Source organism: Xenopus laevis, chromosome 7L (genome assembly GCF_017654675.1).
Source record: "Xenopus laevis strain J_2021 chromosome 7L, Xenopus_laevis_v10.1, whole genome shotgun sequence".
Taxonomy (NCBI): Eukaryota; Metazoa; Chordata; class Amphibia; order Anura; family Pipidae; genus Xenopus; species Xenopus laevis.
The window spans coordinates 14,073,324-14,139,774 of record NC_054383.1 but is presented as its reverse complement, the minus strand read 5'-3'; the positions used below and the strand labels follow the sequence as shown (position 1 = coordinate 14,139,774).

At 40.7% G+C, this 66,451-nt stretch overlaps 1 protein-coding gene across 1 annotated transcript; it reads left to right on the top strand.

The window, feature by feature from the left end:
- The first annotated feature begins 5,796 nt into the window (after positions 1 to 5,796).
- On the top strand, positions 5,797 to 58,615 carry wdr11.L (WD repeat domain 11 L homeolog). Its single transcript, XM_018225134.2, has 29 exons — positions 5,797 to 5,981; positions 11,976 to 12,087; positions 12,443 to 12,596; positions 13,060 to 13,233; positions 13,897 to 14,083; positions 14,319 to 14,484; positions 16,502 to 16,616; positions 20,280 to 20,478; positions 21,249 to 21,349; positions 21,903 to 22,082; positions 24,519 to 24,603; positions 27,156 to 27,262; positions 29,140 to 29,215; positions 29,509 to 29,617; positions 31,496 to 31,620; positions 33,364 to 33,511; positions 39,080 to 39,186; positions 42,268 to 42,382; positions 43,846 to 44,017; positions 44,675 to 44,783; positions 44,978 to 45,040; positions 45,999 to 46,064; positions 47,680 to 47,827; positions 49,200 to 49,295; positions 49,447 to 49,612; positions 50,856 to 50,953; positions 52,349 to 52,494; positions 55,115 to 55,194; positions 58,116 to 58,615. Exons 1-29 carry the CDS (start codon positions 5,896 to 5,898, stop codon positions 58,268 to 58,270), a joined length of 3,645 nt encoding a protein of 1,214 aa, XP_018080623.1. The 5' UTR covers positions 5,797 to 5,895; the 3' UTR covers positions 58,271 to 58,615.
- Positions 58,616 to 66,451: the final 7,836 nt, after the last annotated feature.

Sequence of the window (66,451 nt, the reverse complement as noted above, 5' to 3'; positions counted from 1 at the left end):
GTCACAGGCCTCTAGAGTGAAATTCCGCCACTCTCCATTCATTTCTATGGGATTTTTAAAAGAGTATTTATCAATGGATGAAAGTGAACAGGCACGGACTGGCAATCTGTGGGTTCTGGCAAATGCCAGAGGGGCTGCTCCAAGGTGCCATTGAAAGTATCTATTTAGTGTCTATGTACTTGGAATGCCAGGGCCTATTTTGACTCCCAGTCCAGAGCTGAAAGTGAAAGTTCATCCTTTGATAAATACGCCTTTCAAAATCCCATAGAAATGAATGGAGAGTGACGACTTCTAACTTCACTCTTTGAAAAATATGCCCCTAAATTTATTGTGGGTGTGTGAAACCCCTCTAATTCGTCTGTGTAATTCTGGGGGATTAAAACTAAACAGCTTTGGGGATGTGCAGTAATCAAGTTAACATATTACTACTACTGAGTATCCACACAGGGAATCAATACTCCATTAACATTCAATAAATCTTAAATAAATTAAACAATTGTATTACTTACACTGTGATAGAGTAAAGTGCACTCACATGGAGCAGACTGTTGTTAAAGAATGTTCAGCCCCAAAGAATTACACACGCCATTATCAATAAATATTTAATTAAACATTGGCTCCCACATAAGATGTTTAACTTCGAAATGTGATATCATTATCTGTTTCCTAAATGTTCCATTTCGCAGACATTTTTCTATTTGTACTGCTGTGCTTCTAATTGGATTACATTTGTTTACTTATCTTATTCTCTTATTATCTGTAATATTGCTTATCTGTCCATGTTAGTCTAAAGGCAATGGCACACAGGCACTTGCTTGCTGTCTTCCTCTATGTGAGAACACCTTTAGGGTAAGGGCACACCTGGTGATTCGGGGAGATATAGTCGCCTGACGACTAATCGCCTCTTCTTTGGGACGACTAATCTCCCTGAACGGCTTTCCCCATGTCTTTCGTTGGTTATAATGAAAAATCGCCTGCAGCATGGCACACGCGGCACTTCATTTTCTGAAGTTGCCCAAAGTTGCCTCACGAAACTTCGGGCAACTTCGGAATATGAAGCGCCGCGTGTGCCATGCCACATGGCGATTTTTCATTATAGCCAGCTCAAGACAGGGGGAAGCCGTTCGGAGTGATTAGTTGCCCCAAAAAAGAGATGATTAGTCGCCAGGCGATTAAATCTCCCCGAATCGCCAGGTGTGCCCTTACATTCCAGCACCCTCCCTCACTAACACCTGCTCCCTGTTTTACTGAATGGAAAATAAAATGCCGAATGGAGTGTCATTATCACTGAAATATGTCCATCTTAACTGATACCAAATTAATGGTCATGTTCCTGACCAATACCCTACTTCAGGGGGCAGCAGAAAAGGTTCTTATGATTCTAAGAGAAGCACTTCATTTAAAAGACAAGAAGTACTAAAGAGTAGGCTTCTTTTGTGTTCCCATTAAAGAGCCATTGATTCATCATACAGTGTCTTTGACCTTGATCATTGGAAAGGGGAATTAACTTTTAGCATACGAATTGAACCTGTTAATGCTTGGGACCTGGGAGTTTCCAGATAAGGGATCTTTCTATAATTTGGACCACCTTACTTTACTAAGAAGATCATTTTTACATGAATTAAACCCAATAAGACTGTTCTGCCACCAATAAGGATCAATTATATCTTAGTAAGGAACAAGTACAAGTTACTATTTTATTATTACAGAGAAAAAGGAAATATATTATCAATAATTAAAATTAAGTCTATGGGAAATGATCTTCCTGTAATTTGGAGCTTTCTGGATATCGGGTTTCAGGATAACCAATCCCATATCTGTATATGGAATCTAAGCAAGTTTTGAATTGGTCCATACAGTATGTTCTGTTTTGTTTATTTGCAATGCGCCAACGCTCAACGATTGTGCGGGTCACTTTCATCTTTCTTTTGAGACACTTTCCATGTTCCCTTGTTACTTCCAAATAGCTGTCTGTTTGCTAGGGTGCTTAAACCCTGCTTGCCATGGGATGGCTCCCCACTTAGTGGCATTAGCCTGGAAAAAGCGTTTCCTGAAGTACTGAGTTCATATCAACTGTGCCGTGTCAACTAACTTTAATAAGTTATGATTAGTCACAATTCTGGGTGTTTCACCAAGGAAAATTATAATGAACAAGAAGATCCATGGATTTATATAAGGATTATACCAAAGCATGCCAGAGATCATGTGTCACAACCATACTTTATTGCAGAGTAAGCAGAAAGTGGGTGCACAATGTTTTGGGGTCTTCTTCTTACTCAAGTGCCAAAACAGAGATGACAGGACTAAATCAGTATGTGTTGGGACCAATGTTAAAAATGGTGATAATTAAATGTTCTGGTACAATAGTAAATAATGATTACAGCACTATTCATTTGGGGTGTGTGTGTAAAAATGCTAGGCACTCCCTTACTAATTAGGGCGTTCCTTTAAAGGAACGGTAACTCCAAAAAAATTAAAGTGTTCTAAAGTAAAGAAAATAAAAATGTACTGTTGTGCTGCATTGGTAAAACAGGTGTGATTGCTTCAGAAACACAACTACAGTTTATATAAACAAGCTGCTGTGTAACCAAGGAGCTGCCATTCAAAGCTGTAAAGGGAGAAAAAGGCACAGGATATACAGCAGATAACAGATAAGTTCTGGAATATACAATGGGAATCTTCAGAACGTATCTGTTATCTACTGTGTATCCTGTGCTTTAATAGCTGCCACTATGGCTACACGGCAACTTGTTTATATAAACTATAGTAGTGTTTCTGAAGCAAACACACCAGTTTTACCAGTGCAGGGCAACAATATATTATATTGTCATTCCTTTAAAACACTTTCTTTTTTTGGTGTTACTGTTCCTTTAATACTGAACCAACTGGATTGCAAGCAGTGCTCCAAACCTTAGTTTTCTCCCCTGACAAAAAGGTTAAAAAAACCTTGACTAACCTTGAGTTAGTTGCTGGCCTGTACTATGTACTATGTTTGCAAAAGACAAATCGATGTGCCTTTGTTTTAAAAGCAATGACACAGGTGCCAAATCCACCCCCATGTGCCATCACCCTAATAAAGAAAATAATTAATATGAGAAGTTTGGCTATAAGAATTAAAGACTGACCGGTGAACGGATCTGGTACAAGGAAGTAACCTCTTCCAGACAATACATGTTTTTGTTGATGTATTAATGGCCCATATAAATGTATACTTATAATGCATATGTTACCTGGTTCATTATAATCTCAGTGTGCACATGAAGAATATTCTACAACATAACTTAGAAGATGCAAAAAGCTTTGGGGTGTTGCCTGTTTTCTTCTCTTTCTATTGTATATCTCTCTCTCTCACCCACATTATCTTCTATTAATAATTAACAATGCATATATCTGCACAGTTGCAAGGTAGGGGATTGGAAATAAAGTCCAGCAACCACAAAGACAATACAAATAGTATTTGTTATAACAAGGAAATCCCTGTTCAGTTGTAAAGGCTGCAGTGTGCAGGCATAATAATAAGGCAATAATACCAGGCAGCTTTTCTCATTAATTACATTAAGCTCCAAAGGCATTGGGGGTTTAGAAGTGAATAATTACCAGTGGCGTTGGTTAGAATGTGTCTGCTGAGGATATGAACTGGATTCAAGACTTTATCTAAAAATTTAAAACTGAAACAAAAGAAGTTACAAAAGGCACATCTACTTTATTTTTTCTAAACCTTATATACTTACAGTCCAGAAAATAAAGCATAGCAGCATCCTCTGTTACTCACACGCAACGTTATGCTTTTTTGTGCTAGGTGTTCAAAATATGTGAAAAAATGTATTTATTGAAGTCAGCCATTATAATTCCTGGTAGGCTGGGTCCCTATACCCCCAGGGCTCCGACGTGGCTGCCTCCTCACTTGCAACACCATTGCAGTATACATCCACATCAACTGCTAATTATATGTGCTCGTCTTAGAGGGATGAGGTGGCAGTCTCCAAGAGTCACTGACTTCCCACTGCACATTATTTTAACATTTTACACATAAATCCCTGCCAAAATGGATGCAACAATTTATTGTGCCCATAGCCCACCACAAAAAATGGCTAAATTGCAAACAACAATTTGTACAATGTGCAAGTACAAAAGTGTTATTTATGCACAATACAGCATTTTTCCCCTGAATCCCAGCAAAGTTGTGGAGGCACACTTGTAGTGTCCATCATAGCCTGCATCTGATGAGCTGGCAGGGGACAGGACGGATGATGTCAGGAGCAGCACAGATGATGTATAGGGCAGGGTGAATGCTGTTTTGGGTGGGTCTATTGTGTCAGCAGGGTTATGACATGGTGATCAGTGAATGGCTGATTGCAATGCCATTAACTTCAATGTCTACTCTTGTCCGGATTTCCTAATTTGGAAATACGGACAGGCCTTCTGAAGACAGGTGGCAACCCTATTTTCTGGTAGTCTCCCTGATTTATTATGAGCATTTCAGGCTGTTTGCTTGGCTTCTGTTTCCACTTATACCCCCTTGCAGAGCAGAGAAAAAAAAACTTGTTACTAATAAATGCAGTGAGTGGTGTGTCAGGACATGATGCCGCTGGGGTTGGCACGTTTTTTTGGGAAAAAAAATACAAATACTGGCCTTGCTATGGTTTTGTGTTTTCTCTCTATTAATAAAATTGGCGTCAAACACCATTTCTTATTTGCCAGACTGGTAAAATACCTGCCAGGTGGCAACAAGGGTTGCCACCTTTTCTGGAAAAAAATACCGGCCTTCCTACATTCTTGACGTTTTTTCCTATTAATAACACTGACATCAAGCATCATTTTTACCGGCCAGGTGGCAACCCTAACTGCCACCTATGACATCTGGGTCAAGGTCACCCCTCAACCGCAGCTAGGGTTGACACCTGCTCAGTCTTTTACCGGCCTGACTTGTAAAAATTATGGTTGATTCCAATGTTATTAATAGTGGAAAAAGATAAATATATAGGAAGGCTGGTATTTTTCTCCAGAAAAGGTGGCAACCCTAACCGCAGCACTAGGGGGGATGTGCTGAAATAGAGCTGAAGTTTCCATAAGCTACAAGTTGCAGCATAACATCATACCACCCAACTGTCCCATTTTGAGCGGGACAGTCCTGCTTTTGGCAGCTCAACCCGCTGTCACGGATTTATACTGATAAGTCCCGAGTTTCTCTTTGATCTGCTGCACTGAACAGCCAGAAACAGATACAAAGTTTCTAAATTAATTGGGTCTTGGCAGACAGCCAAGAATAGATACTTAACATTCTTTTGTAACAGTTTCATAATATCAGAGCGAAGACTCACAGCTTAAAGGGCAATTCACCTTCATTTGCAAAACTGTAATAACATAAAAACCTCAGAAATGTGTTCAAACTTTCATAACCTGCCATATTATGTAAAATGGGCATGGCCATAAAAAATTTGCCTTTCCGTTTCCTAAATGTTGGGAGGTATGTAACAACAGCTAAAGTGCTGAACATCCCTGAGGCACATACTGTCATAAATGTAAATATTTGTCCAGGTGCCCCAGAAATGTTTGAGGGCCCAGGTCAGGGAATTTGCCCTCCCTCTGTCTCAACCTAAAAACCAGGCCTTGCTCCCGAAATACAGTATATAATAAGCCCCATATCCGCAGACACAATGGCTGCAGAAGGGCCATACTATGAATGATACGTTTTTCCAAGCTAGTACCACCTTTCTTTAGAAAAATAAAGACTTTTAGGCATTGCCCTATTGTAAGATGGCCGCCGCGGTATCCCAGAGACAGGAAGCGCGTTGTGTATATGCGGAAGCGGCTGCCAGGATGTGACAGGTGCTGGATTGTGTTTACCTCCATTGAACACCGCGGGTCACTTCTGCGGCTCCCAGCAGGGTAACCATGATGCCGTTTACCGTAAATATCAAGCTGTCCGCACGCACACTCACCGGAGCCCTCACGCAGCAAAACAAGGGGGCATTAGACTGGTGAGTTTACTTCCGGGGTAGAGGTCAGAACTTGGTAAAACTCCAGCTGGAGAGACTGTGTCACATTGACTAATGGAAGGACTGAGGGGTTAAAATTATATCCTCTGGGTGCCAGAGATGTCAACCAACCCTGTATCAATGGGATGATATGATCCTGTCCTGGCTGGATATTTTATTTCTCATTTCAAATGGTAACATTAAATAAGGTCTCAGAATGCTTCCATACGTTACTATCATAAAGCACTGATGCAAAATGAAGTTTTCCTTGAGCTCCATTACCACTTTCCACCCCTAAGCATGGTCATTTGTTCAAATGGTGATGGTGAGCTCTGTATAAACAAACCACTGCCTTCCCAGAGCTGCAGCCCCTGTTGGGCTTTGAGAGAAGAGCAGCTCATTAGGCTTCTAAGTGAAACGGTCATTTGTTTTACTGCTGACAGTGACTCAACAGAACCAGGACAGTGAAAGTGGCTTCAGTTTATTCATGCAGGAAATAACACAAATCATGGCTTTTCCTTAATGACAAGATTAGGAAAAAGGTATGGTCAACACAAGCCTTATTCAAGGAACCCATGCTGCCTATATTAGGGATGCACCAAATCCACTATTTGGGATTCAGCCGAATCCCCAAATCCTTGGTGAAAGATTCAGCCGAATACCGAACCAAATCCTAATTTGCATATGCAAATTAGGGGCAGGAAAGGCAAAAAGTGGAAAAAAAATCTTCTTTTGTGACGAAAAGTCACTTGATTTCCTCACCCGCCCCTAATTTACATATGCAAATTAGGATTCGACTCGGCCAGGCCGAATCCGAATCCTGCTGATTCGGTGCATCCCTAGCCTATATAAAGGGTTTTTTTTTACCTTTGAATCAACATTGAGTATGATGTATAGCAGTGATCCCCAACCAGTAGCTCGTGAGCAACATGTTGCTCTTCAACCACTTGGATGTTGCTCTCCGTGTCCTCAAACAGGTGCTTATTTTTGAATTCAAGGCTTGGAAGCAAGTTTTAATTTGACACACTACTAAAGTATAGTGTCAAACATAGGGGCTACCAAATAACCAATCACAGCCCTTATTTGGCACCCAAGGGACTGTTTCATGCTTGTGTGGCTCCCCAACTCTTTTTACATTTGAATGTGGCTCACAGGTAAAAAAGGTTGGGGACCCCTGATGTAGAGAGTGATATTCTGAGACAATTAGCTTTTTTGTACAGCAGCTCTTCAATTTGCATCTTAAGCAATCTGGTAACTAGGTTCTACATTACCCTAGCAACCATGCATTGATTTGAATAAGAGACTGGAATATGAATAGGAGAGGCCTGAATAGAAGGATCAATAATAAAAAGTAACAATAACAATACATTTGTAGCCTAACAGAGTATTTGTCTTTTAGAAGGGGTCAGCGACGCCCATTTGAAAGCTGCAAAGAGTCAGAAGAAAAAGGCAAATCATTATAAAACTATAAAAAATAAATAATGAAAAGTTGCTTAGAATTGGCTGTTCTATAACATAATAAAAGTTACTTTAAAGGTGAACCATCCCTTTAAGCAAGTAGAGATTTCATAGAGTTTCCCATTTAATTTCTGAATGGGCTGATGTCATTGACAAAGCCAACAGGCTGCTCCCTGGTTTTAAAAAATATACTCTTTGATTGAAAAACTTTTTTTTTTTTTAGACTTTTTCAAGTCTTGCTGGCATGTGGACTTAGTGAGCTGATTGGGTCACCTTTTTAAAACAATACATTCTTGGGACCTGAGGTTTTCAAAACAAGGGCTCTTAATATAATTTGGAGGATCACCATAATTAAGGGTTTATTTATCAAAGATTGAGTTGTGTTTTCTCGAAAAATTCAAGTTTTTCAATGGTAGTTTCACTAAAAGACTTGAATTTTCTCGAAAACTCGATTTTTTTCCCCCCCAAGATTTATTATGCCCCCAAGCTGCAAAAAGCCTGAATCCAAAAATACTCCAGCTAAAACCTGTCAAGATCATGTAAAAGTAGGGATGCACCGAATCCACAATTTTGGATTTGGCTGAATCCTTCGCGAAAGATTCGGTTGAATACCAAACCGAATCGGAATCCTAATTTGAATCCTAATATGCATATGCAAATTAGGGATGAGAAGGGGAAAACATTTTTTACTTCCTTGTTTTGTGACAAAAAGTGACGCGATTTCCTCTCTGCCCCTAAATTGCATATGCAAATTAGGTAGGGATGCACCGAATCCACTATTTTGGATTCGGCCGAACCCCAGAATCCACTATTTTGGCTTCGTCCGAATACCGAACCGAATCCGAACCTTAATTTGCATATGCAAATTAGGGGTGGGAAGGGGAAAAGATTTTTTACTTCATTGTTTTGTGACAAAAAGTCACACAATTTCCCTCCCCGCGACTAATTTGCATATGCAAATTAAGGTTCGGATTCGGTTCAGCCGAATCCGAATCCTGCTGAAAAAGGCAGAATCCTGGCCGAATCCCGAACTGAATCCTGGATTCGGTGCATTCCTAAAATTAGGGTTCTGATTCGGTTCGGCCGAATCCCGAACCCAATCCTGGATTCTGTGCATCCCTATGTAGAAGTCAATGGCAGAGGCCCCTTTTTTTGTCTTCATCATTTCCAGGTTTTTACTGTGGTTTGTGCTCGAAAACTCAATAAATTCTAGGTATTTAAGGTTTTTTACCCTATAACACGATACAGTGGTGTGAAAAACTATTTGCCCCCTTCCTGATTTCTTATTCTTTTGCATGTTTGTCACACTTAAATGTTTCTGATCATCAAAAACCGTTAACTATTAGTCAAAGATAACATAATTGAACACAAAATGCAGTTTTTAAATGAAGGGTTACGTTATTAAGGGAGAAAAAAAACTCCAAATCTACATGGGCCTGTGTGAAAAAGTGATTGCCCCCCTTGTTAAAAAATAACTTAACTGTGGTTTATCACACCTGAGTTCAATTTCAAAGGTTATAAAGCCATTTCTAAAGCTTTGGGACTCCAGCGAACCACAGTGAGAGCCATTATCCACAAATGGCAAAAACATGGAACAGTGGTGAACCTTCCCAGGAGTGGCCGGCCGACCAAAATGACCCCAAGAGCGCAGAGACAACTCATCCGAGAGGCCACAAAAGACCCCAGGACAACATCTAAAGAACTGCAGGCCTCACTTGCCTCAATTAAGGTCAGTGTTCACGACTCCACCATAAGAAAGAGACTGGGCAAAAACGGCCTGCATGGCAGATTTCCAAGGCGCAAACCACTTTTAAGCAAAAAGAACATTAAGGCTTGTCTCAATTTTGCTAAAAAACATCTCAATGATTGCCAAGATTTTTGGGAAAATACCTTGTGGACCGACGAGACAAAAGTTGAACTTTTTGGAAGGTGCGCGTCCCGTTACATCTGGCGTAAAAGTAACACAGCATTTCAGAAAAAGAACATCATACCAACAGTAAAATATGGTGGTGGTAGTGTGATGGTCTGGGGTTGTTTTGCTGCTTCAGGACCTGGAAGACTTGCTGTGATAGATGGAACCATGAATTCTACTGTCTACCAAAAAATCCTGAAGGAGAATGTCCGGCCATCTGTTCGTCAACTCAAGCTGAAGCGATCTTGGGTGCTGCAGCAGGACAATGACCCAAAACACACCAGCAAATCCACCTCTGAATGGCTGAAGAAAAACAAAATGAAGACTTTGGAGTGGCCTAGTCAAAGTCCTGACCTGAATCCTATTGAGATGTTGTGGCATGACCTTAAAAAGGCGGTTCATGCTAGAAAACCCTCAAATAAAGCTGAATTACAACAATTCTGCAAAGATGAGTGGGCCAAAATTCCTCCAGAGCGCTGTAAAAGACTCGTTGCAAGTTATCGCAAACGCTTGATTGCAGTTATTGCTGCTAAGGGTGGCCCAACCAGTTATTAGGTTCAGGGGGCAATTACTTTTTCACACAGGTTTGGATTTCTTTTCTCCCTAAATAATAAAAACCCTCATTTAAAAACTGCATTTTGTGTTTACTTGTGTTATCTTTGACTAATAGTTAAATGTGTTTGATGATCAGAAACATTTTGTGTGACAAATATGCAAAAGAATAAGAAATCAGGAAGGGGGCAAATAGTTTTTCACACCACTGTAAATTAGAGGTATTCGAGTCTTTCCACTGATTGCATTCAATTTACATTCGGGTTTTTTCATAAATAAGCAAACATTCCAGTTGTGAGTTTAATTGAGATAGAAAAAAACCTCACAAACTCGACCCCCTAAGTCTCCTAAAAAAAAACATAATTTAAACAGTAAATTAACCCAATAGGAATGATTTGCCTCCAATAAGGATTATATATCGTAGTTGGGATCAAGTACAAAGTACTGTTTTATTATTACAAAGAAAAGGGAAATCATTTTTAAAAACTTTTTAATTATTTGATTAATTATGTATTACCATTGGCAGCAAATGTTATGGACAAGGAAGTCGCTACTGAACACCAAGAGTGTTGGTGTGGGATTTACATAGATGACCTGTTTTTGTCAGAATGCATTTCAGAATAGAAGAAAGAAGCGGTAACATCATCTGTTTGTTTGCTGTTTAATTAAGCAATTATTCACACAGTCACAGTAAATACGTTCTGCTGTCACGGTTATATTTTACCTTTGGCCATGGCCATGCCCAAGGTCTGTTACTTAACCATTTTAGTTCTGGTGGCTGGCTCTTTGATCTGCCACAAATCGTATCAAGAGCCAATCAAAAAGGTCTAAGAATCTATGGTAACAGCACTGTAGTCTTCTTATGCATGAGCCGAAGATTGAGTTCCTGCTGTCTTTCCACCACTGTTGTTAAGTTATTTTACTCAGCTTTATTGTAAAATTCACCAACAGGAACAAATAATTTCTCAATTTTTATGTTTCAGTACAGGGATGGGATCTGTTATCCAGAAACCCATTATCCAGAAAGCTCCGAATTACGGAAAGGCCGCCTCCCATAGACTCCATTTTATCCAAATAATCCAGATTTTTAAAAATGATTTTCTTTTTCTCTGTAATAATAAAACAGTAGCTTGTACCTGATCCCAACTAAGATATAATTAATCCTTATTGGAAGCAAAACCAGCCTATTGGGTTTATTTAGAGGCTTTCTGGCAAGCTGTTGTTTCTCCTACTCAATGTAACTGAATGTTTCGCAGTGGGACCTGAATTTTACTATTGACTGCTGGGGGGAAAAGGGAGGGGGTGATATCACTCCAACTTGCAGTACAGCAGTAAAGAGTGACTGAAGTTTATCAGAGCACAAGTCACATGACTGGTGCAGCTGGGAAACTGACAATATGTCTAGCCCCATGTCAGATTTCAAAATTAAATATAAATAAATCTGTTTGCTCTTTTGAGAAACTGGTTTCAGTGCGGAATTCTGCTGGAGCAGCAATATGGGCTTTGAATTTTTTTTTTTCCCATGACGGTATGAAGATCCAAATTACGGAACAATCCCTTATCCGGAAAATCCCAGGTCCCGAGCATTCTGGATAACAGAACCCATACTTGTACTTCAAAAGAAGTAGAAAGGAAAGGTGTCTATGATATGCATGAATCACTGCTATAGGCCCAGATATGCAATGTAGTGATGTGCAAGTCAAGAAAAACTCAATCTCCACCCCACCCTACCCCACAAAATGTTGCTATTGTAGGACCGTCACCCAACCCACACCTGTGTCTTCTTGCTGTCTACGCTACTTCTGTGCTCACTTCTAGTTCCAAGACAGGGAATCTACAAAAGAAGTGGAGGAGTATACTTCCCCAGCCTGATACACCCAACCCTAACCCACAATGGTTGGCCAAGTTCCAACCTGAACCGGCCCAACCAGTAGTCAACCGTGGGTTTGGGGGTCAACCCGCACATCACTAATGTTCTGTTACATATTCTGTGTTTATATTATGACAAAGCAGGATCCATTGGGAGTGTATTTGACATGTTACTTTGGCTTGACAATCCATTTCTTCGTTACCAGGGGCTGCCAAGGTCTCATTGCATATGGATGTCACACGCTTGTACTTGTGGTAGATTCAAACTCTGCACAGACGATTCAGGTTTTAGAAAAGCACAAAGCCAGCGTGGTTAAGGTAAGGATGACTGACTCCTGTGTAAGCAGTTGGTGCTAGTGCTGCTCCCTTGTACCCGTTGAGGTCGTCTGGCTGAATTTGGTATCAGACAATGGGGTATATTCTTTAAAGAGTGAAGTTAGAGATCGCCACAGTCCTCTAGTGTGAAATTCCGCCACTCTCCATTCTTTTCTATGGGATTTTGAAAGGCGTATTTATCAAAGAATGAACTTTCACCCATTGATAAATACTCATATCCTATAGAAATGAATGGAGAGTGGCGAAATTTCACTCTAGAGGACTGTGGCGATCTCTAACTTCACTTTTTGATAAACCCCAATGTATTGCTCATCCCCATTTTCCTTTCAACACACAGGTAAAATGGGCAAGAGAAAACTATCACCACAACATGGGCTCCCCTTATTCCTTGCGGCTAGCGTCAGCTGATGCCAATGGGAAGATTATCGTTTGGGATGTGGGGAGTGGCACAACAAGGTGCGAAATACAGGAACACTCAAAGCCCATTCATGGTAAGTGTACATGTCGTGAAAACAACATTGAAATTCCAACCCGGACCCTCCAGTCTCAACTTGCTCAGAGCGGGGGAGGTGCAACGGCAGCAACAAGCCCTAGGATCTAGAACATAAAGGGACCCCTAATGGCCTATATATATATATATATATATATATATATATATATATATATATATATATATATATATATATATATATATATATATATATATATATATATATATATATATATATATATACACACACACAGAGCTTTTGCCTTAGAAGCATGATGGTTGGAATGAGAGATGATACGTCCAGACCTAAGGATTGTATCAGTGTGTGTGTGTATATATATATATATATATATATATATATATATATATATATATATATATATATATATACTGTGTGTATATATATATATATATATATATATATATATGTATGTTTATTTTTTTTTCCTTTCTAATTCCCTGAGACATGCAGTGGCTTTGGAGTCAGGACGCCTCCCGTGATCTTCTTCTGGCTGTTCATCCTCCCAATCTCATTGTTCTGTGGAACGCAGACACTGGTACCAAACTCTGGAAGAAGAGTTATGCTGAAAACATCTTGTCCTTCTCTTTCAACCCCTTCCAGCCCTCCCAGCTTGCATGTGAGTAATCTCTGAAGTGAGGCCATATTTGTTTTTTTTTTAGATAAGATATGTTCATCTCCCAGCATCCAGCTGTTGGGATGGGTTTTGTTAATTGTACTTTAATAACAGCTGAAGATTGTCATTCATGTTCAGTTAGATATTAGAAGGTAAGGCAGACAGACTTTATTCAGATTAGATGTACCAGTACCCAGAGCCAAAGTCCCAAAGAGCCAAAGTCCAGAAAAAGCCACAAAAGGACCCAAAGAGGCTCGAAAGGATCCTGAAGCCATAAGTTCGGTTCCACTCAACACCAGTGTGTTTTTATTTTATTAAACCCCTAGCCACCAATGTACTCTATAGGCCCCTGCCACCAATGTTTTTTTTTAATATTATCTGTTGTCCAAATGTTTCTTTTTAACTTGTAAGGGGGGGGCTCATGCCAATGGGTTTTTCTTAACTTGAAGGGAGGCCCTGACCACCAATGTTTTTTTAAAATCTTTTATGGGGTGCCCTGGCGCCACAGTTTTTTTTTAACTTATAAGTGGCCCTCATCATCAAAGGCTTTTTATAACTTCTCTGGGGGAGTTTACCGTTTTTAGCACTGATTAGCGCTGATGTCTGTGTGGTCTTTTAACTGTGGTTAATACTTCAGTTCTTGTTGCTTTCTGTCTCTTCCTATAGTGCTCACCAGTGAGGGCATTGTATTCGTCTCTGACTTCTCTCCATCTAAACCTCCAACAAGCAGCGGAAGGAAGGTGTATATTTCCAGCCCTCATGCCAGCCCCGTACACACCAAACCAGTAACAGCTACTGGTGCCAAGAAAGCTCTGAACAAGGTGAAGATTCTTATAACCAATGAGAAGCCCAGGTGAGAATGAGAATTCTATGTACTACCTACATACCTAAATAAACAGAGTTCAGAACTGGGAGAAAATCTGAGGCAGCTGGAAAGATATAAGTTGTTTGCTGTGGTTTAAAGGGGACCTGCCTTTGTGTTGATGTTCAGCAGTAAATCAGGTGCATCTGTGTTGGGATGATAAAGCCCTGCAGTGGTACAGCTGCTGTTGCTGATGATTACAGATACATTTCTCTGATTGTTTCAGTGCTGAAGCTGTGACTCTCAACGAATGCTTGCAACTCTCCTACTTGCCTTCTAAACGCAATCACATGCTGCTCCTCTACCCCCGGGAAATTCTTATCTTGGACTTGGAAGTCAATCAGACAGTTGGAGTTGTAGCCATTGAGAGGACAGGCGTTCCATTCCTGCAGGTATAATATGTGTCTACCTTTAGTCATTAAAAAAGAAATCGATCAGATAACACACTGTGTAATGCTGAGGTGGTATTAGTGTCAGGGGCCTATCAGCTCCCAGCGGAGAAGTCCGGACCAAGGAGGAAGCCTCAGGTTAAAGTCCAAGTTCATGGTAACCAGAAAGGATCAGGAGTAAACATAGTCAATTCTAGGCTATAGTTCAATAGGCAGGCAGAGAAGGAGCAAAGTCAAGGTTCAGGCAGCGTCAAAAAGTCCAGGAATCGGGAACACCCAGGAATGCAACAAACAAATCCTATAATCGGGCATTGAACCCGTGACCTCAACATCTTATTATTTTGAATTTTCACGCCAAATGCCGGCGACGAGGAGGCTATGGGCACCGCCATCTTGGAAGTGGTGGAGACGGGAGCGTCATTGGGCGCTCCTGAAAATTAGTTTATTTTGCTACTTGAGGTTGCATTCCTCCCTACTAGAAGGCAGGTTACAAATAAGCTAATAAATGGTTCCCCTGATATGTTCCGCTTGTGATTAGCAATTTGCATTTAAATAAATGGCAGGCAGCACAGGGGTTGGGGCTCTTATCCGCTGTAGGAAATATGCCAGCAGAGAAAAAGCGGTGTGTATTATTAGATATGACTTTTTCCTCACTATTGCACAGGGAAGAAAAATAACTGATTTTTAGGGGGACCTTTACAAAGACCCCAGACAGAGTGCATGTTGCTTTTGCACTTTATGTCGGAGGTCTGGCTGGCAGCATTCCTCTGTACATGAAGTGCAAGTTCTGTACAGATTACAGGATCAATTTTATTTCCCAGCACAATGGTTCCTTAGGATGACAATGACAACCTCACTTAAAGGAGAATTCAACCCTAAAGTACAAAAACCCCTACCCTACATAGACCCCCCTCCCTCCTCCCCCCAGCCTAAGTGTTACCCCGGGCAAATGCCCCTAACGTTTAACTTACCCCTCGGTGCAGATTCAGGCATCGGAGTTCATGGGCGCTATCTTCTTCTCTTCGAAAATCTTCAGAATGAGCCCTTTGTGGCGGCACATGCGCAGTTGGAGCAATTTTCTGTCTCACAACAACTACGCATGTGCCGAAACTCACAAAAATTGTGAATCGCCGGTCTCATTATGAAGTAGTGATGCACCGAATCCACTATTTTGGATTCGGCCAAACCCCCGAATCCTTCGTAAAAGATTTTGCCAAATACAGAACTGAATCCGAATCCGAATTTGCATATGCAAATTAGGGGTGGGAATGGGAAAACATTGTCCCTCCCCGCCTCTAATTTGCATATGCAAATTAGGATTTGGTTCGGCCGGGCAGAAGGATTCGGCCGAATCGGAATCATGCTGAAAAAGGCCAAATCCCGAATCGAATCCTGGATTCGGTGCATCCCTATTATGAAGATTACTGAAGCAGCTGAAGATGGCGCCCGTGAACTCCGATGCCTGAAACACTTAGGCTGGGGGGAGGAGGGTCTATGTAGGGTAGGGGGATACGGGTTTTAGAGTTGATTTCACCTTTAAAATATGTCTGTGTCAAGTATCATTTTAAAGGGAAGTTCGCTTTAATTTAATATGTGTAAACTGATATGTTAAGACAATTTGCAATTAGTCTTATTTCTATCTTATTAGTTTATTTATTTTGTTTTTAATTATTTATATTTTTTGTTCAGCAGCTTTCTGGTTTAAAGATGCAGCTATTATCTGATTACGAAGGTCCAGTACCCTAGCAATAAAGCAGTAGTTTAAATGACAGACAGGCAGACGAATAGGAGAGGCCTGAAAAGAAAAATAAGCAATAAAAAGTTACAGTAACATTATTTGGTTGCTGGGCTCAGTGACTCCCTAACAATCAGATTGCATTTTCAGTTGCAACCTGGTAAAAGGAAATAGAAGGTGGCTACTAATTTAAAAGACAAACTAGTTAAAAAAAAGGCTGTTCTCTAACACATTTAGTGTTAAATTACAAATGAAGTACTCTTTAAATCATCTTTTCCTGCCTAGGTGATCCCCTGCTTTCAGAGGGACGTGCTCTTCTGCCTGCACGAAAATGGCTGTATAACACTGCGTGTTGCAAGGCAAAGCTGTGCTGGCTCAGGAGCACCAAATGAAGAGACAGGTGAGAATAGAAAGTAGGACAAGACATAGCAATAAATCAATATAGAACACTCAGCACACTAGGTGAAAACAAGTGTTAGCCCCGAACATTATTTCATTCTCAGGCACAATGGCCTCTTTGATTTGAAGTTTAATTACCTGCCCTAATAGCAGCACTTTAGCGCTTGTTTTATTACTATGGCAACTAAAATCGGAAATCCAAACAGCGGTGTAAATTCACAGCAGCAGAAAGGGCATTCGCATTAATTTAGTGCCTTGTAACATCTGTCGGGATGTCAGACATCAGCATGGGACACCACTGGCTCAAGCCTTGCTGTCGAGAATTAATGAAAAGTTTGTGTCTCCCGTGGATGAGCGGCAGGCTCTGAGGCTCCGTTCCAGAAAAAGTTCCCCAGGAGCCCTATATTTGTAGATTCTTCCAGGCTCCTGCTGATGAGAGAGTTCATTAATAAAGGGAAATGTAACTGATTAATATTATAGTTAACTTTCCATTTATTTCCCATCTTAAGGGTTTAGAATATAGCTTTCAGTGTGCATAGAACCATTCTTCTCTCTTTATTTACATTCGTATATAGGAGCTGGCAGATCATATGCCTTGGTGGCAAATGCTTCATTATTCTCCATAGTCAGCAAGTTAAACATGTCGAATTTAGAAGATAAGGTTTCTTTTTAATTAGATGTGGGAACAAACTTGCACTACATGCAAGGTGGAAGCTTAATGGATACATTTTAAATGATGCTTTTGTGTTTTAATGTGGAAATGTACTTACTAGAAGCTGAGTAGGAAGATTAATGATAATTATTAGACCAATAAAAATCCAGCCTTTCTAGTTGATAGGGTCGGTGATCCCGACAACCAAAAAAAACATTTTACATTTTTTAAAAAGTTGGAGGAAGGCAGAATTATATTGCAGATTGTTTCATAATATCTCTGTTTAAATCATACTAACATTTAAATAAAGGTTTTCGCATGTTCTTAGACACATAAATAAGCAGCTAGATTTAGCAGACACTAGCAAATTGTAAGGAAAGCACTCAATTCTACTATCAAATTCTTTTTAAAATCTTAACTTTATCTTCAATTCACTTAAAGAGACACTGACACCGAGCTATATACTAAATAGAGATTTATCAGAACCCAAATTCAGTTCAGGATTCAATCTGAGCCTTTATTTTGGAAAGATTTGGATAAATTATGAATGCCTGACCAAACCGAATTGAACCTTGAAAACCATATGACCCCTGATCAACAGAAGGGACCTTTTTTGTAAAATTTCTGGATGCAAATTAGGATTCTTTTGTGGAGGATTCAGTGTTAGACCTTATCCAAAAACACCAGATTCTATGTATCCTGAAGGCTTTTCTGAAGGTTTTCTCTGCTAGTGTATATAAGCTGATCTGCTCCCTTCCACACCACAGGTATAGGATCCGTTATCCTGTAAACTCCACATTATGGAAAGGTCATATCCCATAGACTCCATTTTATCCAAATAATCCAAATTTTTAAAAATTATTTTTTTTGTAATAAAACAGTAGCTTGTATTTGATCCCAACTAAATATAATTAATCCTTATTGGAAGCAAAACCAGCCTATTGGGTTTATTTAATGTTTACATGATCTTCTAGTACACACAAAGTATGAAGATCCAAATTACTGAAGATCTGAAAAACCCCAGGCCTCTATCATTCTGGATAACAGGTCCCATACCTGTATATGTTTGCACTGACAGACACAGGAACAACTTTTCTCGCCAGCAGAGAAAACTACCAGCATGCCATTAATCTAATTCTCTTGGAAAGTAAACTACAGTTAAATCATTATATGTATAATGTACTATAAAATATTTATTAACAGTTATGTTTAATATAAAAAGCACTAATTCTATTTATTGCAACAGCCAGTAAAAAGGGAGAAGATGAAATGTTTGTGCATAAATCTGGTGAAAACTGCCTAGTTTCTTGCACACTTGCACCCTGCTCTGCACTTTTCTGATTGGTTGAAGATCTCTACAGAAGCAGAAGCGTGGGTCTAAAGCTGGCCATAGATGTAAAGATTTTTAAAAGATCCGATCATCATCGTGAGACCACGATTATCTCAAAACGATCGCACGATCGTACGAATTGTCTATCAACTAAAAAGACCAATTTGCCAGGAAAACAAAGGGGAGCTGCCTGCTTGGCCCTGCAAACATAGATAGATTGCACTGGGACTGATAAAGATTTTTTAACCTGGCCGATCAATTTCCTGGCAGATGTCGGCCGAAAAATCGTAAGATGTTCAATCGTTCGTATCCCGCTCGATAATTTTGAAGGATTGGTCGGACTTCGGTAAAATCGGTTGTTCGGCAAGAAAAATCTTTGCGTCTATTGGGCGCTTTACCCATGTATTCATGAGATGCAAGCATGGGAAGTCATGAAGGCTTCCCTTCCCCCTAACTGTCCATCATTCAGGTGCTGAAGTAAATGTGTACTGGGAGGTGCAGCACACTACAGAGCCTTGTCTCCGTGAGGCATTGGGTAATTACAGAACTGTGTTGCACCCTACCTCACGCCCCTGCTGCCTTACTTTTAATCCAGCAAGATGTGCTAAACACTGATATGGCCCTGCTGCCAGTGCATTGAGAATGAGCCCCTCACTACCCCTATACTTTTGACAGGGACACTGAAAATGACCCCTATAATTTTTTTTGATAATCCCATTTATAGTCAAAATGTATTTAAGTAAACTTATAAATGCTCGGGTGCTGTAGGAACTTCATTTTAAAGGAGCTGTTCACCTTTAAGTTAACTTTTAGTATGTTATAGAATGTCCAATTCTAAGCAATTTCAATTGGCCTTCATTATTTATTTCTTATAGTTTTTTAATTATTTGCCGCCTTCTTCTGAATCTTTCCAGCTTTCAGAAGCGGGTCACTGACTCCATCTAAAAAACAAGTGCTCTGTAAGGTTAAAATGTATGGTTAGTGCTACTTTTTATTATTCCGTTTTCTATTCAGTCTCTCCTATTCATAACCCAGTCTCTTATTCAAATCAATGCATGGTTGCTAGGCTAATTTAAGATCCTAGCAATAAGATTGCTGAACTGGTAACGAACTGGAGAGCTGCTGAATAAAAAGCCAAATAATTCCTAATGATAAAAAATGAAAACCAATTACAAATTATCTCAGAATATCACTCTCTACATCATACTAAAAGTTAACTCAAAGGTGAACAACCCCTTTAAGCAGCCCCCACATACAGTTCTCTTTAGTGTATGATTTACATGAATACTTTATTTTGTACATAGCCTGGCATTTATCTTAATTCAGCCTTATCTGCCATCAGCTGCCCCCATTTTATCTTCATTCTCCTGTATAAATGGAAATAAGCGGCGGTGTAATGCTCTGTGCAAACAACAAGCTCTGCCTCTATATTTAACTGTCTATTTAAAGAAGATAAATGCAAGACATGTCCTACTTGCCCATCCCTAACCTTACTCTATTATGGAAACATCAATTGTGGTTTAAATGGGAGCTGGTTTTGAAGTCAATTTGCTACAGCTGGGTTATTTCTTTTGCTTGTTTAGGCAGTTTCTCGATGCACATTTGGGGATGATAGCGTTTTCTATAGTATAGTGTATAATTAAAAGCATACATGCCATTCTCTCTTTTTTTTGGGTTTTCAGATTCTGACCTGGTGCCTGAAATGACGTATGACCTGCGCTGCCAGTGTGATGCTATTCGAGTGACAAAAACCGTTCGCCCTTATAGCATATCATGCTGCCCCATCAATGAGAACGTAGCTGCTTTGATCATCAGCGATGGCCGTATCATGATTTGGGAATTGAAGTCCAGTGTGGCCGGCAAAAGAATGAGCAGCATAAGGTAAATCCTGTCCCTTCTCAGCTTTACTTCACCTCGTTTAAAGGAGAAGGAAAGGCTTGCAGCACTTGGGGGTGCCAAATGTTAGGCACCCCCAAATGATTGTAGTTACTTACCTGAAACCCCTGCCGGTGCTCCTATCAGCAGAAAACTGCACCGACCCAGGGTTATACCAGTGAGCCCCACGGAGCGATCCTCTTCCGTCTTCTGTCTTCAAATTTCTCAAGCAAACACATGCGCAGTTGAATGAAATAGACAACTTTTGAGTTAAAGTTCCTATTTATGCAGCAGTAGTCATTTAGCATTAGAAACGCTAACTGACAGACTGAGATGGGACAGTCAGGTTGGCAAAAGAGTCAGGTTTAGGAAATTCTTATAAAAGCAGAGCTATCAGCAAAAAAATGATCAAACGTGACCTATATGTAACTTTTAATTTAGATTGATATTTTGAAAAGAATTTTTTTTGTCAGTATCACTTTAATTCTTTTTTTTTTTCTTTTCTGAAATCTCTGTTCTACTTTTCTAAAATAACCCGTTTCATATCAATCAGATACTTAATCAAAAAGCCTATGATTAAGTGATCTGACACACGTAAGGCTGTATCCTTGTTGCTTATGATTTGACAAACCTGCCTGGAAGATTGGTCTTTGGAAGTCTTTACACAATAGTCTTTACTAGGCTTTAGTTCTTTCACACGCCAAGTCCTTGGAAAAAGATTTAAATTACGGCTGTGTTATTAGTAATTTATGCCAATGGCCATTCTTCTTTTGCAGTCCCAGCTTGGGTGCTTTATATGCTCCCCTCTCATTTTGTGGGAAGCCAGTCGGACCCTTGCAGAAAAAGCTACCTGATCTTTCATTGGACAGCATGATAGGTAAGGTCCAGCAAATTTTCCAGAATAATCCAGTTTGTGACTGCCGCTGATATTTAACACATAAACAGACAGCAGTGCTACTACCAGCAGACCAGCTCCTCTAATCAGGAGTGAATAATGTTTTATCTTAGCTATGAACTCCTCATTCCTATCATTGGGATCCAAACCTGTTCCTATTGCAGTACTAATATGTACAATGCCAAATCTACAGGAACTCTAATTTACTTAATGGATCTCTTTGGAAACACCATGACTTGGCACACTATATATCAATGTGATCAGAGAGCTCCAATTATCTTCTTCAGCTTGTAACTCTTATTCCCCAAAGTAACGTCAAATGAAAACTTCACACCACTTGCAAAGTTGAGCTACAGAAAGCACCTTTCCCAGGTGGCTGCTCAACTCCATTTGTATTGTGACATAAATCGCTGAATAAAATAGGTGACCTAAAATCTAGGCTAAACCCCAGGAATGAACATAGCACATAGCATTGCACTGATTGCCTTGATTATTGTATACAATCCATTATACTTTCCCTTTTGTCTTCCTGTAGCTGGTCAGAGCATGCTTGCTGGAGACGCTCTGAACTCTGGGGGCCCACTCCAAGAAGTGCACCTCAAGTTTTTACTGACAGGCCTCATCTCTGGGCTTCCACAACCACCGTTTGTAGTGAGAATGTGCCCCCCGCTCACCACCAAGAACATTAAACAGTACAAACCCCTGATGGCTGTTGGTATGTTCCTCCATTTCCCTCCTTTACCTGTAAGCTCAAAGAAAGGACGCACACGTGCCTCTTCATTGGTGTAAAAATACCTCCAAAATGCTTATTGCAGAGTGCAGGCAAAGTAACCGAACATTTCAAGGGCCTCATGTACTTTTCCTCAGTGGTAAAACACACACTGCCTGTAAGCTCCACTGAGGCTGATGTAAACGGTGCATAATATCTAGGGATGCACCGAATCCAGGATTCGGTTCTGGATTCGGCCAGGATTCTGCATTTTTCAGCAGCATTCGGCCGAATACTTCTGCCCGGCCAAACCGAATCCTAATTTGCATATGCAAATTAGGGGCGGGAAAGGAAATCTCGTGACTTTTTGTCATAAAACAAGGAAGTAAAAAATGTTTTTCCCTTCCCACCCCCAATTTGCATATGCAAATTAGGATTCGGTTCGGTATTTGGTCGAATCTTTAGAGAAGGATTTGGGGGTTCGGCCGAATCCAAAATAGTTGATTCGGTGCATCCCTAATAATATCTGAAAAGTGTTACAGATTATGTCAGTGCCATATAAATTAAAGGATAATAATATTTAAAGGGGAACTATCGCGAAAATGAAAATTTAATATAAGCTTCATCATATTGAAATAAGACACTTTCTAAATACAATCATTTAAAAATTCTGTGCCGTTTCTGAAATAATCAATTTTATATTCATTATCCCTCTCTCAGCATCTGTTTCTCCTCATTCTGTCTTCATGCAGCAGTTGGGTGTCAGATATTAATTGACAGAGCCAATATATCTGATAGGCGGGGCTTCCTTTCCTAGCAGATGTATTAGAGCTCACTCAAATAACTGATTCCAGTACAAACAAAATCTAACAAAATAACTGCACAAATTCTGCATGTAGAGAGACAGAATGTCTGGTGGTTTTAATAGAGTGAGCTCTAATACATCTTTTAGGCAAAATGAGCCCCCTATAAGATATATTGGATCTAACTGATTATCTGTCATCCAACTCCTGCATGAAGAGAGAATGAAGAGAAACAGGAATAGTGACGATAAACTTGATTATTTCAGAGACGGTACAGAATTTTTAATTTATTGCATTTAGAAAGTTACTTATTTCAGTATGATGAAGCTTCTATTAAATGTTCATTTTCACGATAGTTCCCATTTATCATAATCCATTTAAATTAGGGGTGCCCAAATGGTAGATCTGGATCTACCAGCAGATCTTAAAGGGATACTGTCATGAGAAAAAAAAAATATTTCAAAATGAATCAGTTAATAGTGCTGCTCCAGCAGAATTATGCACCGAAATCCATTTCTTAAAAGAGTAAACAGATTTTTTTATATTCAATTTTGAAATCTGACATGGGGTTAGACATATTGTCAATTTCCCAGCTGCCCCAAGTCATGTGACTTGTGCTCTGATAAACTTCAATCACTCTTTACTGCTGTACTGCAAGTTGGAGTGATATCACCCCCTCCCTTCCCCCCCCCCAGCAGCCTAACAACAGAACAATGGGAAGGTAACCAGATAGCTCCCTAACACAAGATAACAGCTGCCTGGTAGATCTAAGAACAGCACTCAATAGTAAAAACCCATGTCCCACTGAGACACATTCAGTTACATTGAGAAGGAAAAACAGCAGCCTGCCAGAAAGCATTTCTCTCCTAAAGTGCAGGCACAAGTCACATGACCAGGGGCAGCTGGGAAATTGACAAAATGTCTACCCCATGTCAGATTTCAAAATTGAATATAAAAAAATCTGTTTGCTCTTTTGAGAAATGGATTTCAGTGCAGAATTCTGCTGGAGCAGCACTATTAACTGATTCATTTTGAAAAAAATTTTTTTCCCATGACAGTATCCCTTTAAGCTGGTGATCAGTAGATCTCAAGACACTGCCAACAAACAGCTTATCTAAATCACCCTCCTATTTAATGCTTTTTATTCAGATATTTATTACTTTAAGGTTACATAACAAATAGTTGTTTGCTAAATATAACAAAATACATTCTCTCATAGATCAATATAATATTTAAGTAATATTTTCCAAGGAACAGAATGATAATAACAATGCTTTTATGGATGTAGATCATAATGGGACAACATTACTAAAAAGTAGACCTAGTAAAGAATGGGCACTCCTGATGTAAATGATAAAGTGGAAAAATAATACAGATACATGAAAACAATTAAACTTCTGTTGGCTGTGACCTTGCATCAGATACTTAATCAAATAGGTAGTTTCTTGCTGCATTCATCTTGCTCCACCTTAGTCCTTAGAAGTATCAATTTTGCTGCACATGTAGATATTTATCTCCATTCATGGATTATACTGCGTGCCCCTGTAGTGATTTATTACTTCTCCGAGACCTTAGCCCAGAGTTTGCTCTGCAGTACCGGAGCCAGAAAAGAAACTGATCCTCATTTCCTACATTACAGGCACCAGCACTGGCTCTATTTTAGTCTACAACCTGACCTGTGGACTTCTACACAAAGAGTTAAACATCCATTCTTGTGAGGTCAGGTGAGTATGTCCTTAGCCAGGCTTTAACCAGAGAGTGTGCCTATAAACGCTCTCATTAATAATCAAAAGGTGACTGTGTCTTCTCCTGATACTACCGCCTCTGGTTTTGATGAATAAAGTAAGTGTCTCTGTGATCTGAGTTGCTTTGAGGTTTTCATATAAGAGCTTGAAGTCTGGCCCCCCTTACAAAGTAATACTGAACTGTGCAGTGCACCTTTAAAACATAAATAACGATCAGAGACCTGAGCCAGTGACTGATTTATTCAATGATTAGGGGGCGCTAGGATTTAGCTAAAATTAAATTAAAAAAAACACAGCAGTCTACATTTATTCCTACCAATGAGCTGATGTTCTTACAATTAGGGATGCACAGAATCCAGGATTCAGCAGGATCCGGCCTTTTTCACCAGGAATTGGATTTGGCCGAATCCTTCTGCCCAGCCGAACCCTAATTTGCATATGCAAATTAGGGGCAGGGAGGGTCACGCGACTTTTTGTCACAAAACAAGGTAGTAAAAAATGTTTCCCCCTTCCCATCCCTAATTTGAATATGCAAATTAGGATTTGGTTCAGTATTCGGCCGAATCTTTCACAAAGGATTAAGGCTTCGGCCGAATTCAAAATAGTGGATTCGGTGCATCCCTACCTACGTTTTTAATAAAATTAGATTATAAAAGGAAATTACACTAGGGAAGCGCGCCCTTCTTTTATTTTAGATTTCAGTGACTGACTTGGCTCTTTTCTAAAGGAAGGTTGGATTATAAGCAGTAAATATCGAAACCTTCCAGAGTTATAGGATGCCAAATGAGTGGATGTCACCCTGGCTTGGCCAACCAGGTGCTGGGCTAAATTTGGGCCCCCAGTGCCAGCTATTTCATTAGAATGTTGCTTTTGTCTGATGGGATTGTCCTGCCATGACACTCTTATTATCTGACCAACCCCTGACCAGATATTGATTTGGGAGTCATTGTACAGGTATTGGCCCCATACTCTGACCAATATACTGCCAACTGGTTCAGGAGTATCTGAATAAGCTAAATCCATACATCGTGCTTAAAGGGGTCGTTCAGCTTTAAGTAATCTTGTAGTATATTATAGAATAAGCAATTGCCCTGTCATTATTCTTTTTTATAGTTTTTGAATTATTTGCTTTCTTCCAAACAAATTTCGGTAGCACACATCTTTCTCTACTCTTAACGAGTTGGGTGCACCTCCTCCAATATCCTCCCACACTTGGAATTACTTGTAGAAATCTAAAATGGGCAGCACTCCACACTTTCATTAAAACGCCTTTATTTTCATTAGCAGGGCAACAATCACAGCAACGTTTTGAGCCTGTCACTGCTCTCTTCTGACGCTTTCCATCTTTCAAATGGGGGTTACTGACCCCATCTAAAAAAACAAGTGCTCTGTAAGGCTACAAATGTATTGTTATTGCTACTTTTTATTACTCATCTTTCTATTCAGGCCTCTCCTATTCATATTCCAGTCTCTTATTTAAGTCAGTGCATGTTGCTACCGTAATTTACACGCTAGCAACCAGACTGCTGAAATTGCAAACTGGAGAGCTGCTGAATAAAAAGCTAAATAACTCAAAAACCACAAATGCTAAAAAATGAAAACCAATTGCAAATTGTCTCAGAATATCACTCTCTACATCATACTGACAGTTAATTTAAAAGTGAACAACCCTTTTAAGATTAACAAAAATGCCGCTCCTGGTAGTTTAATAGCCGAATTTCAAGTTTTCAGACCAGAAATTCGCAGTTAGGCTCTCTGCGCTAGCGTACTGGCCCTCTCTGCCACCCTCGTGGACCCCTCTGGACCCCCTCAGGCGCAAAAAGGTAAGCGCACGGGGTAATGGGGGGGCGGCAGAAACTGCTGTTGCCTAAGGCGGCGGAGGGGCCAGGATCGCCCCTGGGAGGTATTGTTGGGTGCAAGAATAATTTAGAGGTGGAATAAACCTCCCCTAACACATTATAGTAGGGATGCACCAAATCCAGGATTCGGTTCGGTATTTGGCTTTTTCAGCAGGATTCGGATTCGGCCGAATCCTTGTGCCTGGCCGAACCGAATCCGAATTATTATTACTACCTTGTTTTGTGATGAAAAGTCATGTGATTTCCCTTCCCACTCCTAATTTACATAAGTAAATTAGGAGTAGGAAGGGAAATCACGTGATTTTCATCACAAAACAAGGTAGTAATAATAATTTCCCCACCTTTTCTCCCCTAATTTTAATATGCATAATAGGATTTGTTCGGTATTCGGCAGAATCTTTCACTAAGGATTCGAAGACTCGGCCAAATCCCAAAAAAGTGGTTTTGGTTCATCCCTATTATAGAGGAAGAGACTTTGTGTAGAAAATGATTGGCAGAGCCAAATCCATAACATAGGAAGTCTGTACAGAAGAGTATACCCCACCCTCACTCTCTCTTAATGTTTTAATTAACAATAATGTAATGTACATGTACAGCAAGGTCATGAACAAACTGCAGCTCCTGCCATTATGTTACTTGCATTAATCTGTCAAACTGTGCTCCCTTCTACAGAGGCATTGAGTGGAGCAGTCTCACAAGCTTCCTGTCCTTCGCAACCTCCACCCCAAACAACCTTGGGCTGGTCAGAAATGAACTCCAACTGGTGGATCTTCTTACAGGTGGGCTTCTTCCTTTTGAGTTATATTACTGTTTTACAAAGACGTTCCCTAGTCAGCCACATAGCAAAGCTTCCTTTACATTATACGGATTTTTCATTTCATAAACACTGTTGTCTGTGAGGCTACAGCTTTATAGGTATGGTTACTTTCTATAAGGGATACACCGAATCCATGTTTTGGCATTCGGCCGAATCCCTGAGTCCTTTGTGAAAGAATCGACCGAATACCAAAATGAATCCAAATCCTAATTTGCATATGCAGATTAGGAGAAGGAAAGGAAAAAGCAGGAACAATTTTTTTACTGCCTTGTTTTGTGATGAAAAGTCTTGTGGTTTTTCTTCCCACCCCTAATTAACATATGCAAATTAGGATTCAGTTCGGCCAGGCAGAAGGAATCGCCTGAATCCTGCTGAAAAAGGTAGAATCCCAAACCGAATCCTGGATTTGGTGCATCCCTACATTCTATTTCATTTCTTTCTGTTCATGCCCGCTGCTATTCATCTTCCAGTCTGTCATTCAAACCACTGCCGGGTTGATATGGTAAATGAGACTCTAGCTGCTGAAATGAAAAAAATACATTCAAAAAATGCAAATTGTCATTGTCAACATTATACTAAATGTTAATTTTTTTTCTCGAATTCAAGTTTATTAAAAATGTTTTATATTTAACAAGAAAAAAACAGGAAGAAAGTAAGGGTTTACATTTAATACATTCGTCCGTTTAGCGCAACATTGTACAATGGTATTTGTATTAAATAGCTCGGATTCATCAAATCCGAATGCCAGACCCTTAAATAGAGAGAGATGATAGAAGAGTAGGAGGAAATGAAAGAAGTAAGAAAAAGAAAGAGATATAGTATAGGGGTCCTTCTAGCTTATGGGAGTTTATTAGCGAGAGAATAGTTCTTATTGGTATTCCCAAAGGAGTATATGAAACCTGTCCCTGGGATACTATCCTTTATTGAGACTATAGTTAGCAATTCCATTACTTAGCAATACATATATATCTACCAAGAAAAAAAAAATATGCAGTTGTGGGGAATACCTCTATTATTCCATGGTCCAGGGCTAAATGTTAATTTTAAGGGAAGTGACCCCATTAGCAGATGCACTTGATACTAGGGATGCACCAAATCCACTATTTTGGATTCGGCCGAATCCTTCGTGAAAGATTCGGCCGTATACCAAACCGAATCCTAATTTGCATATGCAAATTAGAGGTGGTAAGGGAAGATAATTTTTTACTTCCTTGTTTTGTGACAAAAAGTCACACGATTTCCCACCCTGGCCTAATTTGCATATGCAAATTAGGATTCGGTTCGTCTGGGCAGAAGGATTCGGCCGAATCCGAATCCTGCTGAAAAAGGCAGAATCTTGGCCGAATCCTGAACCAAATCCTGGATTCAGTGCATCCCTACTTGATACACCCAGACACACTTATTTCCCTTAATATGAATGGTGTGTTGTGTATACACTTTGGCTCCATAATCTATAAATGCATTGCTCTGTCCTATAGGGACTGGTCTAGCTTTGCATGAAAAGATATTCCTCATACCCTTCCCTTGTAGAAGCTGGATAGTTGTCAGAGTCTTCTCTAAGCTTGTGCCCAATTGGAACATGCTGGTATATACTACTGGGTATTTAGAGTACAACATGGCAGCGCCAACATTGATAATAAGAGGTGATAGAGAATAAAAATGTCCCGCAGAGTTTGCTATACTTTAATCATGCCATTATAACACTTACACGTTCATTTAATTAGCCAGTGCTGGGGCAGGCTGCGTCCGTCCGTCTGGTTAGTGTGCCAGCAGTGGGGTTAATGAGCTTGCACTTCACTGAGACAGAATGAAGTTTGCAGTACATTCTCTTCTCTGCAGGGAGGAGTATAGCGTTTCGAGGAGAGCGCGGTATTGATGAACAACCCATGGAGATGATTAAAGTGTCTCATTTAAAGTAAGTGCCAGATACCGCAGGGAAGGGAAATGATTACAAGAAAGCAATTTAAACATATGAACTCACAACCCCCCCCCCCCAAGCCAACGGCTCCTCTCCTTTATAATTTTATCCCAACTTCTTTTGTGATTTAATAGTGAAATACTCTTACTAAAAATTAAAATGCTTACGGTGCATCCTTTCCTCCTTCAAGATATCCCGTATGATACAAATCAACTTTCGGCCAAAATTTGTGCGCAAGAATGTTCTGTTCCCGGGTGCCCATTAACCATCTGCCCTTGATTTTTTTACAGGCAGTACTTGGCCGTGGTGTTTAAAGACAAGCCATTGGAATTATGGGACATTCGAACGTGTACTCTGCTTCGGGAGATGTCTAAAAGCTTTCCTTCAGTGACAGCCTTGGTAAGGCAAAATAATTCCCCCGAAAGTATATACTATCTTGCCTGCAGCTCTGACCTTGCTTCCTGATTGGCTGACAGAATGTTCTCTATTTATAATAAATCTGTGATGGTGCAACAATCCTGCACCAGTCTTAATTCATCAAGGGCATATCCAACATGGGTAGTATAAATATAGTTTGGTCTTAAAGGAGAAGGAAAGCTACGGAGGCATTTTATTGCCAATAGATTAGCTGTAATAGTGCAAGAAAGAATGCTATGTTTATTCTGTAGAATGTTTTACCATACCTGAGTAAAAAGCTCTAGAAGCTATTTGTTTGTTTAGGATAGCAGCTGCCATATTAGGTTGGTGTGACATCACTTCCTGCCTGAGTCTCTCTCTGCTCACTCATGGCTCTGGACTCAGATTACAGCAGGGAGATGGAGAGAGGAGCAAACTGAGCATGCTCAAGCCCTAGCTCTGAAGGTTTAAGATGAAAACAGGAAGTCTGATACAGAAGCCCATGTGTACTCAATAGAAGGAAAGAAATGTGGTTTTTCTTTTGACTCAGGACTGAGGGTTTACTGGTATATTTAGGTGGACCTTTCTGATAAGGCTTACTTAGTTTTAACTTTTCCCTCTCCTTTAAAAGCAATATACAGTGTGTATGTGTATATATATATATATATATATATATATATATATATATATATATATATATATATATATATATATATATATATATATATATATATATATATATATATATATATATATATATATATATATAGGCATGGGACCTATTATCCAGAATGCTCGGGACCTGGGGCTTTCCGGATAATGGGTCTTTCCGTAATTTGGATCTTCACACCTTAAGACTACTAGAAAATCATATAAACAATAAATAAAATTAAGTAGGCTGGTTTTGCTTCCAATTAGGATTAATTATATCTTAGTTTCGATCAAGTACGAGCTACTGTTTTATTATTACACAGAAAAAGGGAATCATTTTTAAAAATTTGGTTTGATTATAATAGAGTCTATGGGAGACAACCTTTCCGTAATTCAGAACACAGATTTTTTCCAAATAATCCACATTTTTAATTACAATTACAGAAAGATCCATTATCCTGAAAACTCCAGGTCTCGCGCATTCTGGATAAAAGACCCATACCTGTATATACTGTGTGTATGTGTACACACACACACACACCAATAAACATTTATTTAAAGGAGATGTAAACCTCATCAGTAAATAGGTCTAGAAAACATTACTCAATTTGTTATAGGTTTATACCCCTTAAGTTGGCCCCCCAGTATCTCCCCATCTTTCTTTCTGTTGATTAGCACCACATGCTCTGTCCTGTTGTCACTTACCTGAGCTTACTAGCCATCTCCAATACAATGCCATATATATATATATATATATATATATATATATATATATATATATATATATATATATATATACAGTATATATATATATACAGTATATATATATATACAGTATATATATATATATATATATATATATATATATATATATATATATACATGTTTCTACATGTCATAAGAGGAAGGTTTTCTCATTTAATGCAATACTGCCCTCGCATAATTGCCCCTCTTATTCAGCATAACATTTTGGGAGTAGGGGCGGAGTGTGGGATCGCACTGTTTTTGATAGAACCACATTGCTCCACACAATAAATCACGCATTGTTTTCAGGGAAAAGGTGACACTTTTTTTAAATGGCGACACTATTACTTTTAACTTTGATATGTTCAAGGTAAGTTCTTCTATAAATTGTTTGCTTTAATTTGGCTGGGTGCCTGCTGTTGGCATATGTATTGGCTTCGCTCTAATTGGCCAGTGAGTTAGCAGCTTATATTTCTTGTCTCCCAGGAGTGGTCCCCATCCCACAACCTGAAGAGCCTCAGAAAGAAGCAGATGGCAGCCCGAGAGGCGATGGCACGTCAGACTGTCTCTTCAGACACAGAATTAAACAGCGCAGACTCTTCGGTCATAAGGTGAGGAGCCTGGTAGCTTCGTACCTACACGAGTCAGGGATGTTTATGCAAAAGAAGGATAATTGCCAAAAATTAAGGTTTTTTTTCTCTTGCAGAATTCCTTCTGTTGGTCCTTTTTAATGGGCCTTTTTGTAACTCTAAGCATAAAAAATTATAGTTTTCCTTATTATGACAGATGGTGAGATAAATGCTGATTTGCAGAGGACTAGAGGGAATTTGTTTGGCACTCGTCTCTTTCTATCACTTCTTATTATTATAGCAGCCTCTCAGCAAGGACATAAAGATAAAACTCTTCCCCCGACTGACTGAAAGCAGTATAGCATATATTGTTACATACTTATTTATGTGTATGATACAGGCATGCTTGTACCATAGGTTTCATGCAGGCTTAAAGGAATAGTAACATCAAATATTAGTGTTTTAAAGTGATGAAAATATAATGCACTGTTGTCCCCCAGAGGTAAAACTGGTGTGTTTGCTTCAGAAACACAACTATAGTTCCTATAAACAAGCTGTTGTGTAGCCATGAGGGCAGCCATTCAAGCACAGGATACACAGTGTATAACAGATAAGTACTACTATAGTTTATATAAACAAGCTGCTGTGTAGCTATGGGGGCAGCCATTCAAGCACAGGATACACAGTAGATAACAGATAAGCACTACTATAGTTTATATAAACAAGCTGCTGTGTAGCCATGGGGCAGCCATTCAAGCACAGGATACACAGTAGATAACAGATAAGTACTACTATAGCTTATATAAACAAGCTGCTGTGTAGCCATGGGGGCAGCCATTCAAGCACCATTCAAACTATACTAGATACTAGCGTTTCAGAAGCAACCACATCAGCTGTACCAGTGCAGGGCAACAGAACATTATATTTTACTTACTTTAAAATGCTTTCATTTTTTTAATGTTAATGTGTGTTAATGTTCCTTTAAGCGTTTTTTGTAGTTTCCTGTTAAATAGAATAACTGGTTGATGTAATAAGGGCCTTTTTTTTTTTAAAAAAAAAAAAAGGAAAACTATACCCCCAAAATGAATACTTAAGCAACAGGGGCGGCCCGTATTTTTTAAAATGGCAGTTTTCTATATATGATTACCCAATGGCACATACTGTCATTGTAAACCGGAAGTGACATCATTGGAAGAAGCCGTGATCAGAAAAAAAGGAGTAAAACAGGAAGTGCTGTCATTGTAAACTGGAAGTGACATCATCAGAAGTAGGCGTGATCAGAAAAAAGGAGTAAAAAGCGATATTGAGAAGACCCGCGGGCCGATCAGCGTCTATATACACCCGGAACTTCTACCCGCAGGGTACCGGAAGTTTTTGTGGGTAACCCGCAGGTACCCGACCCGCTGCAGGACTCTAGCACATACTACGGAAAAAGTATATTGTTATGAAAATGGTTTATTTACATGAAGCAGGGTTTTACAAATGAGCCATTTTATGCAATATCTTTTTATTGAGACCTACATTGTTCGGGGGGTATAGTTTTCCTTTAAGTCAGTACTGTAATGAGGTTAGGGATTGCCGTACTGTATAAAATGGTGGAACTTAAAGGTCTGATGATGAAGAATTGCAGATTAAATTCCACTCTTTATCACCACCGTTTGCGCATCCGATCTTCGCTAATTGGCTTCTTTGGCAGGAAATCGTTAAGAGGAAATGCAAAGTAACATGTGTTGGCATCTCCCAGGCCAGCAAGCTGAATGCATCAGTAATAACCCGGTGTGTTAGTCTCTTACAGGAAGCCGAGAGCAAGTCAGAGATGAGCCAGAATATCTCTGCACGGGAGCACTTTGTGTTCACAGATACAGATGGCCAGGTTTATCACCTCACCGTGGAGGGCAACTCTGTGAAAGACAGTGCCAGGATCCCCCCAGATGTGAGTCAATCTGTATTGTTTGTGCCAGTGCACTGCATCCTATAGACCCTGTTACACAAAACAAGATAATAATGAAGTCATAAAAGGATTAAAGGCAAATGAATATGTGGCTAGAACACATTTTATGCAGTGGATGTTCTCATGGGAATTGTATTCTTACTCTTCTGGTTAGCAGGGTAAAACTAGCTTAAATGAGAAGGAAAGGCTAAAACTAAGTAAGCTTTATCAGAACGTTCTATTTAAATACACCAGTAAATCCTCAAAGTAATGCTGATCTGAGTCCTCTGTCAGAAGAAACAGCATTTCTTTCCTTCTATTATGTACAAATGAGCGTCTGTATCAGACTTCCTGTTTTCAGCTTAAACCTCCAGGGCTAGGGCTTGAGCATGCTCAGTTTACTCCTCCCTGCTGTAAAATGAGCCCAGAGCTATAAGTGAGCAGGGAGAGACTCAGGCAGGAAGTGATGTCACACCAAGCTAATATGCTAATATGGCAGCTGATATCCTGAACAAACAGAGAGCTTCTAGAGCTGTTTACTCAGGTATGGTAAAACATTCTGTAGAATAAATATAGGGGTTTTTTTTTACTTTACGGTTGAATTCTCCTGATGCCCTATCAGCCTGCAGCTGATTCAAGTCTTTCTGGCTTTTAAATGTAGTTCTGCAGCAGCTGGTACAAACTGCTGCTTAATAGCCTGTGCCAGGCCATTAAACCTGTGACCCCTCAGAGGTTTTAAACAACACCACCCACACTGAATGCTATTGGGATATCCTGACCCTTATATATTAAAGCTCTTGATTTCACTGTATTGTATTACAAGTATGGGACCTGTTATCCAGAATGCTTGGGACCTGGGGTTTTCTGGATAACTGATCTTTCTGTAATTTTTATCTTCATACTAAGTCTATTAGAAAATCATGTAAACATTAATTAAACCTAATAGGCTGGTTTTGATTCCAATAAGGATCTTAGTTTGGACCTAGTACAAGGTACTGTTTTATTATTACAGAGAAAAAGAAAATAGGTTTTAAAACTAAGATTATTTGGATAAAATGGAGTCTTATGGGAGACGTCCTTCCCGTAATTCAGAGCTTTCTGGATAACTGGTTTATAGATAACGGATCCTATACCTGTACTGTATTACTGACAACAAATCTATACGGAGACCCATTTTCGGGCCCTCGACCTATAGCTCAAGTGTCATCACTCACTCTCAATATTTAGCCCATGTGTTATTAAGAAGCAGGATCAAGCATTGTGTTTCAATTGGTCAGTAAGAGCTTGGGAGCTGAAGTTTAGAAACAGCAGCTGGAGAACCCCAAATGCCCATTGCAGGTGGATTGGCAGACTGCTACCCTCCAGCTATTTCAGTACCTGGTATATGTCTTCAGGGATAGAAACTAAAAAACTGTCGGAAAAATTGAAGCAGTGCTGGTAACTGGAAAAAATGCCCGTTCTAGATCATATTCTAGATATTCTACATCATTGCTCTATAGGAGTCAAGGTGAATTTCTGTTTGGTCAGGTTATTTTGTTCCACTATAGTTAGTTAAATTGGGTTGAAAAAAGACAAAGTCCATCAAGTTCAACCCCTCCAAATGAAAACCCAGCATCCATACACACACCCCTCCCTACTTTTAATTAAATTCTATAATATACCCATACCTGTACTAACTATAATGTACTTGTCAGAAGAACGTGGCGCTAAATGCAGCCCCTTATGTTTGCTTCATGCTCTGTCTGGGTATTATTTGTGTTGGAGCTGGGGAGTATAACAGAGAATGAGGGGGAGTGGCAGATTTGTTTAGAACTTATGGTTCCCACCGCTGCCCGAGTAAATATTTATTAACAGAAGGAGGTGCTCAGTCTCTGCGCTGTTAAGGTGAGAAACGTCAGCCTATTAAAGTCATTAGCCGGGAGCACAATTAATCGATGTAAATAAGCAAGCCGCCTGAATAACAGGTTGCCATTTATCACTCCTGTGTATTGGTTATTCCCTGGTACGCTGACAAACAAAAGTCTATCGATCAGCTGTATATACCTGGGGACCTCTTTCAGCCATCAATTCTAAATACAGTAATTGGGCAACCGACACATACCAGGCCTGCTAATCCGCATTGAGACACAACAAGCATTATTGTCCCCTCGCATAACTCAGAAGAACGGTTCCCCAGAGCTGCGCCCAGACATAATAATACCTCCTCGTGAAATATGCTTCCACTAGGCTTTCTGCTGTTTTCCAGACACAATTGGTTGGTTTAGAAGATTTATTCATTTGCAGCCTGCACCAACACTACTGAGCTGATCAGCACTACTGAACATGCAGCTTTTAAAGGAATTGTTCAGTATAAAAACTGGGTAAATAGATAAGCTTTCAATATAGTTAGTTAGCCAAAAATGTAATCTATAAAGACTGGAGTGGACTGCAGCTCTCTTGGTTTCCACTGATTGGTTACCCGACACTAACCAATCAGTCACTTGAGGGGGGGGCACATGGGTCATAACTGTTGTTTTTATATCTGAGCTAAATGCTGAGGATCAATTGCAAACTCATTGAACAATTATGTCCCATGTGGCCCCCCTTAAAATCACAGACTAACTCAGAGTTAGAGAGCTGAAAAGCAGGAAGTAGTGTTCTGGCTATTATGTTAGACATCCAGTAACTCCAGCCTTTATACATTACGGTACATTTTTGGCTAACTAACTATATTAGAAACATGTTTTATTTTGCACAGCCTATCTATTTAGTCAGTTTTTATTTTATACTGAACTGTTCCTTTAACGGGATACTAGGGAACTCAAATGTGTACCCTTTAGTTCTCACATATACAGCACTTGCACCCAGGACATTGCATCGCTCTGCACCTCCATTCATGATCTTGTGCAAGATGCAGAGTGCAGCACAGTTAAGCAGGTAAGTACAGGGCTTGCACCCACCAACACTCCCTAACTTGCAAGTATTGATGATGCACATGTTAGGGGGATGGAGGAAGGGACGCCCCTCATGAATACATTCTGAAATGCAAATATTTGCTCACACAGGGCAGGGTGCAAAAGTACAAACAAACATTGCACCCATTTTTTACACTTTGCACCCCTGCTAAGTGAGCTCTACAATCCTTTCAATATAAACACTAGGCAGACCACATATACATATACAGCAGAACCCCCATTTTATGTTTTTCAGGGGGCCAGAAAAAAAATGGTGTAAAATCCAGGAAAATGTAAAATCAGGGAAATGCTTAATGAGGGAAAACTTAAAATCAGGGGATGTAAGATTGAGGTTCCACTGTATAGATCCAGGCAAATTCAAGACAGTAAATACGTTTTTATTCTAATGTCTATATTATATCAATTATATTTAGTCAGGGTCAGACTGGGCCATCGGGACACTGGGGAAAACCCGGGTCTGGGTTGGCGGCACCCACGAGGTTGTATTTCCGTGTCCTGCCGACCCTGTACTTCGTTCTTTCCTCTTAGAAGTGTTGCTCTTCAATGTAACATCATAGGGCAGGAAGTGCAGCTCAGCTCTAAGGTGGCCATACACGGGCAGATTAAAGATGCCGCTATCGGTCCTATAGACCAATTCAGCTTATCTGCCTGTGTGGGGCTCCCGACGGGTCCTCCCGATTGATAGCAGGCCAAAAATTGCCCAGATATTGATCAGTCAAGTTTGAATTTTTCTACTATCCAGGACCTTATCGGCTTCACCCGATATCACCCAGCCCAGTGTGCATAATGGGTTAAGAACCGCTCATTTGGCGACCATCTGCGAGTCGTCCGATGGGGATCCCAGATCGTTGTTGATAGGTAATATGTAGTAGGCTTTTATTGCTGAGCTGATGTCCTATTCCCTGCAGGTCTGTGGCTCTTTCAAGTTGTTGTTGGAGTTGTAGAATAATATATGAACTTGCTGGCTTAGAAGTTCTGCCCATGCACTGACACTGGGGCTTTATAAATACGACTCCAAATGTCTAATGTTTCTGTCTCACTTAAAAGGCGCAATAAATGACCAGTTTAATAAATGAAATCCCGCAGCCGTTAATTGAGGCATTGTTTTTCCAGGCAGTAGTTGGAATCGTGACAACACATTCATCTCTTCCACCCTTAACTAATGACTCGGCTGCTCTGCTTTAAAATGTTCCTTACTTAAAGGGAAACCATCTCTGAGTAAGAATTGTCATTTTGCAACCAATCAGAAATGTTGTTTTCATGAGTCTTTACAGCAGTTGGCTTTAGAAGGTCAACAAGAACAAGCAGTGACTACTAATATCTATGGTGATAGGAATTTGGTACACCCCTTGTTTCTACTCTCATGCAGACTCCGAATTAGTGGGCTGTTTATCCTTTGTCCTATAATTCTCTATCTCTTGGTTTTTACGTGAGATCAACTTATCAGCAGAAATTCTTTGAGGCACGAGAGGGGAACGCTCTATCTTGGTGACTGTGAGATTTACAGTACAATCATCAGAAAGACCTGCCTGATGTTCGGAGTCGATATGAATATTAATGAGTTGGAAGGGACAGGTCACATTAAACAGAATAGATAAGGACATAGAATTTCTGATGCTCATCTGGCCTTTAGGCAAGGAAAAGCCACTGTGAGTGATGGTTGGAACGTGCCTTTATTGTTGCTTGACAGACGGGTGCCTACATAGTCAGCATTCTCTCCCTGAGCGTTTGGCTTTTTGGGGGCTAGAGCCCTAAATTAGCTTTAGAATGTAAAGGTTATTGGGCTTTCTCTCATTGTTAATAGATAGTATAGTATTGGGCTGACAAGTCTACTAGAAACTCATTTAAACATTAAATGAACCTAATACGCTGGTTATGCTTCCAATAATGATTAATTATATCTTAGTTGGGATCAAGTACAAGCTACTGTTTTATTATTACAGAGAAAAGGGAATTCATTTTTAAAAGTTTGGGTTATTTGCATAAAATGGAGGCTGTGGGAGATGACCTTTCCATAATTTGGAGCTTACTGGATAACAGGTTTCTGGATAACGGATCCCACACCCTTACTCCAACTCTGACATCAGTGCACTTTGTGTTTTTCTCAAGCATGGAACCCAGGGCAGCTGCCCCTATTTGCCATTACTTAAAGACGTCTCTGGTTGCAACTGTTCTCTTCCGATTTTACGGCTAATGGTTCTACCCCATAGCTCATTAAGGTCACCTCACCAATTATGTGAGTTTACTGGGTTCAAATTTGTGATACAAACTCTATACTGTGTCGAGCGCTTCTGCTACTTGGTAAGATGCTACATTTGCTAATCTCTTTTTAAGTGCCTCGTGAATCATGTTGATATTGTCGGTTTTATGGAGGTAAAAAAACACTGCCGTATAGTATAGGAATAATGTATAACGGGCGTAATTACAGAGGAAGCAGGCCCTGCCTTCTTTCTATCAATCTCGCTCAGGAGAGCATTATGGGTCATATCAAAGGTTTTATCTGTGAGTTTGTGACCGCTGTGTGTTTAATACATGCTTTAGTGCCCCAGATCTGTGAATTATCATGTACAGCAAGGACCGCCCAGTGCTAAATATCATCTCTCTCTTTCCCCCGCAGGGCAGCATGGGCAGCATCTCTTGCATCGCCTGGAAAGGAGATATCTTGGTGCTGGGAGATGTGGACGGAAATATGAATTTCTGGGATCTGAAAGGACGTGTTTCTAGGTAAAGTGTCACTGCATTCCATATTCACCTGCTAGTTCTACTGGAATCTGGAAACAGGATATTGGGGCTAAAAAGGGGAAAAAGTACAAAAAGGTGCCGCTTGTATGTTATTAATCTAGTGTTTCATAATTCTTGTCATAGCAATATAATAAAACACAGTAATTAGCCATCCCCTTTCTTGATAGAGACCTCCAGATCATAATTAACCGGTCTTCCCAGATCTGCAAGTAGGGGAAAGGCCTGCAGGATTTTATATAGGATTTTCACCCCACATTGACAAACTGACATAGGACTGGATCACATGCAGAATAGCTTGTCCTGTCTGTGTGTCGACAGCTTAGTAGTAAGAGAGAAAGATGAAGCAGTGCAAACAAAACCTAATAGCTTATAAAATATAGATCCCCAGGTGCATGTGCTAGAGTACCAAGGGGAACAGAAGTATGCTCCTCATTTACACCCTAGACCATTGATGCCTGTACCCTCTGCCACTACTTAAAGGGTTGGTTCACCTTTAAGTTAACTTTTAGTATGTTATATATAATGGCCAATTCTAAGAAATTTTTCAATTCGTCATCATTAGTTATTTTTTTTTTTTTATATAGACTCCTTCCAGCATTCAAATGGGCGTCGCTGACCCCTTCTAAAAAGCAAATGCTCTGTAAGGCTACAGATGTATTGTTATTGCTACTTTTTATTATGTATAATATGTCAATGTAAAGAAAGGGTACCCCGAACTTACCCTACATTTTTCTTAACAAAGACAATCGATCAATTTATAACTTATCATGACTTATAGTGATATTATAGTGAATTACATGAAAAATAGAAATGAATTATATTCAAATCAATTTAGCCAATTAATTTTAACCCCAGAATTAATTAGCACTCATTCATTATCTGCTATCATCATCTGTAGATAATGAATTGGGTACTAATTAATTCTGGGGTTAAAATTAAATGGTAAAAGGAAAACATTACCCCCAAAATGAACACTTAAGCAACAGATAGTTTATATCATGTTAAGTGGCATATTAAAGAATCTTACCAAACTGGAATATATATTTAAGTAAATATTGCCCTTTTACATCTCTTGCCTTGAACCACCATTTCGTGATGGTCTGTGTGCTGCCTCAGAGATCTCCTGACCAGAAATACTGCAGCTCTAACTGTAACAGGAAGAAGTGTGAAAGCAAAAGACACAACTCTGTCTGTTAATTGGCTCATGTGACCTAACATGTATGGTTTGTTGGTATGTTTGTGTGCATAGTGAATCGTATGATCCCAGGGGGCGGCCCTTATTTTTTAAAATGGCAATTTTCTATTTATGATTACCCAATGGCACATACTACTAGAAAAGTATATTATTATGAAAATGGTTTATTTACATGAAGCAGGGTTTTACATAGGAGCTGTTTTATGCAATATCTTTTTATAGAAACCTACATTGTTTGGGGGGTATAGTTTTCGTTTAAGTTGATTCGCATATAATTTATTTATATTTTTCATGTAATTTATCACTATAAAGTCATCATAAGTTATCAATTGATCAATTGTCTTTTTTAAGAAAAAGTTTGGGGAAGTACGGGGTACCTTTTCTTTACATTGACATATTATACAAGTTATACCAACAGGTATCATACCCCTGTCTAACCCCTATTTAAGAAATTAAAAGTTGCAGGTGGATCGAATTTCCTTTTATACAGATGCAAATTTTTATTACTATTCAGGCCCCTACTATTCATATTCCAGTATCTTACTAAAATCATGCATGGTTGCTAGGGTTATTTTTACCCTAGCTACCTGATTGCATAAAATGCGAATTGAATAGTTGCTGACTAAAAAAGCTAAATAACTCAAAAACCTTAAATAGTAAAAAAATGAAAACCCATTGCAAATTGTCTCAGAAAATCACTCTCATGGGATGCTGGGGCCGTACTTTAAAGGGATCCTGTCATCGTAAAACTTGTTTTTTTTTCAAAACGCATCAGTTAATAGTGTTACTTCAGTAGAATTCTGCACTTAAATCCATTTCTCAAAAAAAACAAACAGATTTTTTTATATTCAATTTTGAAACCTGACATGGGGCTAGACATTTTGTCAATTTCCCAGCTGCCCCTGGTCATGTGACTTGTGCCTGCACTTTAGGAGAGAAATGCTTTCTGGCAGGCTGCTGTTTTTCCTTCTCAATGTAACTGAATGTGTCTCAGTGGGACATGGGTTTTTACTATTGAGTGTTGTTCTTAGATCTACCAGGCAGCTGTTATCTTGTGTTAGGGAGCTGCTTTCTGGTTACCTTACCATTGTTCTTTTGTTTGGCTGCTGGGGGGAAAAAGGGAGGGGGGTGATATCACTTGCAGTACAGCAGTAAAGAGTGATTGGAGTTTATCAGAGCACAAATCACATGACTTGGGGCAGCTGGGAAATTGACAATATGTCTAACCCATGTCAGATTTCAAAATTGAATATAAAAAAATCTGTTTGCTCTTTTGAGAAATGGATTTCAGTGCAGAATTCTGCTGGAGCAGCACTATTAACTGATTCATTTTGAAATAAAAAATGTTTTCCCATGACAGTATCCCTTTAACAACCTTAGGAGACCCATAAGATGATTCCTGTTCCAGGCCATATATCCGTGTTAGAGACAAATGATTCTGGGAGAGAGAAGATAAATTGTTGTTGCCCTGGTCACTGTCCTCTGGGCATAAAGTAAATGGAAATATGAACTCAGCTCACGTTCTGCTCAGTCTCCGTCTCCTCCAGTTCGTTGCATTTATTTGGAAATCAATAAATAATCAAATGAAAGTGTCACAGATGTCAGGCAGAACGCTATCCAGTTCCTTTATATTTAGTCAGTGAAATTAGGGATCCCTTGTCCTATAACTACATGGACATGTTGCCTTTTCTCTTCCAAAACCCATAGCAGCCAATCAGTGATTAGCCTTGTTCAGGCAGCTGCAGGAAGAATAATGAAAGTTGAAAAACGTAGTTGGTTGGAGTCACTGCCGTAGCTGAAATGTGTCGGCTCTTCGTAAATGAGCTACATTTGTTCCAGACTAACAACAATCTGCTCTTTTTTCCCAGGGGGGTTCCTACCCACAGAAACGGGGTCAGAAAGATCCGCTTTGCCCCAGGGAAAGGCAACCAGAAGCTGATAGTTCTTTACAATGATGGCGCAGAGGTTTGGGACACCAAAGAGGTTGGTGGACCAATAACCTTACACCATGTAGTAATGGGACAGCCAACTTACAGCCCTCCATCTAATTTCAACTTTTGTAGAATAGGAAAGAGCCACAGCAGATATAACGGCAAAGTGTGTTTATTTACACATTATGTTTCGGGTTTAGAAGCCTTTATCAAGTTATACAAGGTTCTACACCCAATGCATTTTGTGTAAATAAAAGCACTTTGCAGTTATATCTGCTGTTGCGCTTTTCTCTTCTACAAAAGTTAAAGGCAAAGTTCAGTGTAAAAATAAAAACTGGGTAAATAAGCAAATAAGAATGTTTCTAATATAGTTAGTTAACCGAAAATATAATGTATAAAGGCTGGAGTGACTGGATGTCTAACATTATAGCCAGAACACTACTTCCTGCTTTTCAGCTCTCTAACTCTGAGTCAGTGACCTTGAAATGGGGCCACATGGGACATAACTGTTCAGTGAGTTTGCAATTGATCCTCAGCATCCAGCTCAGATTAAAAAGCAACAGTTATGACTCATGTGCCCCCCCCCTCTCAAGTCATTGATTGGTTACTGCCTGGTAACCAATCGGTGTAAACCAAGAGAGCTACAAAGCAGGAAGTAGTGTTCTGGCTATTATGTTAGACATCTGTTCACTCCAGCCTTTATACATTACATTTTTGGCTAACTAACTATATTAGAAACATTTTTTATTTTGCACAGCCTGTCTATTTACCCAGTTTTTATTTTTATACTGAACAACTGGATTGGAGGTCTGGATAGAATGTAAAAGGAAAAGCTTTGCTGGAGGGTATTGGTTGTGTATGGGGAAAAAAATGTCTAAAACTCTCCATCTGTTGTGCAGCTAAAACACCCTGCTTCCCATAGCTGCTTTATTTCTGCCACAACTGGAATCTCTTTAATTGTCTGTACCTTATGCACAAATATGACATTCATTGCTGCCTTCATCTATTTTAAAGGGGTTGTTCACATTTAAATTAACTTCTGGTATGCTGTAGAGAGTGATATTCTGAAACAAATTGCAATTGTTTTTTATTTTTTTTATTATTTAGCTCTTTATTCAGCAGCTCTCCAGTTTGCAATTTCAGCAATCTGGCTGCTAGCGACCAAATTACCATAGAAACCATGCCCTGATTTGGCTAAGAGACGGAGAATAGAAACATGAGCAATAAAAAGTAGAAATAACAATTAATGTAAAGCCTTACAGAGCATTTGTCTTTTAGATGAGAACAGTGACTCCCATTTGAAAGCTGGAAAGAGTCAGAAGAAGAAGGCAAATCATTCATAAAAATATACTGTAACAAAAAGAGAAAATAATGAAGACCAAATGAAAAGTTGCTTAGAATTAGGCATTCTGTAACATACTAAAAGATAACTTAAAGGTGAACCATCCCTTTAACCCAAACCGTTGTGTTGCTTTGACCTCTAAAACTGTTGACCCCCTATGTCTCCCCAATCAGATTCAGATGGTCAGCAGTCTGCGGGTCGGGCGGAACATCAACCACCGCATCCTTGACGTAGACTGGTGCTCATCAGACAAAGTGATCTTGGCCTCTGATGACGGCTGCATTCGGGTGCTGGATATGACTATGAAGTCCACTTGCTTCAGAATGGATGAACAGGAGCTGATTGGTAATGTAAAATATAATATATTCCATACATTCCCTTTACTGCACTTTTATTGTGCTTGCAGTAAACAGATCCAGTTCACCTGCTGGTAAGTAGTCATATGGATACTAGAGGCACAACTCTCTTTGTGAGTAGCTCCGAGCCTATTCTGAAAGCAAGCAGCCCTAGTATATAAAACATTTTACTGCCTGTGCTGGGTAAAGTATTAGCCACCAGGGAAGCATTCCTTCTCTTTCTGGAACATAGCAGTGCATTTATGGCTGCACACTGAAACAATGGAAAGACAGTGGCAGATAATGCATTCTGAATCAGGAAGCTGGTGAATAATTCATAGTGAGACCGAGAGCTGCCTGCTGGATGATCATGCATATTGAGTACCTGTGAATGGAGGCACTACAGGAGAATGATGAAGGATCGTTCTATGCAGAGAGTTTATTTTATGTATGTGTATATATTATATTCTGCATTAATCATTTCATCCAGCTGCTGGTGCACCTCCTGTATGTGCTAGAGGCTGGAAAGTACAAGCTGCAGCCCACGGGTCTAGAATTCTTGAGAGTCGCCCAAAGTGATCAAGTGATCACTGGGATAGAGATTCAAGCTCACTGCCCCTGTTCTGTACGATAGAGTGTGACCGTCTCTCCTGTGGTTCTTTTTCAGACCCTGTCTGGTGTCCGTATCTGCTGTTCCCAAGGGCATCATTTGTCCTCAAAGCTTTCCTGCTTCACCAGCCTTGGGCAGGCAAATATTCCCTGGCTATTACAGATTTGTAAGTGTTTTACACTGGCAATGTATTGGGCAGACCCCAAAGGTCACAGCCGTTACCTTCCCAGGTTTTATACTATATATACAGTAAATGTTTTCTGCACCTTTAAATGTCTCCAGAGGCCTCACTGCCATCATGCGCTACTGCAGTAAAATTACTAAGTCCATCTCATATATTTGTGTTTGCTTTACATGCAGGGATTATCCAGAGCACGAGGACATGAAGGACCTCATACAGCAGCAGATCAACTCCTTGTCCAAGTGAGTGGCACAGAACCTGCGCTGAAGCCAGGCAGCCATTTTATGTAGAGACATGGGTGTTAGAATGAGGGTTAACCCCCTGGAATGGGAGAGTCTTCAGCTCTCCCAGGTATGGGAGTGTGTCAGCGGTCAAAATTGTATTAAAGTTATTTCCCCATTGAGTTGCCTACCTGTATTCCGACTGTTTACTATTTCAATGCCATCTTCTGATTGGTCGCTTTAAATAAGGAGGCATGGCTTCCCCAAAAAAAGGCTTAAAATCGATCTATATAAAGGCAAACTAGCAGAGCGGTCCTCATTGTTTGCCGGCGGTTGAAGGAGGATCAACTTCGGCATCCCACCCACTCAGTTGATAATTAAATTGAAAAAATATTAATAATGTGGCAGCTAAAGGTTACAGGTTAAGTGGAGGTATGTCCCTGGCTAGGTGGTAAACAGACAGGCTTAGTGCTTCTTAATCCTTTAAAGCGGCCCCCTGTGGAGATCTGATGCAGGGGCTGGCTGGGAAGGTATGTATTGTGTAGTTATTAGCAGTTGTTACTGTTCTGATTAATATGACAGATAATTAATAAAACAGCAGCTGCGGCCATTCTCCACCATGAATGTATCTGGGGTCTATTTCTTATGGTAAGTAAAATAAAAATGCTGACTACAACTCCCATATTATAAGTAAAGTGTGTGGCCTTTGCTCTCTTGTTATCTGTTAACAAGTCACGATTCCATTCACGTTTGCTCCCCTGCTGTACTGAACTGGGGAATTGTAAATGAACAACAGATGCAGGCCTGAAGTCTGGCCATTTCTAATGAAACATTTCTTGGTCTGAGATTATGTTCATTAAAGTGTTATGTCTCAACATAGGGCATATACCTTATATAATGGGGTACATATGCTCTGCAGGTGTCTTGTGATTCCCTATGTCACGCCTTCTAATTATGTTTCTCTAACTTGTCTTCCCAGTGATATAAAGAGCCTGCTCCTGGACCCAGAATTCACCCTCCTGCAGAGGTGCCTGCTCGTGGCAAGGTAAATGAAGCCTTTACTTCTGTACTGTACAAGACTACTGTGCACAGCTTCCTCCTGCTCTTCCTCCTTCTGATTCTTCCATACAAGTATTTTTCATTTAGGCCATTGTGGTAGGGAATGTTTCTATACAACCTGCGCCAGATCTCTCCATGCCCAACTGTCCTGAGCCCTGTATATAGTTAGACTTCACAGAGCAGCAGTTGCAGTTAAAAAGAAGGTATAGCAGAGTAGTTGGACAGCAGCAGGGCAAGATGGTGACAATAACACTACATATAGCCTTGGCCCTTCAGCTTTGATAAAGGGGAACTATCGCGAAAATGCAAATTTAATATAAGCTACATCTTGCTAAAATAAAAAATGTTCTAAATTTAATCAATTAGAAATTCTGGCCCATTTCTGAAATAATCAAGTTACTCTTCACTCTTCTCCTCTCATCATTTGTTTCTTTTCATTTTGTCTTCATACAGAAGTTGGGAGTCTGATTTTGAATGACAGTTAAGTCTAATATAGCCTTCAGGGTAGGGATGCACCGAATCCAGGATTCGGTTCGGGATTTGGCCTTTTTCCAATACGGCCGAATCCTTCTTCCCGGCCGAGCCGAATCCGAATCCTAATTTGCATACGAAAATTAGGGGTGGGTGGGAAATCGCGTGAACAAGGAAGTAAAAAATGTTTTCCCCTTCCCACCCCTAATTTGCATATGCATATTCGGTATTCGGCTGAATCTTTCACAAATGATTCGGGGGTTCGGCCGAATCCCAAATAGCTGATTCGGTGCATCCCTACTTCAGGGGTGCTAATTTTACCTACAGTAGATGTATTAGAGCTCACATCTTGTTTCTCTACTTGCAGGGTTTGTGCCAAAGTCCGTTATGTTATTAGAATTTATTTGTGCTTTAATCAGTTATTTGAGCTAGCTCTAATACTTCTGCTTGGAAATGGAGCCCCCCTATAAGATATATTGGATCATTCACCTGACACCCAACTCTTGCACGAAGACAGAATAAAGAGAAACAGATGCTTAGAGAGGAGTAGTGAATATAAACTTGATTGTTTCAGAAACAGAATTTTTAATTGATCATATTTAGCAAGTTTCTTATTTCAGTATGTTGAAGCATATATTAAATTTTCTTTTTAGTGATAGTTTCCCTTTAGAGTAAAAATACCCCAAGAGCTGAAGGCCATAGGTTGGACAGTCCTAGCTGGCCCTGCAAAATCTCTTTTACCCTGAGCCAAGCCAGATTGGAGCAAACAGACGTCTGTAGGGGGTTCATTACCCCATGTATTTATCGCACCCCTTCCATCCTTTCGTGCCCTGGGCTCCTGAATATGGATCTGATTATTGGCCCCATCAATTTATTTATATTCGGTGATGACAGAACAAATTATTTGTGTTCTTGTTTGGTATAGCTTTTGTTTCCATATGTATACTCCATTTATGACTGTATGAGGGCTGGGTGCCTCTGAGGCTGGAGTGACATTTCATGTGGTTGAAAAGAAGTCTCCTTGGTCTTGATCAGCAATTGGACAAAAAATACAACAGCAGCACATTGTATACAAATAAGAGACTTTCTGAACACTATAACCTCTGCAACTCTCTCTGTCCCTTTCCCAGACTGTACGGAGATGAGTCCGAGCTCCATTTCTGGACTCTGGCAGCTCATTACCTGCAAGTCTTCCAGCGAGAGAAGTCTCAGACGGGCTCGGCATTGAATCCTTTGGATATTTGTTACGATCTTCTGTGTGAGAATTCTTACTTCCAGGTAAGTCTTGTCAGTCGGGTTCTGTGGACTCAGCTTCACATTCAGAGTTTCTTTTAAAGGGAATTGGTCATATGTAACTGTATTAGAACAGCAGTCGCCTTTACATAGTTACATAGATAAATCAGGTTGAAAAAGACAAAGTCCATCAAGTTCAACCCCTCCAAATGAAAACCCAGCATCATACAAACACCCCTCCATACTTTCACATAAATTCTATATACCCATACCTATACTAACTATAGAGTTTAGTATCACAATAGCCTTTGATATTATGTCTGTCCAAAAAATCATCCAAGCCATTTTTAAAGGCATTAACTGAATCAGCATCACAACATCACCCGGCAGTGTATTCCCCAACCTCACTGTCCTGACTTTGAAGAACCCCCTACGTTGCTTCAAATGAAAGTTCTTTTCTTCTAGTCTGAAGGGGAGGCCTCTGGTACGGTGATCCACTTTATGGGTAAAAAGGTCCCCTGCTATTTGTCTATAATGTCCTCTAATGTACTTGTAAATTGTAATCATGTCTCCTCACAAGCTCCTTTTTTCCATGGAAAAAACAACCCCAACCTTGACAGTCCCCCCTCATAATTTAACTCTTCCCTCCCTCTAACCAGTTTAGTTGCACTTAGTCTCTGCACTCTCTCCAGCTCATTTATATCCCTCTTAAGGACTGGAGTCCAAAACTGCCCCCATACTCCAGATGAGGCCTCACCAGGGACCTATAAAGAGGCATAATTATGTTTTCATCCCTTGAGTTAATGCCCTTTTTTATACAAGACAGAACTTTATTTGCTTTAGTAGCCACAGAATGACACTGCCCAGAATTAGACAACCTGTTATCCACAAAGACCCCTAGATCCTTCTCATTTAAGGAAACTCCCAACACACTGCCATTTAGTGTATAACTTGCATTTATATTATTTTTGCCAAAGTGCATAACCTGCATTTATCAACATTGAACCTCATTTTCCAGTTTGCTGCCCAGTTTCCCAACTTAGACAAATCACTCTGCAAAGTGGCAGCATCCTGCATGGAACCTATAGTTCTGCACAATTTAGTATCATCTGCAAAAATAGAAACAGTACTTTCAATGGCCACCTCCAGGTCATTAATAAACAAATTGAAAAGCAAGGGACCTAGTACAGAGCCCTGCGGTACTCCACTAACAACACTGGTCCAATTAGAAAATGTTCCATTTACCACCACTCTTTGTAGTCTATCTTTTAGCCAGTTCTCTATCCAGGTACAAATACTTATGTTCCAGATCAACATTACTTTGGGTGGGTTTATAATTCACTTTACCAAGGATTTAATTTGAGGGGTTCCTGACACTTTGTTCTGGAAGAGGTTGGACTTTTTTTTTTTCCTGCAGAAATTCCAGCTGGACAGGGTTTGTCTGCAGGAAGTGAAACGGTCGAGCTATGAACACACGAGGAAGTGCGCTGACCAGCTCCTCCTCCTTGGGCAAGTGAGTGTACCCCTGAGTCTATCACTTCTACAACACAAAAGTATCATCCACAGCTGCGATATTCCATACGTATAATGACTGAATGCTCCTCTCACAGTGAGGCCAGTGCAACTTTAAAAGCTCTTGTGCAACTGTCGCTCTTTGATTGCAGACAGACAGAGCGGTGCAGCTGCTGCTGGAGACCAGTGCGGATAATCCCCAATATTACTGTGACTCCTTGAAGGCCTGCCTGGTTACCACTGTCACCTCCTCTGGGCCCTCTCAGAGCACCATCAAATTAGTGGCCACCAACATGATAGCCAATGGGAAACTAGCAGGTAAGGTGGAGCCCTGTGTATTAACAGTGATAGCTTATCTGACAAACAGAGCATAGCTTTTCAATAATATCAGTCTTATTGTAGGGAATATGTAACAGGGTCCCTAATGAGGAGCAGGAATGGACACTCTTTGATCTTCTATTGAACTACCTCTCCCAACAAACCTTAAAGGGTTTATTGCGAAAATGAAATAAGAAGTTTTCTAAATATAATCAATTAAAAATTCTGTACCGTTTCTGAGCCAAGTTTATCTTTACTATCCCTCTCTCAGCACCTGCTTCTCTTTGTTCTCTCTTCATGCAGCAGTTGGGTGTCGGATAATCATTGACAGATTGATCCAATATATCGGATGGGGGGGGCTCATTTTGCCTTGAAGATGTATTAGAGCTCACTCTATTAAAATCGCCAAACATCATATCTCTTCACATGCAGAGTTTGTGCAAAAGGCAGTTAGTTTGTTAGATGTTGTTTGTACTGGAATCAGTTGGGTGAGCTCTAATACATCTGCTATGAAAGGAGCCCCGCTATAAAATATATTGGATCATTCATCTGTCACCCAACTCCTGCATGAAGACAGAATGAAGAGAAACAGATGCTGAGAAAGGAATAGTGAGCATAAACTTGATTATTTCATAAACAATGCAGAATTTTTAATTGATTGTATTTAGAAAGTTTATTATCTCAGTATGATAAAGCTTACCGTAAAATTTTCATTTTCATGATAGTTCCCCTTTCGGGTGATCCTGGGAGTTGCTAGTCTACAACAACTAGAGCCATTCCTCAGGTGGAGAGTACCAGACATAAAAAACTATACCCTACACCTTGTCCAACAGGAGATAAGCAGTTGAGGTCTGTTAGGGAATGGACAGCCTTGATTGTAAAATAAAATTGAGATTTAAGGACAACTGTCAAATGTCCTTGCATAAGGCACACCTCTCGCTGGCACAAAGGAGCCTGATACTCCATTCCTGCCTTGGCCAAGTAAGGGTCACACCTTTTGCTGTCAGGCAAAACTCTGCACTTTATACCAGAGGCACAATAGGCTGCACCTGGCAGTGGCAATGTGGCACCCAGGGGTGAGGTGCATTATTGGTAGTTAGTACTTGAGCTCTTTAATGGCTTCTCTCGTTACCTGCACTGTATAGTGTTTGTACTTATTTTCAGTGGGTATATTGTTCAGGGGGGAAATGTTATTGTTGTGCAACCGCTGTGCCATTTATCTGCCATTTATTTGCCCACACAGAGGGAGTTCAGCTCCTCTGCCTGATAGACAAAGCTGCAGACGCCTGCCGGTACCTACAGACCTACAACGAATGGACCCGAGCAGCTTGGCTGGCAAAGGTTTGTCCACTAAAGGGAAGGGTGCAATCTTTATATATGGAACAGGCCAAGGGAGAGCTCATTTATAGTGTCTTTGCGGGGTTCTCTCTGAACAAACAGTGTTTCAATTTGGCCTTACAGTAGCTCAGTGATCCCCAACCAGTAGCTCGTGAGTAACATGTTGCTCTCCAACTCCTTGGATGTTGCTATCAGGGTCCTCAAAGTAGGTGCTTATTTTTGAATTCCAGACTTGGAAGCAAGTTTTAATTGCATAAAAACTAAGTATAGTGCCAAGTAGAGCCTCTTCTATGTTGTCGGTCCACATAGGGGTTACCAAATAGTCAATCACAGCCCTTATTTGGCACCCTAAGGGACTTTTTCAGGCTTCTGTTGCTCCCCAACTCTTTTTACATTTGAATGTGGCTCACGGGTAAAAAAAGGTTGGGGATCCCTGAGCTATCTGATTGCTAAGGTCCACATTACTATAGCAACCAGGCAGTGGTGTGAATAAGAGACTGGAAGATGAATAGGAGAGAGGCTATTGTTTTTGTAACAATAACAATAAAATGTTTTTGGCGGCCAGGGTCAGTGACCCGAGCAGCTTGACTGGCAAAGGTTTGTCCACTAAAGGGAAGGGTGATATCTTTATATGTGGATAGGGTTTCTGAAAGGTTTTACCGGCTGGTGTGGGGGGGAACAAAAGGGGCAGTCCACGACGCAAAGAGGCGGAGCCACATACTGTGATGCAAAAGGGAGTGGAGCCACATTGCAAGATTACCAGTAAGTTCTGAGTGGATTGGGGGCAGGCCAAGGGCTTTTTTTAAGGGTATTACAAATTTACCGGCAACTACATTGTAATTGAATACCGGCCCGGACTTGGCAGGTGTTTTACCGGCTAGGCCGATAAAATAACGGCCGAGTGGCAACCCTGCATGTGGAATAGGCCATGGGAGAGCTCAGTTCTAGTACCTTTGGTGCTGGGGGTTCTCTCTGAACAAATAATGCTCCAATTTGGCCTCTTCTGGTTGCTGTGCAGTATATATTTGCAGATTCACTTACACATTCCTGTATTTATTGTCAGCTGTTTTTAGAGATGACTCTCAAATTCCCTAATGTGCAGAAGGACTGACACAACTGGAAGGCAGTCTGGGATAATATTATGGAATAGGAATGTTATATACAGGCAATTTTCAATAATAAAGATTAAGAGCCTGAGTTACTATCAGCAAACCATACTCCAAGCGCAAGATTTATTGCAATTTTCTTTTTGCATTATTTTTTATCTACAATATTCTGGTTCCGCCCCATGTTTTAGTATGATCACACACATTAAGCCTTTATGCAAACCTCTCACCCTTTGAGACTGTACAAACCCCAGCGCCAGTGATATTAAAAGGCTGCATTCTGTTGCTTAAGGTACGTTTAAACCCAGAGGAGTGCGCTGAAGTCCTGAAACGCTGGGTCGACCATCTCTGCTCGGCTCATATCAACCAAAAGTACAAGGCCATCCTTGTGCTCCTTTCTCTCGGCAGCTTCAGGAAAGTGATTGAGATGCTGCACACGTGAGTATTTCTGATTCCCAAACAACACTGACACCTTGTGGACTTCTTTTACATTACAAACACGGCTGTTATTTATACTGGGCTATTGTTCTTATCCCATAATAGCGCCAACATATTACACAGTGCTTGATGGAGTATGTCTAATTACTGTCCCAGTGGATCTTACAATCTAATCTTGCTATCACACATAATCAAATTACGTGTGTATAACACTTTAAAGAGCACTGCCTCCCCTTTAATTTCATCTTATGTGCCTAGTGCTGCAGGGACCAAACCTTTCTTTCAGAGCTAAACACATAAACACCCCAAGTCAGACCTCCTGCCTTTGTTGATGTGGCCTTGTCATTAATCCTATAACTTTACTGAGCTGGATTACTAAATAGAAAGTACCCCGCTCGACCTCTTGGGCTATTGATTCAAAAATCTTACTACTCTTATAGGTTTCAAATAACATATATTTAGGGAGTCATTAATCTCAAAGTATTAGTATTTAGGTCCCATCCTTATAATACAAAGTGCCAGTGCTTGTAATCGGATTATCCCATGACTACAGTGCAGTGCCAGGAATATCAGTCAATTCCTTAGAGTAATCAATAATTAATGGACTAATTAAACAGTACTAACTCAATTCAGTAGGAACACCAATTAATGATCAAACGTAAATTCACTAAATGGGTGATACTCAAACTTCTATAAGTGCTATACACAGAATGTTGATTGAATAGAGCTCCAAGTTCATTCCAAAGAATTACTTAATTAAGTGAAGTGAGACACCGTTTCCTTAGAATTCATTAGGTAACCAATTAATGAAAGCAGGAAAACTAAAGTGCAGTGCAAGGATATTAATAAATAAAAATGATTCCCAAATTGATTCAAGTAATAAATATGGGTAAGAAATTGATAATAAGGATTAAACTGATTAAATTAATAAATAGTAAAACCACTTGCTCAAGTTAAAAAGGAGAGAGGAGGAGAATTGATAAAAAGAATGGTGGAGTTGTCCCAAAAGCTACTGCCCAGGGTTGGACTGGGCCCGCTCCCCAGAAAAGAAGTGTAATTCTGCAGCGCATTGGGTCCTTTGTGCACGCATGCACATTGCATCCTTTGTTCTCACATGCAGGTCGCGTCTTTTGTGTGCGCATGCATTTCTTTTGCTCGTTCGTGGTTTGCAAACTGGAGGTCAGGAAGGGGCCCCGGGGACTGGTGGGAGAGGGGCCCTGTGACAGCAGCCCCGGTGGGCCCTAGGCCCCCCCGTCCAACCCTGCTACTGCCTAAAGAATTTCTATCTCTGGGACACCACAGAGCTGGAGAAGGCAGGTTAACCGTGACTGTGGTCTCATAATTTACCTTGCCCTAAGCTTTGAAGAGCTAACTAAGCCTGAAAACCACAAATCAACGGCCCCTTGGAAGCAGTAATAGAAATAGCGCCAGAAGGAGAAGTAGAAAAGGATTGAGCAAGCGGCACAAGAACGCCACCCTTACAAATCCAATACTGGACAATAATTTGTCTTTAAAAAGGACCAAATCAATATAATAAGAATTAAAAAACAAAGTGAAGCACCCAAACGCCAACGCGTTTCGCTATAATAACCTTTTCACGGCGATTTACTGAGCTGGATTACTGACACTACCAGGTTAGCAAGAGCCAAGAAAAGATCCAGTGCTAAGTAGGGATGCACCGAATCCACTATTTTGGATTCGGCCGAACCCCCGAATCCTTTGTGAAAGATTCGACCCAATCCTTATTTGCATATGTAAATTAGGGGTGGAAAGGGAAAACATGTTTTATTTCTTTGTTTAGTGACAGTCATACGATTTCCCTCCCCACCCATAATTTGCATATGCAAATTAGGATTTGGATTCTGTTTGGCAGGGCAACAGGATTCATCCAAATCCTGCTAAAAAAGGCCGAATCCTGGATTCGGTGCATCCCTAGTGCTAAGTGGAGTCTGTCTGATTCCTCCATAAATGGGCACATAACAATATACACCATGCTGGGGGAAAAATGGTTGCAATATGGCATTGTTATGGCACTGTGCTCATTTCTTTCCCCCAGATCTCTACATTTTTAACCTAAAATAAGCACAATTAGCAATTACATTCACTAAGCTGGCCACAGACGCAAAGATCCGATCGTACGAATCATCGCATGATCGGACTTTCCCATCTCCCGACCCTCCACTAACCATTCCGATCAAATAAAGTACAGATCAGCCGATGTTCTGCCCCTGACAGCAATCGTACGAAAGTTATGTCCAACCAAAACTAGTGGGGTTTGAAATATTTTATTTGGCTTTCACAATAAACCATAAAAATCCGACCAAAACTAGTGACAGTCTCCCTCTGAAAATCGTATGATCAGCAATACACGCAGAGATATTATCAGCAGCCGACAGAAATCTAACCTGTCCGATCGACCAAATGACCGATCACCGCCAGATGAAAAATGTCGGGACTCTCCACACACGGTCCGAAAATTGTACGAATCCTTGATTCGTACGATCAGATCTTTGCGTCTATGGCCAGCTTAAGGGCTGCCTACCCCCTCCTCTCACCCCCAGTGAATGGGGCTATGTCCTATGCTAATCTTGCCAATCAATCCCTTCCCTCTGTTTTTCAGCATGAGATGTTTTGATAGAGCAGCCCTGTTCCTGGATGCCTGCCTGCAGTGTGGCGCACTGGAAGACAATGAAGAAACAAATATCCTTTGTGAATGTTGGGTTTATCCGGGCGAATGGAAGCAAACGGGGTCAGCCGTGTGCTATGTACCTACGGATCGTAGAAAGTATGGTAGTTCTTCTTTAAATTTAGCTTTTGTTCGATGTAGATAGATATTCTGAGACAATTTTATATTATAAAAATGACACTATATTTTGCCAGTGCTTTAGGTTTCCTGTAAGAATCAGCAGCCATGTTTAAAGGGGTTGTTCACCTTTGAGTTAACGTTTAGTATGATGTAGAGAGCGATATTCTGAGACAATTTGCAGTTGGTTTCCATTTTTTTATTATTTGTGGTTTTTGAGTGATTTGACTGTTTATTCAGCAGCTCTCCAGCTTGCAGTTTCAGCTATCTGGTTGCTCGGGTCCAAATTACCCTAGCAACCATGCATTGATTTGAATAAGACACTGGAATATGAATAGGAGAGGGCCTGAGTAATAAAATGTAGCAATAACAGTAAATGTGTAGCTTTACAGAGCACTTGTTTTTAAGATCGGGTCAGTGACCTCCATTTGAAAGCTGGAAGGAGTCAGAAGAGGAAGGCAAATTATTACAAAACTATAAAAAAAAATAAAATAACGGAAGACCCATTGAAATTTGCTTATAATTCGATAACATACTAAAAGTTAAATCAAAGGAGAATTCAACCCTAATGTTAAAGAAACCCTACCCTACATAGACCCCCTCACTCCTCCCCCAGCTTAAGTGTCATCCCGGGCAAATGCCCCTAACGTTTTACTTACCCCTCTGTGCAGATTTAGGCATCGGAGTTCGCAGGCACTATCTTCTCTTCAGAATGAGACCGGCGTGACTGCGAATGCGCAATTTTCTGTTTCGCGACAACTGCGCATTCGCAGAAACTCACGAAAATAGCCGAATCGCCGGTCTCATTGCGAAGATTACCAAATCGGCTGAAGATGGCGCCCATGAACTCAGAAGCCTGAATCTGCACCGAGGGGTAAGTAAAACGTTAGGGGCATTTACCCAGGGTAACAGGCTGGGGGGAGGGGGTCTATGTAAGGTAGGGTTTTTTTAACTTTAGGGTTTAGTTCTCCTTTAAAGGACAAGGAAACCCTGTTTTTAATGATTTGACCATTCGAATTGCCACTGCCCTCCCTCCTAGATTGCTAATTTATTTTTTAAAATATCTTTTTTAAAGTGCATAATCCTTTCGTGAAGTGTATCTCTCTGTTTGAATACTGCACCGCCATTTTGGAACGGATCCAGTCACTAACCCTGTCCTTCCTGTAATTGTGTGTGAAGATTGCCTTTCAGTGGCATATCTTCTGCAGCTCTGTTCCTACTCTTCCTCTGGAAGCTGCGCTGAGATCCTTTCAAGGCCCCGGCAAACGTTGGTGAAGAACAATCAAAGGTGCTCTGTATTCTGAAGGGTAAGGAAGCAGAGTGGGAGCTGTTTCTGCTCAAGATTAGTCAATGTTGAAATTAAACCATAAATAACAGCCCCTACCCTTCAGAATGCAGAGCAACTCTGGCAAGGAGACCAGCCATCAAAGCTTGTGCGTATCGTATAGAGGGAGAGGAAGATATAAGCTACAGCTAACAAAATAAATCAGATTTCGTTGCATTAAGCTGGCCATAGATGCAAAGATCATTCAGATCCTCAAACAATCAGACTTTCCCATCTCCCGACCAGCAATCGTACGATATCTATGTCCGACCAAAGCTGGTGACAGTCTCCCACTGAAAATTGTACGATCGGCAATACACGCAGAGATATTATCGGCAGCCGAAAGAAATCTTTTAACCTGTCCGATCGACAAAACGACCGATCTCCATGGGAAGAAAAATGTCGGGACTCACCACACACGGTCCGAAAATCGTACGAATCGATGATTCGTACGATTGGATCTTGGCTTCTATGGCCAGCTGTACATACCCAGTTTATTATAGGAACCAGCTGCAATGAAGTCACTTTGGCAAAGACTGAAAGGTAATACAGACACTGATTGGGACAGTCACCTATAGTGTCTAAAGTCACGCTCAACCAGGCCCCGACTGGCAATCTGTGGGTTCTGGCAAATGCCAGAGGGGCTGCTATAAAGTGCCATAGAAAGTCAGTATTTAGTGGGCTGGTGGGGTCTGTTTGGGCCTCTGTGTAGGCTGTTTGGGCCTCTTTGTACCTGAAATTCCAGGGCCTATTTTGACTCTTAGTCCAGCCCTACGCTCAACCAACAACTCCCATTAGCGGTTTAGAGAAATCTCATTCAAGAACTATGATATGCGCATGTGCCGACGGCAATTCCTATCTAATGCGCATGCGTTTCAGTCTGGGTCAGGAGAGGATCGCGGTGACTTCTGGGGAGGTCGCATTCTGTACTTCAAGCGTTTTGGAAAGCATCAGCTATGGATCTTTATAACAGAGTCACACTTAAGAGAAATCTCTACAGTGATGACCTGTAAAGAGGTAAACCTTTCCCTGAACTCCATATTATATTTAGCCTTTCCTTGTCCTTTAAAGGTGAACCACCCCTTTAAGGCAGAGTTAGGCGCTGTTAATAAATAGGTACCTTAATATATGAAATGTACACCATTGTTATGTTTAACTTTAAGCCCAGCAAAGAAACAGAGCAGGTCTGATCTATTCACTGAAGAAAGTGTCTGTCAATCTGTGAGCATAGACGGGAACATTTTATAGTTCAGCTGACGCTTTCAAGAAGGTTCCATGTTTGATTTGAGTGCTCAGGTAAAGATCTTTAGTCAGTGGAGCTTGTAATGAGTTTTATCCTCAGTAGGTCACACTTGTACCTTGTGCCGTTATTTGCGTCTGTCACTGAGCAGCTGATGAGCTGAGATATTGGATATGTTGAACTACACCCTATGGGTCAGTGTGTTTGCTTGATGTCTTTGCTTTCCATTGGGTTTCACCTTAACCTCCCCTCACGTAAGATGATTGCGGCGGTGTTTGCCGATTACGCTCACAGCCTGCGTTCCCTGGGATTCACGCCGGGGGCTCTGCTGTTTGCCCTGAAGGCAGGCGAGGCCGGGGCAGAGTTGCTGGCAGATCTGCAGAGCATCAAGAGCACTGAAGAGAAATGAGCAGAGACGCCATAAGAAATAAAAGACATGTCTGCTGGGGTGTGGGAAACATTTGGCTGTGCCCTGGTCAGTAACCCCTCCTTTACAACTTGCACATTCCCAGTAATCGCACGTGGAGGTGGAGAAGGTCTATTTAAGTAGAAGTGGATCCATGTAATTGCTTAGTCCAGACATCCCAACTCCTCCTACTTCCATTGCAGTGTAAATATGTTGGGCCTTTAGCACTGGCCCTTATCTGGAATTCTGCCTAGTGCCCCAGCGCTGTATTGCTGAGGGTGGGGATATGCATCAGTCGATAAAGAATGAGTAAACCTTAAAAATAAGTGAATAAAATTGTCGAGAGTATGGTTGCACTGAATCTACTGTTTTGAATTCGGCCGAACCTTCACGAAAGATTTGGCTGAATACCGACCTGAATCCTAATTTGCATATGTAAATTAGGGGTGGGAATGGGAAAACATTTTTTACTTCCTAGTTTTGTGACAAAAAGTAACACGATTTCTCTCCCCTCCCCTAATTTGCATATGCAAATTTGGATTCAGTTCGGTCCGGGCACAGGGATTCGGCCAAATCCTGCTGAAAAAGGCCGAATCCTGCATCCCTAGTCGAGAGTGCTATTCGAAGCGATTTTGTAATGTACATTCATTATTCATTTTTTTTTAATTCCAAGATATTAAAGGATACATGTACTGTTAATAGGCATGAATTTTGTTGCAACAGCACCACCTGCTGGTCATTTTCCCACCAGTCTGACCACCAAGTAGTCAAGGAAGTTGTCAGGAGAAAGAAAGAGGCTGCTCTGATGTTCTTCTGCTTAGGAAAGATTTGAGAAAGGTTTCTAATTTGATCCCTAAGCAGAAGAACATCAGAGCAGCCTCTTTCTTTCTCCTGACAACTTCCTTGACTACTTGGTGGTCAGACTGATCAGAAAATGACCAGCAGGCGGCGCTGTTGTAACAAAATTAATTCATATTAACAATACATGTATCCTTTAATGTCTTGGAATTAAAAAAAATAATAATAATAATGAATCTCCATTGCAAAAATGCTTAGAATAACTCCCTCATTCATTTTGCATTCACTTATTTTGAAGTTTAGGGGATTAAAGCACATTAGTGTGTCCTGGTGCAACTGACTCCCTGTGCCCTGGGTATCGTTTAGTTGGAGCAATATCTTCCAGAACTTGCAACATCACCAGATGAGAAAGTCAGTTGCAGCTGCATCTCCTCTTCACTTCTTGCAGTTCTGATGGAGCAATAGAAAGGTCTCCATGCCACGCAAGACCCCGAGTATGTTATCCATCCGTTCAGTTAGTGTAGGGCCACTTTAAGGCCCATTCGTTATGTGGAATCATCTCCAAACTTCCCGGCAGATATTTTTGAGTAGCCTCGAACTGGAGCCTGTTCCCAGCTGGATGCCAGAACCATGAAAGTGATAATAGATGTGGCCATTTTCCAAGCCTTGTTTCGTTTTTTTTAGAGAACCTCTGTGTATACGACTGCTGCCTTGTTTGTATGTAGAACGTAGACTTGGCGTCCAGACGATGTATATACCAGGAAGTGCTCATTAATCTTCATACAGTGCAGCGTGCAGACTTCCCTCCTGTTTTGCTGCTAATGGTACAACCCTGCACCCCTTAACCAACTGTGCTCCCCTTCCTACATCTCTACCCCCTCTTGCCTTTGTTCCTTACTGCTTATCTGCATGAAAGGGGGATTGTGGGATTGCTCGCTGATCACTGCAGAAATCACATTCAGTTGTTCACAATCTCATCTGTCAGCGCCTCTCATTGCCTCTCATATGTTTGTATTTATGGGAGCAATTTAAACCACACGGCGGCGTCATTATTTGCTTTCTCCCGAACATGTCACCTCACTTTCATTCTCTCTATTTATTTCTAAATAAACACATTCCAAGTACAATTCAGGTCTTTCGCTTTGAATGCAGGAAACCTTTAAAAATAACCCTAATGCCAACAATGACGGCTCCCAGTAAATCCTGCCCCGCACTGGGACCTTCGGGGGATAATCAGTCTGTTTACAAGTTTATTTTCTATTTACTTTCCATTTAAGAGTTATTAAAGCTCCAGGGCATAGATTAACTCAGGATTGCTTCTCTGCCTCTTTCCATTTATGCACGAGTGGGAGCTGTCCTATTTCCTAAACGAATAGTAACACCAAAAAATTTAAGTGTTTTAAAGTAATTAAAATATAACGTTCTCTGCACTGGTAAACTGGTGTGTTTGCTTCAAAAACACAAGACAATCCAATAACATCACTGCAGAAAATGGATTCAGAGCATTGCATTAACAAATGACACTCCAGTTACACACTTTACAAGTACATTAGAGGACATTATAGACAAATAGCAGGGGACCTTTTTACCCATAAAGAGGATCACCGTACCAGAGGCCTCCCCTTCAGACTAGAAGAAAAGAACTTTCATTTGAAGCAACGTAGGGGGTTCTTCACAGTCAGGACAGTGAGGTTGTGGAATGCACTGCCGGGTGATGTTGTGATGCTGATTCAGTTAATGACTATAAGAGGGACTTGGATGATTTCTTGGACAGACTGAATATCAAAGGCTATTGTGATACTAAACTCTATAGTATAGGTATGGGTATATAGAATTTATGTTAAAGTAGGGAGGGGTGTGTATGGATGTTGAGTTTCATTTGGAGGGGTTGAACTTGATGGACTTTGTCTTTTTTCAACCCGATTTAACTATGTAACTATGTAACTGCAAAAAATGGATTCAGAGCATTGCATTAACCAAAAACACTCCAGTAACATCACTGCAGGAAATAGATTTAGAGCATTATGTTAACTCCAGACATGCCAATAACATCACTGCAGAAAGTAGATTCAGAGCATGGTATAAACATAAGACACTCTAGTAACATCACTGCAGAAAATGCAGTCCGAGCATTGAGCTAGCAGAAGACATTGCCAGTAAATTGCTCTAGAGATTGGATTCAGAGCATTACTTTAACTCCAGACATGCCAGTAAAGTCATTGAACAAAAATGGACTAACCTGATAAATACTGTTAAATCACTGTAGAAAATGAATTTTTCTACAGTAACATCACTGCAGAAAATGGATTCAGAGCATTGCATTAACCAAAGGCACTCCAGTAGCTGCACTGCAGGACATAGATTTAGATCATTGTTAACTCCAGACATGCCAGTAACATCATTGCAGAAAGTAGATTCAGAGCATTGCGCTAACACAAGACATGGCAGTAAATCGCTACAGAAATTGGATTCAGAGCGTTAAGTTAACTCCGGACATGCCAGTAAAGACATTGAACACAAATTGACTAACCGGATACATACGGTTAAATCACTGTAGAAAATGAATTTGTAGCCATTTGGTTTTTTAGATTGGGGGCAATTGAAAGCTGGAAAGAGTCAAATAAAGAAGAAGGCAGAAACTATTAAAAAAAAAAAAATGAAGACCAATTGAAAAGTGGCTTAGAATTAGCCATGCTATAACATACTAAAAGTTAGCGTAAAGGTGAAGCACCCCTTTAATAGCTATTAGGAGTTGTCACCATTTGACAATTGCAGAGCTTAATGAAATTTCTCACATCCCAAACTTTGAGCTGTCACTCAACAGCTATAAGTAAATGACTGAGGATCTGAAAGTATAACTTATAGCAAAATGCTTCCAACTCTCAATTTCCACTGTCCACTTTACGTAATGCCATCAAGAAGCAACAGGCTAGGGAAACTGGCAGTCAAGGCAAGATCTGGAAGAGGTGAAAAGCAAAACCATGTTATGACTGCAAGGTATGGAAGGTTTAGCTGGCAGAAGAGTGCTGTTGCACCAACGTGATCTGCATGCAAAAGTCATCAGGAGAAACACTTACCCGCAACCCCATTGCCAATATCAACGTCTGAGACAGTGATCCCCAACCAGTAGCTCGTGAGCAACATGTTACTCTCCAACCCCTTGGATGTTGCTCTCAGTGGCCTCAAAGCAGGTGCTTATTTTTGAATTCCAGGCTTGGAGGCAAGTTTTGGTTGTATAAAAAACAGGTGCACTGCCAAACAGAGCCTCCTGTAGGCTAACAGGCCACATAGGGGCTACCAAATAGCCAATCACAGCCCTTATTCGACACCACCTGTAACTATTTTCATGCTTCTGTTGCTCTCCAACGTTTATTTACATTTGAATATGGATCACGGGTAAAAAAGTTTCGGGATCCCTGGTTTAAGATACATAGGAAACAAGTGAGAATGACGAAGTAAAAATGTAAAAAATGAGCCGCATTTGATAAAACAATCCATTATGTTTTGGGGGTTGTGTGGCAGCCATTGGCCGGCATAGTGTAGATTTTGATCTGATCCTTAGCCCAAGGGACTAAAGGTGGCCATAGACAAACAGATCCGAGGAATCAAGGATTCGTACGATTTTCGGATCGTGTGTGGCGTGTGCCAACATCTTTCGTCCGGCGGAAATCGGTCGTTTGGTCGATCGGTCAGGTTTGATTTTGACCTGACCGATCCCTCCAGAGCTCATGCCACATCGTAATCGGATCGTTTGGCCATACGGCCGAACAATCAGATTACCCCCGATATAGCCATGCCTGTTAATGGCATATTGGGGAAAGATCCGCTCATTTGGCAACATCGCCAAACGAGCGGATCTTTGCATCTATGGCCACCTTTACAACTGGATCTCGCCAACCAAACTGGTGGATCTTTACACACATGGCCATTTTAACTTGTAGTAGCCTCTTCAGATCTAGCTACTGATTGGTTGCTATGGCTCTATGCGCTCTGGTGCCAAATGGCCCCTTTATCTCAATCATAAAACAAAACGGGATTTTTTTGGAGAGAAAGAAACATGCAGAGATGTACTAAAGTCCATATCCACCATGTATTTATATATTTATTTATAGTAAATGCGCCACCATCTGTAGATCTAAAGCTTGAGAAGTGAAAATCGCGGCCTTACAACCCCCTTCCTTTCCCCGCTGCCCCCAGATATTTCATAGTGATGGATTGAACTCACTCAGCAAGTTACATGTTTGAATAAACACCCAGAAATGTCGGCTGGGGGAGGGGAGGTACCAGTTGGGCAGCACATTCCCATGTCTTCTTAACACAAACAAGGAACCATTAAGATCTCTCTCACTCCTCATGTTCCAATATACTTCGTATGGCAGAGATTCAAGGCTGCATGCAGAGACCATAGAAACATATTGTAAGGAGTAGGACGGGATGGGTTCAAATTATTTCCCTTACTTTTTTTCCCCTTATTATTTTGCTGACCAGTAGAATATTGTTACATTACTGGCGTCTCTCTGTCTCTCAGTTGGAACCTTGCAATGAAGTGGAGGAAAGGTTTAGAAAGCTGCAACAAAGTGAGTCACTGAACAGTAGAAAAGATCACTTTCTGAGTACAACCAATGGTGAGGCATTATGAGAGTCAGCAGTATAGCAAAGGTTGAGCAAGAAAAGGGAACCAGGCACCATGAAGGAATACGTCACCAGCAGAGATACGCATCAGTCCAATGGATCGTTTCCAGTGGAAGCCTGTTTGGGAAGAAAACAGCCCCTTTCTGGACTGTGGTCCCTACTATTAGTTGTGTGTTGCCTGTGAGTTCTAACACCACACTACTACTCAATGGTGGAGCTATTCTGGCCTCCCAACTGCTATCAGTGTGCTACAACAGAAGCTGTTATCCGCTGCATTAAACTCACTCAAAGAGTCCCTGCTCCCCAACTTCCCTCAGTATACAAGTTTCCTTAGGGTCCAAAGCTTGGGGACTTATACTCCAGGATCTTAACTCTGGTAATTGGTGGTGATAAAAGAGATTCTATAACTTATGGACAGGAACTGCTCACAAGATCCTTGGCCTAATCTGGGAAATCTCCATCCCACAGGGCATTGGAAACCCAATTTCTCCCTTTATAGCTCTGGCCACTAATGATATGCAGGCCGGGCCAATAACCCGCGGATACCCGTCGGGCAGGGTTCGGGCCAACCTCGCACCCCACTCTCTGGGTCGCGGGTTGCGCTCGACCTTACAAATGCCAGCTTCCGACTTCCGGGTTGAACTTTTATAGACGAGTCTCCCTTTTGTGACATCATCGGCAGGGCGGGTCGGTGCTGGTCTATAAAAGGAACCCAGAAGTCGGGCTCGGGAGGGCGTGGGCTGAGGGAGGGCAGTTGGTTGCAGGTTGGGGAAAATCCCGACCCGCACATCACTACTGGGCACTATAATCTTAGTTTATCTTAGTAACCAGCCAGGGATGTGACTGAGAGACTGGCACATGAACAGAAGATGCCTTTAAATAATAAAAAGTAAGGATAACAATAACGTTTTAGCCTAGCAGAGCAATAGTTTTTTGTCTCGAGGGTCAATGACCCCCATTTTAAAGCTGGAAAGAGGCAGTAGAGATACAGTTAAGTTAAGGTCAATTATAAAGTTGCTCAGATTACGATATTCTATCTATAACATGCTAAAAGTTGATTTAAAAAGCCACTCCCTACTGAATATATATATATGTAAATAAATGTAAATATATATTTAATTGAGTAATTTACCATAGTAGACGTGAGAGTAATAGGAAGCAAAGAGAAGAAGAAAAGTCCAGGGCTGAAATGAAAGAGAGAGAGAGAGAGAGAATGAAAATATTGATAATTGTTCTTTAATGGGAATTTGCTGGGCAAATATTTAGCTAAGAGACTGGATTCAGGACATTTATTATGGTTTCCACATGTGAAATGTTAAACTGCGACACCCTGCCGTTTGGGCTCGCTGTTTATGTACATATGAATACACTGTGGCAATGTTAGCCTTTCTGCTAATTAGTCTGGGCAATCAGAATTCAGCATGAGGAAGGCATTAACAATAGGGTTCCTAAATAAAGGGTTATACATACCCATAACACCTATAAATATTCATATTTCTTCATCCAGCCTGGACTGGGCTTCAGGAAGGTCACTGGTGGTTCTTATTTTGGGTTCATTGCAATAAGGTCAGTTCTAGATTTAGAATAGACTAGAAAGGAAAGGCTAGCGTTGGACTGGCCCCACTGGGCTTCTGCATCAGGGGCCCCCACATCCACCCCTTCTCTCCTTGCAGCCATGGGGAGGTCAGTAGGCAGGCAGGTAGTGGGTCTGGGTCAGTGGGGCCCACCAGGTTTTTTCCCAGTGTCCTGGTGTCACAGTCAAACCCTAAACTTGGCCCTGATTACAAAAGGTGCCTTTTTGGAACTATTACGTTTTTTATCAGGCTTTAAGCTGGATTTGAACCAGGGACCTACTATGTTTGGGGAACAGGCACCATTCTCTAGCCGCTGGACCAGAAAGGAAGCCAAATAGCTCCTTGTAAATTTGGGTTCATCACCAGCAGCTTAATTTGTTTTTTAGGGTGAGCCAATCAGAATTGAGTCCGCCCTATTTAAACCCCTTTGTTTAAGGCTCTGGTGCAAGGTGCAGACCTGGGGCAAAGGTGCACATTCTCTGCAATCCTGGTTGTGACTCCAGAGAAGAATGCAACTACTGAGCCAGCTTTGTACCCTATAATGGCTGGACTGTCATGGGGCGGGTTATTAAAACAATTTGAAATGGGATTATGGAGCACAAAGTATTGGAGAAACACAAGTGGTGCACTCTCTGGCGCCTCCATTGGATGACAGCTACACGACTTTCTGGACAAATAATGGGGAGAGCTCTAGGCACATCACAAAATTCTAGGTTGTCTATGAATGGACATTCTGGGGAATGAAAGGAATGTCTATAAACATTGAATGATCCTGTAACATCCCAGTGACTGAGCTTGTTCTTCTGGGTGAGACATGACCAGACACTTCTGTTGGAAGCCATGAGGGTGTCCGGAAGGTCTTGGACATTATGATTGCAGAGGCGTTATCAGTTGAGGAATACATACTGGGTGAAGCCTGTTGCACATGTTTATGTGGATTGTGTTGTTAATAAGCAGATGCCTCGTTTGATGTCGAGGGTGCAGCGTTCTTTGGTTTATTTGCACTTGGCCTCAAACAGAAAGCAGACCCTGGAAGTAACTAGTCTCCGCTATCAGTGATAGGATACAGGCTTTCCTGTTAATAATATGCATATTCTGGCACATCAGTAAAGGGCGGCTGTTTTGGATGCAGTTGGTGTATTGATATGTTCTGGGAGGCTTGATGAAAGCAAAGGATTCA

What these genes read in the sequence shown, in the direction of transcription:
- wdr11.L (XM_018225134.2), top strand. Translation starts at nt 5,896, where the DNA reads ATGATGCCGTTTACCGTAAATATCAAGCTGTCCGCACGCACACTCACC. An exon ending in AGCCAATGGGAAACTAGCAG is followed by an intron (nt 49,613 to 50,855) that starts GTAAGGTGGAGC and finishes TTGCCCACACAG; the next exon opens with AGGGAGTTCAGCTCCTCTGC. An exon ending in GGAAGACAATGAAGAAACAA is followed by an intron (nt 55,195 to 58,115) that starts ATATCCTTTGTG and finishes ACCTCCCCTCAC; the next exon opens with GTAAGATGATTGCGGCGGTG.